The sequence below is a fragment of the Acinonyx jubatus genome, chromosome A1, assembly GCF_027475565.1.
Source record: "Acinonyx jubatus isolate Ajub_Pintada_27869175 chromosome A1, VMU_Ajub_asm_v1.0, whole genome shotgun sequence".
In the NCBI taxonomy this organism is placed as follows: domain Eukaryota; kingdom Metazoa; phylum Chordata; class Mammalia; order Carnivora; family Felidae; genus Acinonyx; species Acinonyx jubatus.
Window position 1 is genome coordinate 217538267 of NC_069380.1, and position 72089 is coordinate 217610355.

Genomic DNA, 72089 nt, shown 5'->3' on the forward strand with positions numbered 1-72089 from the left:
TTTTCTAAACACAAACACCCTTCACTCTTGTATCACAAGCAATTAATAGGGTTGCTGACAAAGAAGAGATTGTCATGTTGGATAGATGTTTAAAACACACCATTTTGAAAGCACAGCCATGCTGTGATCATTATAACAAGTAACACAATGGAGGAAAATATTTCTGGAACACTAGACTTCCTAAATTTAATATCAGGCGAGCTTAAACTAACTTTACAAAAACTCATAATGCTTCCTTTATTCTTGCGCTATTATGGGAATGCGTGAAGGCATGTCATAACCCCTGCTCAAATATATGATTATCTTACCTGAAACCCAAGGAATGATAAAATGCAGTTCATCGGAGTTTTGTACAGGGAATCTTGAGATGATAAAATGTCTTGTAATTCTCAGTTATGAATGACTCCACTGAAATGGAAAAGTTTACTTTCAACAAAGTAATAGTCTTCAAACAAACAGGAACTTTTTTTTGCTACTATAATCTATCACAAAATATAATGTATTATCAGGATCTACGTAGCATACAATGGTGCATGCCTATATGTGTGCACAGGTAAATAATACATTGTAGATTGCCCTGAAATAGTATTATTGTTCCCTTCTCAGATACTAAGGGGACTCAAAACTTAAGTTACGACCTTTAGGAATTAGGTACTGTGGTTTTTCCTATATGTGAAGCTATAAAAAGTACAGAGGAAGAGCAAGGTCCCTAGAGCCAAAATGTCCTATGCAATTTGCCATCGTCTCTGTTTATCATTTTCCCATCTCTAAAATGGGGCTAATGATAGTATTTATCTCATAGGGTTGTTGTGGAGATAAAGTGAGTTAAAACCTCTAGACTATATAGAACAGGTTGGCATGTAATAAATGCCATTACTAGATACCGAAATGTTCCTAATTATGATTTGAACTAGTAATTGACATAAGAGATTTAATGACCGAAAGCAAAATCTACATTATATTTTAAGTACAAGTAATGCACCTTCTTCAGTTTTGTTACATTTCTATTGATAAGAAAGACAAAAAACAAAAACTTGAGGACAACCGATATGGTCTATTGCCTTTAAGCAAATAGCATCACAATGTTTTCAAAATTTATTTGGAAACATTTCTTTTGAATGAAGAGAATTTTAATGTTTATCACAGTTCAAGATAAAACATAGAATATTATTTTCTCTGATAAAACTGAAAAATATTATTCTGTGTGTAACAACTACTTTATCCGAATTTAGAACTATATTATCTTTGAATTTTGAAAGTATATTATATTCTTTTTTCAGTTTTAGTCTTGATATTGTTCAATATATAGGATTTCCAATGTAATCTTGAAGATGTGGGTCATGAATTATTTATGTGTCTTGATGTATTAGCACTTTTCCAATCCATTTTCCACCTGGGTAACATGCTTATTTTGTTTCAATATTTTAGCAGTCCCAGTGTGCAATGCATTCTGTTATATTCAGTATTTTAAAATACGAGGAGTGCCTGGGTGGCTCAGTCAGCTGAGCGTCCAACTTCCACTCAGATAATGATTTCACGTTTCCTGAGTTAGAGCCCTGCGTGGGGCTCTGTGCTGACAGCTCGGAGCCTGGGGACTGCTTCAAATTCTGTGTTTCCCATTCTCTCTGCCCCTCCCCGCTCACGCTCTGTCTCTTTCTCAAAATTAAATAAAAATTAAAAAAATAAAATAAAATAATTTCGAAAATACATTTTGGAAGGAGACACAATAACTAAATGTAATGTGGTATCTTGGGTGGGATCTCTGATTAGAAAAAGACATTAGGTAAAATCTAAGGAAATCTTAATAACATATGGACTTTAATTAATGTTACTGAATTAATGTTGGTTTATTAATTGTGACAATAATACGATAGTAATGTAACACGTTAATAATGGGAAAAAACTCGGGCATGGTATACTCTAATATTATTGCAACTTTTCTGTCAGTTTAAAAGTAATCTGAACAAGTTTATTAACTGTCAAAAACTACATTTCAAACTTCATGAAATTTCTAATACTAAAATTCTTCTCTCTCCATTCTCCAGCTCCCTTGCCCTCCACCCCACCCTTTTCTGTCCTTCACTTTCTCTATTATTATTCACCGCAGTATTCTTCCTAAGGAATTAGAATTATCAAATCTTTGCAGCCTATATTGGCTCTCTCTACTTCTGAGTTAAGGTTTAAAAGTTTAAAATATAACAATGACATTTATCTGTAAATATGCAAGCAGGTTTTTAACTAAAAATAACATCTGCTTATTTACACTTACTCTCAGATATGGATGATACTTGTAAAGTTAAGAAAACAAAATTGTGTAGTCTAACTCTGTACATATCTCCAAATATTTCTAAATCTATGTAAATGATAGAATGACTAATGAAGGCCATTCCTAGAAGAAAAAATAACATCTAATCACCATTTTCGTCTACCTTCTTGCCTCTCTAGGAAAAATATTTGTTTAAATAAGAACTATAAATAAAGAATTTTTATTTTGAGCTTTATAAAATCTACTTCATAAAATGTAAATAATTATTTCCTTTATCTCATAAATTTAGTTATTTAACTTTTTTCTTTTAAAAATTTATTAATTGAGTCATACTAATTTGAGGTTTTATAGTACTTTGTTGATACCTGAGCAAATTTTGATTCAGAATAAGGGCAAACAAATGTATTTTTGCAAATGTTTTGTTAAGAATACCTGTAGTATGTGTCTCCATATGCGAGTGCTCTAGCACTATAACCATTTCTGATGTGACTCTAAGGGGTGGGGCAAGGTGTGCATTAGTGTATTTTAAGGAAATTATAGCACATCTGTATTACTATAATGTCTCAGTTCTATACTGAAATTTATCCTCCTACTTTTGTACTTTTTCAAAAACATCCAACCCATATCAAAGATTCTAGCACTTACTAACATTTAATAGCAAAATACCATTCCAATGTGGTATCATATGTGTGTGTGTGTGTGTGTGTGTGTGTGTAAGTTATAGAAAACTTTTATGTCTGCTCATTTTCACTTTTCATTATGAAGTTACAGGGTCAGAATGATATGTATCTTCTAAAACTGTATGTGATTTTAACCTTTTTTTTAACCAACATACACTACAAAATACTCCCTAATGGAATTCAGTAAATGTTAGCCACTTTTCAGACTCATACAAAATGATGGATTATAGATTTAAATCAAGAAAGTTAGCAGTGATTTGTGGAAGTCAAAATTAGACACTATGTAGAAGGGGTCAGATGAGTGGCAAAAGAGGAACAGGAAGGAGGGAACTGCTCAGTGGGACTAGTAGCTATGAGTAAGAGCAAAAGAAGACAATGGAAAAGGCATGGTATTCAAAATTGTCTCTGGCTGGACTGTTTTAGAGCCATTGCATTTATTAGCTTTCAAGCTCCAATTAAGATGGCTCTCATGAAGGCAGATTGCTACATCAGATCCTACTCATGCATTGACTCTGCCTTATTTTCCCATTGCTTTCATTTTAAAGCAATCTTGCTATCTTGCTCTTTCTTTTCAGAACTTCTGCAGAAGGATGGTATCTTGGAGTTACTCCCATCCCCAGAAAGAGTTTCTGTCATTAGAAAGGTCATCCCTACTTTGACACCAGAGTCATAGAGCATACCTCAGGCATATCTCTGAAAGGAGACGGTGGATATAAGGTTCACCACATTTTTAAATGGCACTTTTTTTTTTTTTTTGGTAAATCATGTCTAAGTTACTGTGAAACAAAACAATTGTATTAGTTACGGACTTGTTCGCTTTTTTTCTTGAGATGTGTGTACAAAACAATGCTTTCACACGTAATGTAGATTAAATGATCACAGCTGAGAGCAGCTGCCCATGAAAACCTTGGACCCCAAGACTCATTTGGGTTTCCCTAGGGAGGAATATTCCACAGATTGCTTTGTAGATCCCTGCCAGAAACAAAGTGCTCCTGAGTGACCTCAGATAAAATTCTCCCAAACCCATCCTCTATGGACTCCTTTTGGACTCACATCCTTTTCCTGCTGCTTTTGTGATCTATCCTTTTTGTAATAAATCTCAGCAGTGAGTTTACCTTCTACCCCTCAAAATAACAACTGAAGTGGAAACTTTCCAAAAAATTTAGACCAGAAGTGACTTTTTTTTTATTAATTGCTTTGCTAAATATGAGGCAAATAAGCTGTAAGTTACCAAAAAAAAAAGGTGAATGAATTATCAAGAATTCATCTCTACATTTTTCCCCCATAAACTGAACTAAGGTTATCTTCACCTGCCACTTTAAACACGGGATAGATGGTACATAATTATCTTGCAGTACAGCATAAAGAAAAGCAAATGTTGTATTGTCATTCATGTACAAATCCCAAATATATCCTCCTATTTTTGGCATGAGATTTAGGGACATTCTTGGATGAAATTAACCAAACTAAAACCTGGTGTTTGTGTATTTATGCTCTCACACATAGAGAATAGAACAAAACAAGAAGACATCTCAAGAAAATTCAGGAACATAAGTATGTTCAAGAATATATTTATGGGCTGCCACAAAGCTATCTCAGAGTAATGCAAAAGTTTTTTTTTTTTTGCTTTTTTTAAGACATGATATTAAATGTTGAAGTAATTAGTGTATTATCTACTTTGTGTTTGAAACATTTAGACAATTCAAATAATCCTTTTATTTGTCCATGAGTTTTGCAGTATACCAAAAATATACATGTCAAAGTGTGAAATATGCCAAAATATAAGACAATGAGATTTCTCACAGCAATTTTAAATTTTGGGGAGCATTGACTGTTGATCTGCAACTGAGACTAAGGGATCAATCTGTCTATCAAAGCAAAACTGAGTTAATTTAACCTACCATCATAAAAAAAAAATACCATTTTGACATTTTCTCAAAAGAAAGAAATTGGGAAAGTTCATTATTAGACTTCAGAGTCTGGGCTCCAGTGTTCCAAGGTGAGTCTTTCAAACTAGCTGGGATTAGGAAAATTTTATAACATCCATGAACAGTAGACACAATGAATGAGGCCAGGATCCTGAAACCAGAATCACCAGGCAAATGGTTGCCAGATAAACGAGTAGTTTTCCCAAAGAAATTTTGTATGAAAATTCTCTGGATTTGTTTATGGGTTAACCATCTTATCTTTCTGAACAAGAATTTTCTGGAACAAACACTTAAGTCAAATTGTCATAGGAAGTTTCAGTTCTCAGTAAAGAGATATAATTCAAATAGTAAAGCTCATCTCTTACAGTAGAAAGTACTGGGAAACTTGAACTCAAATTCAATCACCTGCAGATATTGACCATCCAGTATATATGGCCCATGCTGAGTTAGGTGCTATATTCTGTGTGTTAACATTAGAGAGACGGTCCCTCACTTCACAGACCTCGTAGTCTGGTATATGATGCAGGCAAATAAAAAGGCAATTTGGTGTGCAGTGACAAGTATTTGACAGCATTATGTGCAGGGATACAATGGCAGCACATAGGAAGAACACATAACTCAAATTTAGAAGGTTCTCGGAAGGTTTCTTGGGGAAAGTAATGGCTTGAATAAAATTTTGTAATGGAAGCTAAGGGACTTGATGTAAGGAATGAAAATATAAGAAATATGAGGACAGAACTTTGGAGAAGAGCAACTTAACCACAGTTGGAACAGTGATTGCTTTAAAATATAAGGAGAGATAAAGCTCCCCTCTCTGGAAAGTGTATATAATTAAGTACATGTTAAATTATAAATTTACGGGGTACTTGGCTGGCTCAGTGAGTGGAGCATGTGACTCTTGATCTTTGGGGTTGTGAGTTTGAGGCCCACGTTGGATGTAGAGACTGGTTAAAAATAAAGTCTTTAAGGGGCGCCTGGGTGGCTCAGTCGCTAAAGTGTCTGACTTTGGCTCAGGTCAGAATCTCATGATTTCTGGAGCCTGCTTTGGATACTGTGCCTCCCTCTCTGTCTGTCTCTCCCCCCACTCTCACTCTGTCTCTCTGTCTCTCTCTCAAAGATAAATAAACATTAAATTTTTTTAAAAAACTTTAAAATAAATAAATAAATAAATAAATAAAATAAAGAAATTTGTTACTCCCACATTACAATATATTCTATATAATATACATAATTATATATTATTTCTTTCCATTCTACTAAGATCCAACTTATGACCTATAGCTACCTAAATAGTACACATAAAAATAAATTTCATTCTGCTTAGACTTAATTTTGACGTGAAAGCTACTGTTGTTTTTTTTAATTTGAGTTGGCATTTCTCAAAGGTCATTCATGTGGCAATGTGTATATCATCTTTTGAACCAAGCATTTCATCTTTCATTTTTGGAGAACACTAAAAATATATAAAATTCAAGACATTCCCTTGCAATCTAGTGGACCAGATTTAAATCAGGAATATCAGGATTTTCTAAGACAGTCTGAGCTAAAAACAAGTTTCATCTCTTTCTTTGTCCTCAATTCATTCAGACTATGTTTAGGTGGGCTGCATTTTTTATGTCTTTGTGACAATGTGGAAACTATTAAAAACATGTTTCTTTATTGTTAAGTTTTTCTAAAAACTCTCAGAAGAGTTTCTTAATTTTTCCTAGGGCTTATAGATTTATTTTTATGAAAAGCAGACAAAGCTTTATGATCCTCAACCTAATTATACAGGGATACTTCCTTTAGCAATAGGAATTGAAATATTCATACATATTTAGTATTTTCTTATAATTTGGTAGCTCGTAACAAAGTCTCATTTTAGAAAATATTCCATTCATATTAGTTAGTCCAAGGCCTTTAATTAAACAAAAAGTTACCTTATCCTAATGTCCAAAATTCATGTACCCTTCCCCAGGAAGGCAAGAAATAAATTTCTTTTTTGTCTAATACTGATTTTAAGCTTTAGTATTCTCTTGTACAAAGACGGTTAACTCAAAAAAATCATAATTAATAATTTTACTTGAAGTTCAAAAACTAAAAGAATTATTTCTCTATAATTACATCTCTGTTATACAGAACATGAACTCTAATTCAGTATTTTATTTATTTCTTTAATGTTTTATTTATTTTTGAGAGAGCATAAGTGGGGGAGATGCAGAGAGAGGGACAGAGGATCTTATCCTTGGCTTGAATTTATGAACCTCGGAATTAAGACCTGAGGTGAAATCAGACGCTCAACCGACTGAGCCACCCAGGTGCCCTAATTAAGTATTTTAAAAGTGTTTTAAAATGTTATTTTTCACAAAAATAAATAAATAAATAAATAAAATGCTATTTTTCTGTTATAGATGGAGATTTTTCTAAAAGAAGATGAGATTCTCTGAGATCATTGATGGTTTCTTAGATGTAGGAAGAATGAATTTTGTTTGGAGCTTCTGCCTCCACCAAAAAACTATCATCAAGAGTGTTCTATCTGTGCAGAGATACCAAGATTTCTTTATCATTTTCAACTGAGCCTTTTGTTTTCTTCTTTTTTCTGGCAGAGAAATGTGCCACCATATCAAGAGACATCTATGACCTTTCAAGTGTTTAAGACGAACTCAAAATTTTGAATGTTTCTCTGATGCTGTCAGCATCTTCACAGTAGATGATGACAAGCCACTGGCTTCCCTGAGAAATATCTACAGAATTCCACCCAAATGCATGCTAGAAATGGCAGCGGTGATGACTGCTAATTCTTAAGAGCCTGCTCAAAATATTAGTAGGAACGTTAAAATTTCTGGACTGGGACCCATCATCTTGATGATGGAAATTGCTCTGTTTTTATTTTTCTTTCTCTTTTTATACCAAAACAACCAATGCATACAGTTTAATCATATCCCTTCAAATTGTGGTCACTTATTTTGTTTTCACTAATATTAAGTAATTGCCAATCTGTTTCATGAAGAAGATTTTAGCCGGGACTGAAATGAGTGTCTTTTCCTAGTAAATGTACGCATTGTGTAATATAAAGCATGGATAGAACATGAAGTCAAATATAGAGGAAAGAAACCATCAGACCACAGTTTCAAAAAAATTAAAAGGAGTATTGCTCGCATGCACTACACTGTCTATTAAAAGACTCCACTGACCTTCTCTACATGGTAGGCATTGGAGAACTTCTTGTCTTTTTCTTTCAAGGTTTTGTTTAAATTCCAGTTAGTTAACATACCGAGTAATCTTACTTTCAGTTGAGATCTTATAATCAATTCCTGTCATCGAAAGAGAGTAAAGTACAAGGCTTGCAGACTGTAGAGTGGATAAGAAGTGAAGAACAGCAGCCATGGAACAGAGAAAATCTCCAAGAAGCCAGGAAAGAGATAAAAGGAGCTTTATTTGGTGAAGGAAACAGGTGACAGATCATGTAAACTTTTAAGATGAGAAAGAGAGGAGCATGTTTATTATAGGGAAGAAACCAGTGAAGAGGGAAATAACTAGAAAGATTAGTTGTTGGAAATTTAAGGTCCCTGCGATGAGGTTACAAATTTGTGGAGTGGAGATGGTTTGAAATAGCCAATAGAACTTGAGAGGAAAAACCACACAAATACACAAAGATAACCAACCATAAAATGTTGAAGATTCCACTGACCAAGAAGAACATATATTTATCACGGCATCAAATTTTGAGGTTATGTGTTTCTCTAATGATTTTTCTTTCATCACATCCAACAGTGTGGATATTGGTAGAGAATATATAGGTATTCACCAATTAGTATATTTGGATTCTAAGAATATACAAGACACTCTATGGAGTAGAAAGAAACAAAAGGTCCTTCCCTTCATAGGATTATAATTCAGTTGAGCATAATTAGCTAAAATTCATTTTTAAAACATGCAGTTCAAAACAGCAATGAATAATTGATCTACATATAAAGATCAGTTGATCTACATGATAAAGATAAAAGGCGATTCTGTGATTCAGTTTAATTTTTGGACAACCTCCTCTCTCCCCACTAAGATTTCAGGGATAATTGTCCATCCTCAATAATGTATTATACAATTGTACCTTCAAGTATTTCAAAAGAAAAAAAATGCATTCTTCACGTGTATACAACAGTATTTACTGTTTTGCCAAGAGGTTTTTCTATCCTGCTTTAATTGTGAGTCAGTGCTTCCTTTCTGGCTAAGATCTAGGCATAACCAGGAAAAATCTTGAGAACAAAGGCCTCTGAGGTGTAGTTCTAGGTTATTACCATAAGAGGGTGGTAGTATTAAGTGCAGGGCATTCAACCCCTCACACTAAATTCAACCGGATTTAACCAAACTGATTTTTAAAAACAACTCATAAAATAATTAAAATGGACAGTTATAGTTAAGTTCCTTATCACCTTAAAGGTTTTTTTTTTAATTGAAATAAAGTTAAGAGACAGTGTTATATTAGTTTCAGGTGTGCAATACAAGGATTCAACGATTCTGTATGCTGCTTGTGCTCATATTGATCACCCTAAAGTATTAAAGGTGCAATTAATGCTCTTATGCCACTGAGTATTTCTCACTAGTTTTGGTAACTATCATGGGTTGATTTATCCGGCGGTGCAAGCCTGGGCTCCATCATCCCCAGCTGCTCTATCAGTGTTTGTCTACTTACCCTGACTATTTTTGCCAATTTGGTATTTGACTAAGGTGAGTCAAGTGTCAACGTCTTTCGGCTAACCCAGTGCCCTACTTAAACTGATTTTTTCCTAAATAATGATCAGACCCATTCTGTGTGCCAGGAAGAACCTTGTCTTTTCTAGAGTTCCAGTCAAATAATAGACAATGAAATAGATTTAACAACATGTTTGCTTTCTATAATAACAGTCCAGGAATATTCCTGGCAACTGGACCAAATACTCTTCACAAAAGGAGTGTTTTTTAAGAAATGTAGCTTTTAAATTTTTATGAAAACTTACATAACTTTATTATAATGATTTAGTAAGTTAAACGTATTAATAAAATGTATTTTATTTATTTTTTTTCAACGTTTATTTATTTTTTTTGGGACAGAGAGAGACAGAGCATGAACGGGGGAGGGGCAGAGAGAGAGGGAGACACAGAATCGGAAACAGGTTCCAGGCTCTGAGCCATCAGCCCAGAACCCGACGCGGGGCTTGAACTCACGGACCGCGAGATCGTGACCTGGCTGAAGTCGGACACTAATAAAATGTATTTTAAAAGTTAAAATTCACAAATTCACATGCTAGTATTCTTATATATATTATGCATATATATATTTTAAACTTACTATCTTATTATGTAATAGCAATAATATGAGCATTTATTATATGTTTGACAATATAGCAGGTTCATTTAATTATTTAATTAAATGTATCTTATCGATTCTCACTGTAAATGGATGGGGTCATTTTTATAAGTCCCATTTTACAGTTGATAAAACAGATGTTGAGGATGATTTTTTTAAGATTATATAGTCAATAAAGGCTTTTGCTGTGTTTCAAACCCAAGCTAATCTATGTATGCTTCTATTCACGCTATAGGAAAAGATAGCTTCCCCATCCTTCATACCTTTTTTTTTCCTTAGTGCAGATCGCAAAGATAAATATTATTTAAAAGAATTTTTTTTCACATTTATTTATTTCTGAGACAGAGAGAGACAAAGCATGAGTGGGGGAGGGGCAGAGAGAGAGGAAGACAGAATCCGAGGGAGGCTCCAGACTCTGAGCTGACAGCCCAGAGCCCCGCGGGGCTCAAACTCACAAACCCTGAGATCATGACCTGAGCGGAAGTCGGTCGCTCAACCTACTGAGCCACCCAAGAGTCCCAAAGATAAATATTATTTCAATCCTTATTGATTCCATGTTATTATCACACCACTAAAGATCTCCTTATGATAATCAATACACCTCACTCAGCACCCACTTCGTGTTCCATGTACAAGCAACTGCTCACTGTGCCGCTCGTTCCAAAATCTTCTCACTTTGAGACCTACTGTTGAAAATAATTCAACTTTCTATACTTCAGTGAATTAATTAATATACTTAGACAATGTGTTTTGGTATGTTATTTTATTTTAATTTATCTATTTATTAATTTTTATTAATTTTTTTTTTTTTTTAGAGAGAGAGTGTGTGAGGTTGGGAGAGTGGCAGAGGGAGAGAGAGAATCTTAATCAAGCTCCATGCTCAGTGTGGAGCCTGATGCAGGACTCAATCCCCCAACCCTGGGATCATGACCTGAGCTGAAATCAAGAGTCAGATGATCAACAGACTGAGCCACCCAGGCACCCCTGATTTGATATGTTTAAATGCTTTTTTGTTTGCTTTTAGTTTGATTTAAGTTTCAATTCTCAAAGGACAGGCTATAAAATATATGCGTACCATTTCTTAATATTGAAAAATACAATCGTGTTGTGCAGTAATCTCTGTTAATCCTACAGATTAATATTTTAAGAGGGTACAGTTTTATTAAAATGTGTTTTGGTTTTCATAGTTTATACACAGGTTGCATTCATTAGGAGAGAAATATTTAACAAAACGTGTTAAGCAGTGTTATATATTATTTTAATTGAGGTATAATTGGCATAACATATAAGTTTCAGGTACACAGTATGATTCAATATTTGTATATATTGGAAATTTTATAACTAGAAATTGGTACCTTTTGGTCCCCCCCTTTACCCATTTTACCCCACCCTCCAAAAATGTTACTATATTGACGTCAACTGTGTCTTATAATTGTCATTTGCAGATAAAAGTTTAGCTAAACCAGTTTAAATGCCTATTCAGCTTTTATTTTTGTTACTCGAAGCAGATCTAAATTGTGTAATAAGAGTGATTTCCAAGGTTAATATGTTGATTATAAATGTAATGTAATGAATAGGATGTGTTTTTATTTGATTCTTGAGATAAAATTTCCTTGGGGAAGTCTAATTAGGAAAAGATTAATTGTTCAGATATGTAAGAATACCAAAATTAAGCAATGTAAATTGTTTCTAGGGAGGAGGTTTCTAGGGACTTAAGGTTTTGGACATTCTAGGACATCCAAAGAAATTTCAAAAATGCATATAGCTAAGATTAGCATATTATGCTGATTATTATCAAGTTGTAAGGAGCTCAGTTTAGCAGTACCTATGTCTAGATAAATTCTTGAGAAGCCCTTTACTTCTAATTCTAGCGACATAACAGTGTTCAGTTTGGGCATTTTGCAGATACAAGTGTACTTCTGGATGATGCTTTTTTTTTTTAAATAATGCCTCATGGATGAACAGCATAGCTACATTTTAAGAATAAGATTACACAGAAGAGAGTTATTTCTAATATTGTCATGAGTCTATCTTCTTTTTTAGAAAAAACACATGCTCTAAAACCTAGCCAATAGATTGCTGGGCTAGATAGATTTATTGATTGGTAGATAGATGTAGATAGGTACTGATGAGACAGATAGTAGTTTCTCTCTGTCTGGCTCTAGGCCTACCTATGATCAGATGACCAGGTTCCTCTGCTTTTTTCTCTTTCCTCTTCAGAAACTCTACTTTTGAGATCCTGGGTAACACCTTTATGTTAATATTCACCAGGCCTATACCTGGATTTCACTTCTAACATCTGCGTCTGAGTTTAATACATATTTAAGTGTATTTCCTGCAGGCAGTTTCCTTCCTTAGCTCCAACAGAAAGTGCTAAAAACCATTCAACTCTCAAGACTTTGTCCCATGTTTTCTGTCTCTTTCATCTTTCTGCCAATCACTTCAGTTAGAAAGCCATTGGCTATTTCTAACTCAAGCTTTTCTTTCATCCCTGTATGCATTTCCTATTTATGGTGTAAAAAATTAAAAACAAAGTTAGTAGCTAAGCACAGCACAAACTTATTGCCTGAAAGTTTGGAGGTCAGGAGTCAGAAATGGGTCTCACCGGGCTTTTTAAAATCAAGGTGTTGGCAGGGCTGAGTTCCTTTCTGGAGACTCTAGTTTACTTGCTTTTTTCTACTTCTAGAGACTGTCTTGCATTCCTTGGCCTGTGGCACTCCTGCTCCATACTGAAAGCCAGGAGGGGTTGGGTGGAAGTTTCACACTTCCATCTTTCTGATTTGCTTTCTTATGCTTCCTTCTTCCACTTTGAAGGACTCTTCATTACATTGGGCCCACCCCAGTAATCTTGGACGATCACTCTATTTTAAAGGGAACTGATTGACAATCTTAATTCCATCTACTATCTTGATTTCTCCTTTGCCACATACGTAATATAGCATAGTGATAAAACCCAAGGATTCAGCATGTGGAAATTGTTTTTCTTTTTTTTAATTGAAAAAATTTTTAGTGTTTATTTATTTTTGAGAAAGAGAGAGAGAGACAGAGTGAGAGCAGGGGAAGGGGCAGAGAGAGAGGGAGACACAGAACCTGAAGCAGGCTCCAGGCTCTGAGCTGTCAGCACAGAGCCTGACACGGGCCTCAAACTCTTGGACCACGAGATCATGACCTGAGTTGAAGTCTGACCTGAGTCAAAGTCGGACACTTAACCAACTGAGCCACACAGGCTCCCCCCTCCTGCCACCTTTTGTGTTTGTTTGTTTCTTTTGAGGCAATGACTGCGCTATTTTGTCTCCTGCAGTCTCCAACCAGTAGGTAACAGTCTTGGAGACTTTCTGTGTTTCACATGAGTTTTTGATTCATCCTCATGTCTCCCACCTACTATCTTTTACATAATTTATATTCAGCTTCCACATCACCTAATTTCATTTCCTCAATTAAAAATTAAGAGACATGTTTCCAGTAGTCTTGTACCATTAATTAACTCTGTCTTAAAAAGTGACTTAAGTTTATTGGCTTTCTTATAGATAAATAAACATTATTGGACTAGGTCATTTATAGGACCCCTTTTATTTTTTTTAATTATAGTATATATCTATATGTAATATAGATTATAATATAAACAACATAATTACAATTAATTTTGATTATCAACTCTTAAATAATGCCATATTAATAATCAGCTTTAAAAGTATTATGCATCTAATTAAAGCTTGATTTTAATAAAATATCTTTTCTTCAGTCCCTTCCAAGAGTGTTTCTCTTGAGCCAAAGTGATGAAGTAGATGATATTATTTTTACCGTGTTAAAAATAATCCTTGTTGGGCGCCTGGGTGGCTCAGTCAGTTAAGTGTCCGACTTCGGCTCAGGTCATGATCTCACAGTCCGTGAGTTCGAACCCCACGTCAGGCTCTGTGCTGACACCTCAGAGCCTGGAGCCTGCTTCGGATTCTGTGTCTCGCTCTCTCTCTGCCCCTCCCCTGCTCATGCTCTGTCTCTCTCTGTCTCAAAAATAAATAAAAAACATTTTAAAAACATTTTAAAAATAATCCTTGAATCTTCTGCTCATAGGAGAGGAAAGATTACTTAGATTCATTTTCCAAACTTTTTCTATGACATTTTTAATAAAAATATCACTATTATAATTGGCAATATTAACTAATATAAGGGACTAGATTACTATATATAGTATTTCTTTGTAGGTTATGTTTAAAATGATAATTTGGTTACTACAAAAGAGAATATTCAATTATATCAAAATGTTATGACTGCTTGGAAGGCAATAATATGATAGAAATTTAAAATTCCACTTAGCAAATTTTTACATTCTGCATTTTTTTAAATACTCACAAGAATCTCCTGTGAAACAATCCCTGACTAGATTCTGCACTAAAACTTTCCATGGATTTTATGAATATCTACAGCTCATTAACAAGCATATGCAAAATAATTATGCTGATCTACTCAATGTGAATTTATTAATTTCTAAACAGTTATAATGCACGTTTGCCATGTGTAAATATTTTTTAATTAAAACCTCCTAAGCTGCCGCATGAATATTACATGCTGGTCAAATATCTCAGAAAAACAAAAGGAATCATGGAATATGTGATTGGAATCAAAATCTTAATAATCCATTCATCTGTCATTGTTAGACATCTGTATGACTCTTCCGTGTAATGTTGGTTATTGGTTAACAAAAACAGAACTGTGATTTTCTTTCTTGAAAAAGTAATGAGTAGACATCTTGGAATACAGACATAATGGTGTCCCAGAGATTGTTCATCACCTTGTATTAAAAGTAACTCAAAGTCCATGAAGACCCAAACACTGAAGTGGATGACATCTTTGAAGTCTTAAAAATGAAAGCACTGACATGAGACCAAAAATCAGGCAGCTGTAACATATGACCAAGGCCACAGAACACAGATAAACAGAAAGAAAACCTAGTGAAAAGTGAACAGCAAAATTATAGTTCTCAGAAAATGTAGATGCAATGTAAAATGCATGTGAACTGTAATTATGATCTAACCAAAATAGAAATACTCTCTAAATATAAAAATGAGAGACATTTATGTCATAGTTTGTCACATCAAATCAGCAGCTAAAAAAAAAAAAAAGCATAAGGATATTTAAAACTTTTTTTTTTTGCAATTCCTTGGTTATAAATATAATTTAACACATTTAAAACAAGTATCTTGAAGCCGGCGGAGCCATTACACATGAAAAAATGAGTCATATTAAAATGATTTGTAACGAAATAATACCACACCCATTGTGGAAGAAATGTGTTGCTATTTTAGAGTCCTCAGGCAGGAATGTTGCTATTTCAGGCTCCCCAAAAGCCAAAAGCGAGGTCACAGGGCAGACAGAATTAAAGGACACACTGTATGATACCTGCATTTTCATGGCCATGTGGTGGCAAGGTAGATGGCCCGCAGCTCTAGCAGCGGGACTAATCAAACATGTACATCTGATTAATTTTGATGTGTTAGCGGGCATTTGACCTCCTGAAGAGAGAAGTCATGAATTACATAATGAGACCCAAAGTGGAGCAAATATAGCCACAGCCTGGAGAATATTTGTTCCGAAAATACTTTTCTCATAGAAAAGTAGTGTTTCTCTTACCTTTGCCATTTGTTTAAAATCATAGATTTGATAGACCCCACTCCATAAGAGATCTCTCAAGTAATCTAAAGAAAGAGAAGGAAAATTTTACGTCCAAAACGTGATATCGATTGAAAGACTGATATATTATTTGCCCACTATCTTTTAAAGCAATAAGATTGTTAATATATCATCCCTTCATGTCTAGGACAGTAATAGCTCTTGATGAATTATGTGTTTAGGAACTCTTTTCGTCTTTAATTTTTTTTAGTGTTTATTTTTGAGAGACAGAGAGAGAGAGAGAGACAGACTGAGTGAGGGAGGGATAGACAGAGAGGGAGACAGAATCTGAAGCAGGCTCCAGATTCCTTGCTGTCAGCACAGTCAGACACGGGGCTCAAACTCATGACCCGTGAGATCATGACCTGAGCGAAATCAGACGCTTAACTGACTGAGCCACCCAGATGCCCCAGGAACTCTTAATCAAATAGCCATATTCTCTATCTTTTCTGTTTCCTAATTTTAGTCGTTGAGAGAGGGAAAAAAAAAAGATTCAAATTGGTTATTATGAGAATTGTTAATCCATATAAAAACAAGCATGTAATTGATAAAATTCCAGTAGAGTTATCATACATTATGAAGCAAATCTGAGATGTTTTAAATTAGTCTTGTATTTAGCACAGAAGTTTACTTAATATATTTTCTGGAATAAATGATAACCTCAACTGAAGGTAACTAATTTTCCATTTTTGCTAGGTAATTTTTTTGAAGTTTTGAGATACATTAATTATTTAAACTTTTAGAGAAACAGATTAATAGGACAGATATCTATGGAAATTCTTTCTTTTTAGATAGAGCTAGCTATATAAACTTTGTGTAAAACTATATAATAATAAATAAATTTAGCAATATTATTTTTATCTATTCTCAAATTTCATATAAATATTTTACATAAACTCTTCATGGGGATCTTTGATACTGACTTCTATTTTAACAACTATTTTTTTTTTAATGTTTATTTATTTTTGAGACACACACACACACACACACACACACAGAGCATGAGCATGGGAGGGGCAGAGAGATGGGAGACACAGAACCTGAAGCAGGCTCCAGGCTCCGAGCTGTCAGCACAGAGCTGGATGTGAGGCTTGAACTCAAGAATTGTGAGATCATTATCTGGCCCAAAGTCAGACGCTTAACTGACTAAACCACCCAGGTGCCCCTTTACAGCTAATTTTATATCATGAAATATTTTTCCAATGCTTATAATCTTACTGTCATTTAAGTTTCATAAGAAAATATATAAGATATTTCTGGAAATTTTATCCATAATATTACTTACAGGTCATTAAGATATATTATTCTTAAATTTTACCTTGAGGTACATATTCATGATTGCTAAACCTTAATAACTTGCAATTATGAGGTCTTACCCTACATATAAAGTTAACTTTGGCTAAATGTTTTTTTGGTTTTTTTTTGTTTTTTTTTGTTTTTCTTTTTTATAATGGTTCTATTGGGTTATGTCTAAAGCCCTAAATTTTTAAGATTTTTAGCCAATGCAGCTTTTTGAAAATAAGACACTAAGAAAATCTAGTGTAAAATGAGAAACATACTGAAATAAGAGTATAAGAAGATGTCCTTGTGTCCTTGGGGCACGTGTGTGGCTCAGTCAGTTAAGTGTCCAACTCTTGACTGTCCAAATCTCACGATTTGTGAGTTTGAGCCCCATGTTGGGCTCCACTCTGGCAGCGCAAACCCTGCTTGGGATTCTCTCCCTCTCATCTCTCTCTGTCCCTCCCCTGTTCTTGCTCTCTCTCTCTAACTAAATATATAAACTTAAACAAAAAGTAAAGATTCAATCTCCCTCTCTCTCTGCCCTTCCCAGCTCATGTGCAGTCTCTCTCTCTCTCTCTCTCTTTCCCTCTAAATGACAACAACAACAACAACAACAAAAAACCAAGATGTCCTTGGTTCTAGGGACAACCCATCTTTATGAGGATAAATGACCCATGGAGGAAGAAGTATAACGTCAGAGATAGGAGAGAAGCTGTGTTGGGTTTTTTTTTTGTTGTTATTTTTTTAAGGTGGTCAAATTAATTTCTCTTAGATAAAATTAAAATACATTAAACTCTCTCTGTATATATATATTTTTCAAATTTTCACAGTAAATATTTTAATATATCCATATGCTAGATTCAATAGGACACTCTCTAAGAATCTATAATTAGAATCTGGGTCCTCTGGAGAAAAAATATTATCCAGGATAGATTTTTTTCATGATGAGTGTCTGAATCAATATCTGTAGGGTAAAAACAATAAAACATCACAAAGATAAATTTTAACAGTCTTAAATGGATGGAGAGATATCCCATGTTCACATATCAGAAGATTCAATAATATCAAGACTTCCAAGTCTTCTCATATTGTACTACAGATTAAATACAACCCCATTTATAATCAGAGCTGGTTGATCTATAGAAACTGATAAGATAACTAAAACTTACATGGAAATGCAAAGTTACTAGTATAGCCAAAAGAAATTTGAAAAAAGCAACAATGTTAGAGAATTCATTCTACGAGACTTACTCTAAAAGCTATACTAATCAAAACTGTGTTATTGGCAAAAGATAAATATATAGATACATGAAACATAATGTAAACTCTAGAAATGGACTCACATGTATATATTCAATTGATTTTTAACACATGTGTCAAAGCCCTTCAATAGAGACATAAAAGTGTTTTCAAAGATTGTACCATGACAATCAGATATCTATATGAAAACAAAAAAAAAGACTCCAACTTCTACACATCACCTACAAGCGTTAAATTGAAAATAGAAAATTGGGGCACCTAGCTGTCTCAGTTGGTTAAATATCTGCCTTCAACTCAGGTCATGATCTCACGGTTTGTGAGTCTGAACTCCTCATTGGGTTCCCTGATGTATGTACAGAGCCCACTTTAGATCCTCTGTCCCCTTCTCTCTCTGAACCTTCACCACTCATGCTCTCTCTCTCTCTCCTTTTCTTTAAAAAAAAAAAGAAGAAAAGAAAAGAGAAAGAAAGAAAGAAGGAAAGAAGAAAGAAAGGAAGAAAGAAAGAAGGAAAGAAAGAAAAAAATAGGTAATTGTCAAAACATAAGAGCTAAAACTATAAAACATTGAGGAATACACAAAACAGGAGAAAAAAAAAAAAACCTTTCCATACTTGAGATAAGCCAAAAGCTGGAAGCAATAAAAGAAAAAATATATTACATTGAAATCTATCAAAAAATTTTTTTTGCTCTTCAATCACTTAAAAATGAAAAGCAGGCAATATAGAGGGAAAATATTTATGTATTTTTATCTCTATTTAAAGTACTTATATTCAGAATAAATAAATAAATAATCATTATAATGATAATAAGAAGAAAAACAGTTTTATAATATGCCAATACATATGGACACTTCACCAAGGAAGATTTAGAAAATAAATCTTTATGTGTAAATAAACACATAAAAAGCTCATAATCATTAGGAAAATGCTAAGAAAACAATGAAAATATATCACCATTTTCCCACCTAGAATGGTTAATTTAGAAAACTTGATAATACCAAACATTGACTTTAGGAGGCACCTAAAATTCTAATTTTTCCTCACGGGTGTGCAAAAATGATATAGCCACATTATTAAATATGCGGATGGTTTATCATAAAGTTAAACCTATGCTTATATTGTAATATAGCAGTCCTATGTCTAGATACTTATCCAAGAGAAATTAAAACATGTATCTCTATTATGCACTTATTTGGAAAATATGATAGCATATAAATGATACCTTAATAAATCTGATCTTAAATAATCAAGAGAAATAATGGGAAATAAAAACATGCTGAGAATAAATTTTAAAATGGACTGTAAGGCATGAATGGTAAAATAGCAATGCTATATGTGTTCAATGAAATAAAATTATAGATAGAGGTCTTTACAGAAACTGGAAATTATGAGAAGTGAAAACAGAGAGATTTGAGTACTAGTAGAAAAGAGTAAATAAAAAGCATGATTGGGGTACCTGGGAGGCTCAATCGTTTTGATGTCTGACCTCTGCTCAGGTCATGATCTCATGGTTCATGGGTTCGAGCCCCGTGTTGGGCTCTATGCTGACAGCTCAGAGCCTGGAGCCTGCTTTATATTCTGTGTCTCCCTCTCTCTGCCCCTCCCCTGCTCACACTCTGTCTCTCTCTCTCTCAAAAATAAATAAAAAATAATTTTAAAAAAATCCATGATCAAGGAACATGATGTACAATATAGAAATATGTGGAAATGGAGTAGAAGCTATATTTTTAAAGAGTTAATTGTGGAGCGTTTCCATTACCAATGAATGAAATCAAGCCATTGATTCTAAAAATCTTATAAATTCCAAAGGTATTTATCTACTTATTCCCTAACATCACATTGTAATACAGTTTTTAAAGCCACGTGAAAAATTAAATCTTAAAATCAATCAGAGAAAAAAAATCATCTTATTTGGCTGACAGCTGATACCTCAACAGGAACACAGGGATAGAAGACAATAGAATAATACCTTTAAACCATTGACAGAAAATAATTACTGATATGGGATTCCATATTTTGTGTAAATATCCCTCAAGAATGAATGGGAAATGAAGAGATTTTCTTTTTTTTTTAATTTTTTTTTTCAACGTTTATTTATTTTTGGGACAGAGAGAGACAGAGCATGAACGGGGGAGGGGCAGAGAGAGAGGGAGACACAGAATCGGAAACAGGCTCCAGGCTCTGAGCCATCAGCCCAGAGCCTGACGCGGGACTCGAACTCACGGACCGCGAGACCGTGACCTGGCTGAAGTCGGATGCTTAACCGACTGCGCCACCCAGGCGCCCCTAATGAAGAGATTTTCTAAAAAGAAAATTGAAATATTTTGTCAGCATCAGACTTGCTGGTATACTTCAATATGAAAGGAAAGGACTTCATATAGAAGGTCATCAATTTATAATAATCTTTTATAAATCAAAGGAATATATAGAGTCAAAGGCATTCACTAAAAGGTTAGCTTTGAAAAGTGAAAATTATGTACCAACTTCCAGTTATAAAATAAATAAGTCACAAAGATGAAAAGTAATGCTAGAAAGTATAGTCAATAATATCATAAAAAACATTATATGGTGACAGATGGTGACCACATGTACCATGGTCAGCATAGCATAATGTACAGAATTGTTGAATCATTTTTTTATACATCTGAAATTAATATAACATTGTCAACTATAATTTTAAAAAGTAGTTGGCAGGGCATCTGGGTTGCTCAGTCGGTTGAGTGTCTGATTCTTGATTTTGGCTCAGGCCATGCTACCAGGGTGTTGGGATCAAGCCCCATTTCAGGCTTTGTACTGATCTTGGAGCCTGATTATGATTCTCTTTCTCTTTCCCTTTTCCCCTCTCCCCCACTCACACCCCCCTCTCTCTCTAAAAAGAAAAAAGAAAAAAAGGCACTTGGTTATTTGGATAAAAAAGTACAAATTATCAAACTAATAGTAATACAAAGTAATCAAATATACTCTAGAAGAAAGGCAAAATGTTAGAACAAAAACATCTTAATAAAAGAAAGCAATTAGTAAACATATAGTAGCAAGTTATTTTCAAAGCAAATTATATCATTGATTTCCTTAAATGAATTGGCTAACTGTTCCAACAAAACAAAAAAAAAGTTTTCAGATCGGACCTAAAACATGAGCCTACTAATATTTTTCCTTATGGGTGAAATATAAAATAGTAGAGTATAAGTTTGCAAGTAAAAGTATGGAAAGAGACATTGCATACTAACATTAATGAAGCACAACTGATGTAAGCAGATTAAATGATATTGATGTTTCTGTTAGAAATATCACGTTATGGGGCGCCTGGGTGGATCAGTCGGATCCGACTTCAGCTCAGGTCACAATCTCACAGTTCATGAGTTCGAGCCCCGTTCAAAGCTGGAGCCTGCTTCGGATTCTGTGTCTCCCTCTCTCTCTGCCCCGCGCCCCCCCCCCCCCACTCTGTCTCTCCCTCCTTCAAAAAATAAATAAATAAACATTAAAAAAAATTTTTTTAAAGAAAAATCATGTAATGTTGCAATAACAAATCATTTTAAAGCCAGTGGTTTGCCACAAGTTTATTTCTTGTGCTTGCTACCTGAACCTCATAGGTCCATGGCAAGAGAGAGCCCTGGTATAACTTACGTTGTCAATTTAAAGACTCAGCTCAGAAGTGATCATCTGGTTACAGCTCATTGGCCATGGAAACTGTGAAGCGGTCATCCCAAAAGGCTGGGTCACTAATAACTAACACATAAAGATAAAAAATGCATATTGTACAATTTCCATCAATCTCTTCATAAAGAGGTCAAAAAGAAGCAAAATAAAATTTATAGCTAGAAAATCAGCATAAGGGATACTTTATGTAGAAGAAATGGTTACATGGGTGTTCACACTGTGGTAAGTTACTGAGTTATACTTTTATATTTTGTTCCTTTCATGTGATGTTAAATTTCAATAAAACTATTAAAAAAGTAAAACCAAAGGAAACAAGCAAAGAAAAACACTAATGAATCAGACTCACTGGGAAGGTAGAATGAAAAAAAAAAGTAGTTTTAGCAAAGGTAAAAGATGTGGTTTTGAAGAGGAGAGATTTTCTTCTCAACCATTTAATAAAATTTTCTTTGGAATGTAAGTATCTATTTTTAGCAGGAATCTTTTTAGTTGCATATAAAAGATTGGAACCCCAGCTAGCTGAGTCACAATGTGAATGTTCTGGTTCACTCATTGAAATCTAGAGAGATCGGTCTGCATTTTGACTCTGTTAGATGTCAGGTGCACCAACTCTGCTATTAGCAATGTATTGTTCATTTCTATCTTTCATCCTTCCTTGTGTATATGTTTCTTTAAATCTGCAGTCTCTCCCCTGGTGGTAGGAAAGATGAATTTTGGAGCATTTAGAGATTCGTGGTTCTTATACTACCTAATTCCATGGGAGAAAAGTTAGCCTATTCCTAGAGCCTATGAGGATTCCTTTAAAAGGGTTTTCTCATTGACTTGCTTGGGCTACGTTTTCACCATATGACCAATGTACCTGAGCCACATGGCTTGGAGGAAAATGTGACTCTATAATTGAAGGGACAGAAGATGAATATATTCCATTACAATTCCCATATAGCTACCATTGTAACTTGATTTCTATTTGATCGACCAAGCTTCCTAAAAGATTTCATGGTCCTTCCTATAAATATACCCTTATCTCTCACTCTGTCCTCATTCCGGGTAATCTGGCTGGTGCTCTCATCGTGTCGTAGTAGGCATCTCATTGCCAAAGCAATCAGTGCCTCCCAGTGGATGAATTCAGAGACATTTTATTGTTAATTTGTGGAGTCTTCTACATTTCCCTTGTTTCTGTAAAGAAAAAATTCTCTTTTGATTTCTTCGAGGATATTTGTTCCTATTTTTCCTCATCGTTTGCAGCCACCTCTTAGTTGTGAAACATCCAGTGTTTGGTTAACAGCAAATGTTCACAATCCTCAGGAATCTGTCATACGTGCTCTCTCTGAAACCTAATCAGGCTGACCCTTCTGTCCGGAGTTACTTACCCCTTGGTATCAATCAGTATAATTCAATTTGGCATTAAAATCTAGATCAGGTGTGTTTCTTGGAATTAAAGTTAGCAAAAAGCCTCTGGAGCATTTGGGCGTGCCCTAACATAACATACATATGTCACTTTACGGTAATTGCCTTTTTGTCTCTCTTCTTAGTTGCATATAAATTACCTTAGGCTAGGGTCTTTAAATGTTTGTGTCAAGAGCCTAGAGAACAGTAGGTACTCAAAAGCCAAAGCAAGAAGGAAAGGTGGGAAATTAAACTCCTGGGTCCAATCAGTTGCCCAATGTTATGACCTCCTTCACTGATGCTCCCTACCCCAAATGGAGAGGACAAGACATATAGCTGGGTTGATCAGAGAGGGATGAGCTGAGGGACTGGTAGGATAAATAACTCAGTGAGGATGTTTCCAAGAGACTCATTCCAATGTAACAATGTAGAGTCGGCTTGCTTAAGAGAGAAGAGAGAGTATAGACTGAAGGGAAAAGAAGGGAAAGACTGGAGATGTTAATGAAGTCAAACCTTGTGTAATAGATGCAAGGCAAAAAGAAGAGACTAGTTTGTTCCCTCCTTTTCATTTACCAATACATTTTTGGAAAATACTATTCTCCACCTACACTGATAAACTCGAATATTGAATTTTGCACTTGCTTCTGTACCGAGATCTCCTGAAGATTACCTGTGACTTCAAGCTGATAAATCCAAATGTCATCCAAATTCTTTATTATTCTTGCTGAAGAAAAAGGACAGTATTACTTTTCCTTTGAAAAATTTCTCTATCTATTCTTCCATGCTTGGTTTGTCTTTCAGAATTGGTTCCACCCCAATGACAGGGAAAGATCACATGACCCCTGAAAGCCAGTCAGCATGATTCTATCTTCTAGGCTTATAGAAGTTACTTCAGGGAAGAGTGTTTTTATCAAGTTAATCCAAGCCTAGGCAATGCTCAGGAGTTATGTAAAAGGACTCCACTTTCTAATGTGAATGGGATAGATAAGAATTATGTTAGCCTGGAGCTACTGGTGAGGGGTTACTAATTATGATCTGCAAATAAGCCAACCATATTAAAAATACAGCAGAAAGCAGGGTTAGAAACATCATAATGATGTTGTTTGAACCCTAGCACCAAACCCCGCTTGAATTTGGCAATAACTGGACCATGTGGTTATGTGAGCCAACAAATCTCATTTGTAATTTAAGCAAGTTTATGTGGGGATTTTGTTACTTGCAGCAGAGAGTAGTAAAGATCCATCCAACACATCCAATATCTTAAATAATTTTACAGATCCTACCTTTCTGAAGTTGTCTATGTTTTTCTTATGTGATGTCGTTTTATATTTTCCTAACACTGTTTGCCCCAATCCTTCCTTCCCACCGTCATCAGATTAATATATCCAAAGCTATACATTTGTTTTTAACATTAATTTGCACAAATCCTCATTGTCTTCCAGTTTTGTACAGAATGTATAATATATCTTCCTTCCTCCCTTTTTCCCTCCTCCCTTCCTTCCTCCCTCCTCCCTCCCTCTCTCCTGCCTTCTCTTCCTCTTTCTTCCTTCCCTCCCTTCCTTTCTTCCTTCCCTCCCTTTTTCTTTCTTTCTTTCTTTCTTTCTTTCTTTCTTTCTTCTCTTTCTTTCTTCTCTTTCTTTCTTTCTCTTTCTTTCTTCTCAAAAATTTTCATCTTATCCTTTATAATAATCCTGAATGAATGTTAATAGAATATGTTCCCTGTTTTTCCATATAGTCCATCCTCTGTCTTGGTGTTAATGGCATTCCCTGGAACATAAATGTCCTTTCTAGTTATGCCATGTCCGCATTCATTTATTCAGTAACTATTTAAATCCTTTTAAGACAGTCACATTTTCTTTCCATCAAAATTCTACTCGATCTTTAAATCTTTTCTTTATAGCAGTTTTACTAAGAAGTTAAAAATATGAGTAATTTTGGTGTTGAGAATTCATTGAACTTTGTACACTGTTTTGAAATGTTTATTTTATGTCATAATGTTGGGAATTTTTTCTGTCTTAACTTTCTGGAATATTGCTATTTCCTGAGTACAGTGTTGTTTTTTTTTAATTTTTATTCTGGTTGTATTCTTTATAGTTTATGAAACTTTGCATTGCATAGTGCAAGTTCTTAATAGTTAAGCTGGATTTTTCTTTTAACTTATTTGGATGGATTTGTTCGATGCCTTAAATTAAGAGGGTTTTGTTAAAATACTTTTCTTTTTTCTTGTAAATATATTATACCATAGCATATTAAGAATTAGCCTATAGGCATATTTTCATTTTTGAAGAGCTTTGGGGAATGCTTTTTATTTTTATTTTTTAAGTTTATTTATTTATTTGGAGAGAGGGAAAGAGAGCACAAGTAGACAGGGGCAGAAAGATGGATGGAGAGAGAGAATCCCAGGTAGGCTCTTTGCTGTCAGCACAGAGCCTGATGCAGGGTTCAATCTTACAAATTGGAAGATTATGACCTGAGCCAAAATCAAGAGTCAGATGCTTAACCGACTGAGCCATCCAGGTGCTCCTTTTGTTTATTTCTTTTTTTTTAAGTTTATTTATTTTGAGAGAGAGAGCCCTGGGAATGTTTGTTTGTTTGTTTGTTTGTTTTAATTACCAACTCTAGAGGAAAAACCAACATTCCTGTATAAAATGAAGAACATTTTATTAGAAAAAGATACAACTTTAACTGCAAATTTAGGATCACTAATGTTTTTATTGGTATATTTAAAATATTACTTTATTTTCACAAATTTGAAGAATATTCATAAATGTTTTAACTTGTTAAATTATTGATGACTCCATTTAAGCTTTATATTAAAATTTTAAAAATTCTAACCTTGTATTGTGAGATTTAACAATGGCAATCTGATTAAAGTTCATATAAGTTATAGGAAGCAGTTTCATTTGTTCTAGATTATAATTGTACTTCATGAGAAATAGAGAAACAATGTTTTACTACTGCTCAAGTCTTTCTTTTTTTCTTTCTTTCTTTCTTTCTTTCTTTCTTTCTTTCTTTCTTTCCTTCTTTCTTTCTTCTTTAATGTTTATTTATTTTTAAGAGAGAGAGAGAGAGAGAGAGAGAGAGTGTGAGTGAGGGAGGAGCAGAGAGAGAGGGAGACAGAATCCATAGCAGGCTTCAGGCTCTGAGCTGTCAACAAAGAGCCTGACGTGGGGCTTGAACTCACAAACCGTGAAATCCTGACCTGAGCTCAAGTGGGAGACTTAACTGACTAAACTACCCAGGCGCCCCTCAAGTCTTTATTTTTAAATGTTTTGTTTTGTTTTGAATTTAGTTTGGAAGGAGGGAAGCTGAGCAGAGGCAGAGTCAGAGGGGGACAGAGGATCTGAAGTGGGCACCATGCTGACAGCAGCAAGCCCAATGCGGGGCTTGAACTCAGGAATCAAACCACGAGATCATCACCTGAGCTGAAATAATAACTTTCAACCAACTGAGGCACCCAGGTGCCCCTACTACTGCTCAAGTATTTAAAAAGCCATTAAAACTGTAAAATCTTGCTTAAGACATTTTAGAAAATAGGGATTTTACTTCAAAATTCCAGATGCAATTTATGTCTCATTGAGTATTCAAAAATGAATAAGGAAAAACCATGATTGGATGAAAGAAATCATAGTCTATTTGCCTGAGCCAGCCAAACACATAGGCAGCTCCTAGGTATATGAATGTTTTTCCTTGTTTGGGCCCTCACCTATACAATTATCTTAGGGTCTCTTTGATAAGATAAAAATATATCATGATTTAGAGAATTATTATACAGTGTTCATCAATATGACTCAAAGTTCCCTGGAAGTAGGATTTCATTTTATTTTTCTGAACATAATTAAAAGTCTTTGCAATTAGCTTTTACTTTCATCATCCTTAAATCTAATGATTATGACATTCTGTTTCTCCTTTTAAGAAATCCTGTAATTCCTGCCCCCAAATAATTTAAGTCTAGAGTTTTAAATATGTTTTCATCTCAATCCATCGTTCTTAATTAGCTTCTTACAAGTAAAATAAAACTACTTGGCCTCAGTCTTATCTTAACCCAAAACCAAAACCAAAACGAAACACACAAATGAAATCACTGAAATTATATGCTAGCAACATCTTACTATATTTAATCAGATGTTCAAAGGCATGTCATTATCATTCTTAATATTATCAAATAAATTCAGAACTTTAAAACATTTTTCTATCAGGTTACCAACCTTGGCTTTGATTGCTTCATATTATAATTTTAACTCTAAGATCTTATGAACCAATTTAATGAGATGGATTTTTATCTTTATGTAATAAGGCTGCTGTGTGTTCTTTAAGTTTTTAAATGAATTTTTGGAAAGATTGTGACTTCAAACTCTTTTTAAAAAACAAGTTTTGTATTTTATGCATTTATATAGTTGTTGCTTGGAAATATCAAAACAATGTTTCAGGTTGTCATAGATTCCAACTAACAGAACACTACCGAGCAGATGATATAGCAAAAAAACATTATTATCTCACTTAAAAAGAAGTGTTTCTTTTCAACTTGCTGCTCTTTCATACCATGTGTTGGCTTATTCTCAGGGCTGCTCACTTCACAATTTAAAGATGGCTTCTGTTCTCACCACCACAAGTAGACAAGATAGTCTTGTCTATAAGACAAAATGTCCTTTATGGAATATCTTTTTTTAATTTTAATTTGTCAATAATATTCTAGAATTCATAAGACTCAATATTTAACGAAAGAAACAATCTAACTACGTAAACTTCTTTTGTTTAATTATTTTTTTTTTAATGTTTATTTTTGAGAGAGAGACAGAGACAGAGCATGAGCAGGGGAGGGGCAGAGAGAGAGGGAAACACAGAACCTGAAACAGGCTCCAGGCTCTGAGCTGTCAGCTCATGAACTTCCAAGTGTTCATGAATAGCAAGATCATGATTTATGCTGAAGTCTGACACTTAATGGACTTAGCCACCCAGGTGCCCCCCTAACTAGGTAAACTTCTGAACTTACATTGCATACATTTTCAACTTACTACCTTTTTTTTCAGACCAAGCATTTAGGTATTCTCCTCATATCCAGAAATAATTAAATAAGTATTTAAGTAATTTTGTGATGTATCCAATGGTAGACATAGACATGGAGGGAAAAAGTAATCATCCTTGATTATGGGAGTTCTGAGAATTCTTTCACTTCTTTGAATCTTTAGGCAAATGGTAAATCAGACCTTATGGGTCTAGGTTCATTGAATATAAGGGATAAGTGTGGGAATCAGACCATTGAGTCCATTTCTCTGTAAGTAGAGAAAAACTATTTCTAATAAGTCCGTTAGTGTAATGTCTACTCTGCCATTATTTGCCTCTTGAGAGGAAGTTTCTTTTCTTTCCACGAGGAATCCAGACTCCTTATTCAGTAGTTCTCCCCAACATGGTGTTGGCCTTAATTGCACTCTCCTAAATTTCTTCCCATTATTCCTAATTGCACTTCTTTGATGAACCCTGAGTAACTAGCTTGCTTTTTTCAGTTTTTCTTATAAACTTTTTCATCCATTTATTTGAGCAGGAAATAAAATTACATAACAATTCTAAATTTAGCCTATGTTAAATAATATTTCTTTGAATTCCCTTTAGATTGCAAGTTTCAGCTATCAAATATAAATATTTAATCTTATCAAATACATGTTAAAAACAAACTTGTCTATAAATAAAATGTCATGTTTCAATTATGTTTGTTTAACACATTGCTTCTATTCTATATTAGCCTTACTTTCCTTCTGTGTTTTTTTTTTTCTGTTCTATCAACATAAAGATAATGAATATCTGCAATTTAAATTAAGAAATCCAGGGGTGCCTGGGTGGCTCAGTCGGTTGAGCGTCTGACTTGGGCCCAGCTCATTATCTCATGATTCTTGAGTTCCAGCCCTGCGTTGGGCTCTGTGCTGACAGCTCAGAGCCCAGAGCTTGCTTCAGATTCTGTGTCTCCCTCTCTCTCTGCCCCTCCCCAGGTCTCTCTCTCTCTCTCTCTCTCTCTGTCAAAAACAAATAAACATTAAAAAAATCTTAAATAAAGGAATCCAAAATTAATTATCAACTTAAATGAATGTATTTGCTTTTTTTCCCATTTCTTACACATTAGGATTTTTTCTTCCTATCACTTGTGTAACAACTTCTACTCTAATGATTTAGAAATTGTATTTTAAATTTAGAATTTTTTTACTTGTATATTATTAGAAAATGTAAAAAAAAATCTAGAATATTATTCTGGTCCTACCACTCTAGCTATAAAAGTCATATTATTCCTTGCATGTGTTTGTATAAATAGCATAAATATAACCAGATCCAAGTTAAGTTTGTTTAAGAATTTGTTCTCAATTTTATTTGGCTTAATTTAAGTGTCCAATTAATAGATCGGTTTTGCTTACTGGTATATACACACTTTTATTGGATTGTATTCATGGGTAAGTTTTTTCTTTAATGCTTATTTTTGACAGAGAGAGACAGAAGGAGTGCAAGTAGGGGAGGAATACAGAGGATCTGAAGCAGGTTCTGTGCTGAGAGTAAAGAGCCCAACGTGGGGCTCGAACCCACAAACCCATGAGATCATGACCTGAGCCAAAGTCAGATGCTTAACCAACTGAGCCACCCAGGTGCCCCCTGGATAAGCTTTAACTCTGCTTTTTTTTTAATGTGGCATTTTTTTATTACGTATTATGCCTAGTAATTCTCACTATGAATTACTGGAAGGAAATGCTTGAAATTGGATCTCAGATACTCTTCCATTTAATTCTGTCCCATATATGTAGTAATCCAAAAGCATCCCACGCCTGCAACTGTCTATGTGTACTGTTGTTAGGATACTTTTTCATTTCAACTATTGTGTATTGACGTAGGTTATGTTATATACAAACTTCATTTTCACATAGTAAAATTGTCATTTCTTTTACCAAAATAAATCATTGTATCTATAGTATTAGTAAGTATACGAATAATCATTGGACCTGATTGCCAAATGTATCAGTCCAAATTTTTAAATGGAATTTGGAGCTTTAACAGCTATTGTATATCAGAATGGTGTCTATAATTCCTTAGTACATCTACCCCAAGGTTGTTACCTTGGAGTCTGGGTAAACATAAGCTCAAATATTTATTTCTGCTTCAAATGCATATTCCCAAGAGAGGAGTCCTAACCAAGACTCTCACTACGTAAAGTTTTAATTTACCCAGATTTTAGCTATAGAATGAATGTAATAGTGTGCCAAAAATTTCCCTTTACAATCTGCTCCCAATTTCTCTTTCCTGATGCCTGACTACTTCCGACACCCACCCTATATTTCAATGACACTGGATGAGTTGACAGTCTTCGAATAGCTAAGCAATTTCAAACTCTACAATTCTGCTGTTTCTTTCTCTTGGAATGTCTTTCACCACTTTCTTCAACTGGAGAAAAACTCTTTTTCAGACAGTTTTTAATGTGTCTGGCTGACATATGAAAATGCAAGTTCCTCTGTGATTTGGAAAATATAAACACATGAAAAATATCCCAAAAATGTGGGTATCTGGAATTGCTTACAAAAAATAGTACACTAAAAGACTCCCAAACTGCTCTCTTATTAGACTTTTCTAAATTCTCAGGTGTTAGTATTTACTAAAAATGATTTTTAAAATAAAGAATTTGTTTACACGGATCAAACTTATTTTGAGTCTGTAATAGATACAAAATAATAAAAAAGAAACTGCTGCAAACTTTGAGAAGCCAAAGTTCAGGTGGCACTATATTAAAGGAGATAACAGGGGAGTTACTTAGAGAGACGGGTGCATACTTTATTCCCATCTGTCATAATGATCTCGGTGGCTTTATACGGGCCACTCTGTCTCATGACGATACACCTTTCCTCATGTGTAGAATTGCTTTCTTCAACTCTTAGTGCAGAAATAAAAAGTACATATTCTGTAAAGTGCATCTTAATGTCACCTCTTTTGGGGAAGCTTGCCTGGGTCATTTTCTCGGCCAATTAAGCATTGTTCTTTTCTGTACCTTGCCGCACCTCTTTTATAGCTTTTATCTGGTTTGGTAGTAAAAAAAAAAAAAAGCATTCATTGTCTTTCCAGTCCTGCATTTCGAACTTCAAAAAGAAAGCACTCTTAATTCACTTGAACATTAGCAACTTAACAAGTAAACATTTGTTTAGTGGTGGCTGAACAAAGACAATGCATTCTATGACAGCTCAAATTCAGCTAGAATACGGACTTCAAAAGGACAGGTTCTGTGTGTATGTTGCCAGCTATGGTTCACAGACACACACAGAAATTACTTGGCATTTGCTAATTGCTTTGGATGGATAATATTTTAAGGGATTGAGCAATATGATTTTGTTCTCAAGATTTCTTACTATTATATCTCCATTCTCTATGCAGTCACAGTGGCATCGTTACACATATTTCTTCAAGTAGGGCATTGCCCAGGAAAAAAAATTCAGAAAGAAAAATATAAGAACTGAGTAATTCTTTCTGAAACTTTCATATATCCACATCCTAACCCAAGAAAAGTCAAAGGCTTCACATACCAAAAAAATTTTTAAAAGGTTGTTGAAACACATGTGAAATTTAAGAAAATATTTAGACCATATTACCAAGATGAGAATGATTCCCAACATCAGAGAATCAGAGAAGAAAAAGAATGCAGGTGGATGAGAGGTTTTAATTTCATAGATCTTGGGAAGAAGATAGAGGTCTTGGAGAAAGCATGTGGTGAGTTTCTGTTTTCACCTCGACATTGCTAAGCAAAGACAGTGTAGCCAGGATCTGGTAGCCATCAGGTCACCAGTGTAGAATCCACAGACTTCCCATTTGAATATTCGAGTGGGCTTGCCTTGAGGAGCTGTCCCTGCCAGCATATTACAAGTCCATTTTCTTGCAGAATTAATACCCACTTGTTCCCTAAGACGTTAATATAGTCTTATCCTAATTCCACATGAATGAATTTACTCTCTTTTAACAATGGAAGATACATATCCCCAAATTAGGGCTATAGAGTTGATTTAGAAGAAGGCTTATGATGTGAAAAGGAGATTGCCAAATTACAAATTTACTTGGGAGGAAATCAGTTGAACCAACTCAATATCTTCTTCAGAACCAGAGAAAAAGTAAAACATACCCAACCACATAATTCACTATGCAATAGGCAAGTCAACAAATGATTACCTACGTGGCAGTGCCTTGAAGGAGGTTAAATAAATAAATAAATAAATAAATAAATAAATAAATGTATGGAAGAAGCTAATCAGAAGGACAAAAACAAAAAGAGTCAACCAGTCAGAGCTACTTTTAAATATGAATGCACATTAATTTAGACATAATCTAAAATGAACAGAACAGTGGGGAGTTAACTAACTACTTTCAAAAACTGTGTTATAGGTAGAGGTAGGAATGCTTCATATTAAGTTCCCCAAAAGTAATCTGTGCAAAACCACATGGGGTTTGTTAGCACTGAAAGATGACCACAACTAAAATATCATCCTGAAGTCTTAGTAGATTGATTAAAAACAAGTTAGCTTAATGACAGTGGATAAAACTGTAAACCCAGAGTTCACTTCTGTGTATCTGTGTGTCTCTTGTGTTACAAGTTATAAATTGACTTAAAAATCTAAATACACAATTAATAATCAGTTGTTAATTAGATTAGATATTTAAGGGTTAAAGAAAACATGTATATAGTGAAAATTATGAGTGATCTTTAAGCGCAGTGGTAATGAAGTCCTTCTTAGAATACTAAAAGCCAAGACACTGATTTGACTGCCAAAAAAATTGAAATTTTTGCTATCTAAAGTCACCATAAAAGTGAGAATTTTACCACAACTATAAATTATTTGCCACATATGTACAAAGCGTGTACATTATCAGTACATAAAATAATTTAATATATCAGCAAGAAAACAAGTATCATAATAGAAAAAGTCAACAAAAAATCATAAAACTCAGTTTACTAAAAAAGAATTTGGTAGTAGTAATATACAAACAAACAAAGAGACAAAAAATCATATTTACTAGTGGCCAAAAAATTAAAACTAACAGATAGTGTGGTGATATTTTTAATCTCCCAAACTGTCAAAAAAATTAAAAGGTAACACCCCATGTTATTGAGGCTTCTGGGAAACATATACTAAAAATCTTAAAAACAGGCATTGAATCACAGCAATGATCAACATGTTAGAAATGTATTTAGAATATTTAGTCATGGATATAATGGAAAACATTAATTCTTAGAATATCCTCAAAATGCTTTTAATAATGGTAAAAAGGTAGAAACAAAAGTACAACATTAAGGTAGAAGTTAAATATATTAAATTGTGGTGAATTATATCACTTGGTCATTCATCATGAATTTATTTGCTATCAGGTGCTTACTATATGTCAAGCTCTGTGCTAGGCATTGGAGATACATCATTGAACAAGAGAGTCACTGCTCATAGTCAACTGAGTAAACATTAGTAAAAAAAATAAATAAAAAAGAATAAAATAAGCTGATTGGTGATAAAAATTAAAGTGCTTAAGTGAAGTACTAAAGAATTAGGAAGGATATAACTAAATATTTTCTACAAGGACAAGGGTAAGATGGCTTCTCAGACTTAAGACTATCAAAGGGAAATGATCTTGGGAATTTTAAGCCTGCTAGAATCTTTCTGTGACCTTGTTCATATTTGAAATGAGGAGCCCACAGAGATTTGGCATATATCCAGCAGGTGAACTATTACTCTCTATGTAGTCATTAAAATGATGATAAAGTTCACAAAAGATTAATGCATTTAAAGTTTAATGCAAACCATAACGTAAGGTATTGCTCTGTTCTAGAATAGAAGCTTTCTATTTAGTTTGTGTGCCATTATCTAAAGTGAAGATCATAACCTCTATGCCAACTTGCAAAATACAGGACCAAAACAGATTTTTATCTCTATCTGCTAATCCATCTCCAGTCTAATACTGAGTTTGGAGAGACCAACAAAATAGTGGAATATTATAAGATGTTGTGAGTAGGGGTGTTAAGGGGAAAGGTCTATAATTGGACTATTCAGAGAACAAAATATATTTCCCCTAGAGATTGAGGGGCACAGTGGATAGTGCCTGATTGACATTTGGGGAATCCAAAGGTGCTGCCAGTTGCATTAATTTCATACCATCAAAGAGGTGGCAGACCAAGGGTGGAAAGGAGTCATGGAAATTTCTGCATGAGAAACTGGATTAGAGCTTTGCATGGATCAAATGTTTAACATAATCAGGAGAGGAAAGTGGCTTTGGATTGTTTCAGCTTCTGTTCAAGGAGCCCACCTGAATGGGCAAAATGATGCCAATACATCGAAAGAAACTGGAGGCACATCTAAATGACTTAAGGTTGGAAAAAGAAGATGTGTAACTTTCGAAGCAGTTAACTCCCTCAAAAGAATTTCACTGAGAGATCTTCCATAATAGGGGTAAATTCCTATTAAAGAGCAATGAAAATGTTGCATAAGTATGCCAGCCTCCTCCATCCCAATGGCCCCACGAAACTTCTGTGGGTGCATGTGGAGTGAGCACTTCCATTAGTTCTCAAAACTCCTTCCTTCTTTGGCTTGCCTTTAGGCAGATGAAATATATTCTCCTTCTTGGAGGAGAGGGGAGGTCCCAGTAATCCTTATTGCATTAACGAAGCTGTAGTAACTATGTCTTTTTTTTATCAATAAAATTTTCATTTTCGTTCATATAATCCTTATGGTAAACAGTGACCTATGTTTAAAAAGATTATCTTTTACCTTTCCTGCTAGATATTTAGTACTTACTATCCTCATCTAATTAAGCTCCTAAAAACAAACTTGAACTGGAAAACTGTTAAAAGGTGCACACACACACGCACACACACACACACACACACACACACACACATACTTCCTTATTAAAATATAAGCCCATGAAACAGGTATTTTTGTTCTCTTTCCCTATATTACCAGTGCCTGGCACATGGTATATTCAATAAATGTTTGTTGAATGAAACTAACCAAGGTCTGCTCTCACAATATCTTCAACTAAATTATGAATAATACAAGAAAACCCACAACTTTTATCGACATTATTGCTAATGCTGTTTTGAAATTATCACAAAGGTAATTAAACAAGAGAAAGGCAGATCACATCTCTATTTCTAGTTTCCTGTTTATATATTTTTTTAATTTTTTTTCAACGTTTTTATTTATTTTTGGGACAGAGAGAGGCAGAGCATGAACGGGGGAGGGGCAGAGAGAGAGGGAGACACAGAGTCGGAAACAGGCTCCAGGCTCCGAGCCATCAGCCCAGAGCCTGACGCGGGGCTCGAACTCACTGACCGCGAGATCGTGACCTGGCTGAAGTCGGACGCTTAACCGACTGCGCCACCCAGGCGCCCCTCCTGTTTATATTTTTAAGACAAAGTGGCACACATATTAAATTGTGCCAGTTATATGTTTATATACTTAGCAATTTCAAAGGAGTCAACTGAAATATGAGAATCAATAAGAAAACTCACCAAGGTGATGGATTAAAAAATCAAATGTTTTAAAATACTGTTAGAAATAACATTGGCATTATAAAATAAACTACATAGTTAGCCTTTGTAGTAGTAAACAGTACAAAAACATGAAATCACTGCGCTCCCCCTGATCTCCACTACTCTATCTCATGACAATCTTCTCATTTTCCTCAGGCTCCTAAAATTAGTAAATTAATCCCCAGGATCTTTGCAGATACATTACAAAGGTGTTTCATTTTCCCTATGCCCGCTCTCCCATGTGTCACTGACTTAGTGTCTGCTTAATTTTTGCATTTCAAGAAGGAGGCCTTCCCTCGTTCATTAGGCCAGATCAGGTCAAACTGTTAGATGGTTTTTTTTCTCAGCATGAGAATTATATTTCATAGTTGGTGGGATTTTGCATTCTCTATAGAAGAGAAATTTGCATTTTCGTGATTATTTGACCAATGTTTATTTTTACAGCAGGAGGTAAACCATAAGACTGGATCTCTCTGTAAGTAAACAAATGATAGCCGAGGGCTCAGCATACCACCTGCCACATGATAGAGATTTAATAAATACTGGGAGAATGAATGGACATGTGCATTGATACAAATTAATTCATAAATGGATTAATAACGAACTGTAGTAGATCGAAGACCAGGAGTGAAAGTCCATCCAAAGCACTGAGAATACTGAGGCAGACAGGGTATGTCAGTGTTCACATTGTAGGATCATTGGTTCCGTACATTGGCTGGGAACATACATGGTTTGAATGGCTTCCAAGTCTGTGACTTTTAAAATTTTAAACATTAAGCCAACTTTCATGTGAAATACTTGCATTAATACAAAATTAAGATTATGCAAAAGACTTACTGTGAAAAGAAAACCAAAAGGAAAACAAGAGTAGTACTTGGATATTTGTGTTTCTGCACTGTGCAAAAACTGAGTATCTCTGACTTCTATAGTAAGTTTATAATTCAATTATTCCATTTTACACTCTTTTATGATTGGACTAATTAAGATAAAATTTAAAACTCATGCTGTATGTCCAAATTATATGTTATTTGGATGGTAAAAAATAATATGTCTTTTAACGGCAATATTAAATGCAACTTTTATCAGGTTTACAGTAACGATCTAATTTAGAAATTGACAAAAATAAGAAATGAGATTTCTTCATCTGCTTAAGACCCACTTTTTAAAACTTTCACAATTTTTTTCTAAACAATTTCGAAGTTGTTATATTTACTTCACAGGAAAGCTGCATTTATCAGAATAAAAGTTGACTGGTATTAATCATTAGGGATCATCCAGTCACTTTAATAATTCTCATTGTGCTTTACTAGAAGTTTATCAACTTAAAAATAATTTATTTTTCAGACAGTTCCTGGAGAGCTGACATTTTCTGCATTTTAATTTGTTATGGTACATCACTTTTACTGACTGTCTTTATATGGGTTACAGGTGAAACAAAAAATAGAATTATATCTTACTTATTTTTTGAATGAGGAAAAATATTGTTTTGTGATTAGGAAAAAAACTACTATTTTGTTAGAATTAAAAGAAAATCTCAGCCTGTCCTTTTTCATCTTCTTACAGCAAGCAGACTCGGATAAATTGACTCAAAGTACAAAAGAATGAGTAATGTGCAGCTGGAATAATCCTCTATAAGATGAATGAAAGCTGACAACTTCAATTACAATTTGAAGTGTCTCTTTGTGTATGAATGTGATTTAATGGAAATCTGATATTCAATAAACCTGACTTTCTTTATGATTTATAATAGCTAGCCTTAGGTTACCCAGATGTATTTTATAGTGTAAAATGGCACAATGCCCTCTTCCAGTGATATGCAAATTTTTCCACCAGCCAAGAATCAAAGTATATTTTTTTCTGATCAAAAAGAAGCATATGTGTGACTCTAATGAACTTCAATTTTACTACACACTCTGACCCCCACCCCAGAACCCTTTATTTTATTTCTTGAAGCAACACAGAGTCTGCTGACATTCTGTCTAATCATTCTTCCACATCCCACTTAATTTCTTCCACCTCAAATGTGTATAAGGCAGAAGGAAAAGAAAGTTATCCCAAGAAACATTTTCTTGAAGCCTGATATCTGTATATACGACCCAGCCTGAAGTCATAAGTATTTTTCTAGCCCACTTAAGGAGGTTTATTAAAGATTAACTATTCTTCAAGAGCATAATTAAACTGTAATATAGGTTAAGGATTTATTTGAACTATAACTAGAGGTATATTCGTATCTTTTTTCTGAAAAAAAACTATTAGAAAATATCACAGCATGTTATGACTTTATCTGGCTTCAAGATAACTACCATATACTGATTCTATATCAAAAAAACGCATTATCGTATAATTTAAAAGAATAAAATAGCAGATAAATGATAAATGTTTATCCTCAAAAAGGATAAACAGAGATAAATATGATTTGTCTCATTGACTTTTAACAGCAATGATGTTGGGACTTACTCTAACTACTGTTTTAAAAATGAAGATTTTTAGATTTACAGAGGGTGAATAACCTCCTGATTTTACATAATTAGTGAGTGGTAGAACCAGGACACAAACTAACATCTCCATAATATAAGATGGTTGCATACATATTATAATTGGAAAAAAATATATAAGTTTGTATAAGATCTTGATTAAATTCAATCTGGTTACTGTATATTTGCCATGTAAGTGTCCAGCTGTCTGTCTATATATTGATCTACCTATGATCAGAGGTTGTTTTATGGAAGCTGACTCTTAGACTCAAATTAACATGCAGAATGTTTAAGGGTGTACTTTTAGGATCCAAACCCATGGAAAGAAAAGAAAGGAATGAAAACTTGGTCGGAGGGGAAGTTTGGAAGAGATTCAATTCCTAGGGAGAACTAGACTACAGAAAACTCTGAAGCCTCAGTGGCCCATCTTAGATATCCTAAGTGGGGCCAAAAGAATCAAAACTTTATTGTCCTTCATAACCAATCACTGGATGCAGGGGTCCTGAAAAAAGGTATGTGAATTTTTTTTAACCATGTTAATTCAGAAGAGTGCTAACAACTGAGGGCTCTCTGTCAACAGCATTTCCCATCAACCATTAGAAATAGACCTGAAGGAGCGTCTGAGTTATTCATCGTAATGTGCACCATTATGCATGGTGGACCTACATGCATAGTGATAACACTATACAATTATGTAGAGCTATGCATATATAACACAATTTGTATTTTAGATCTAGATAAGTCAACAGCTAGCTTGGACCACATATTGTTATTAAACAAATAAGCCCAAAGCTTTGCATTTTATTCAGATGCAGAATATGCACTTTTAAAAAAAAATACAGGAAAATAAAATAAAATGCATTTTGTATCTTAGGAGGCAATGAAGTATGACTTTATGAATACCTTTAAAGCAGTGGTAAGGCGATTTAGACTTGTCACTAAATCTGTCCACTAGGCTGAATACTAATGTCTGTGGAAAAAATAAAAGCAGTGAATTTAGTTTCACGGTCTAAGAGGAGAAGGTTGTCTAAGTGCATAAAACCATACCTTCAAGCTTCACAAACACCTGTAGATATGATTTTCTTCTATGTTTTGCTCAAAGAGGGAGGCTCAGAAATAGAAGATACAAGGGAGTCATTCTCAAATGCTCAAGAAAGAAGTGGTTAACATTTAAGAGTACATCTCAGATTAGAAAATGTATGATGACAAAACAAAACAAACAAACAACCTAAGGAGTTAGACTAAGAAGTGTGACAGAATTCTGAAATCTACAGTGTTGTAGCATTGTATACTGGGTGTGAGTAAGGAGAAAATAACTCAACGTAGTGGTTGAGATTGAGAATGATCGCTGCGTTGGCACTGCCTGAATCTAGTGACCATTAGTCTGAACATCGTGGCAATGACAAGCGTACTTTCATGTCACTGTTCATGACTAAATATGCCGTATGGAAGGGGTGAGTCAGAAATGGCAGAGAAGTTGATCTGATGCTCTATTTGGAAGAATAAATGCACACAAACAGCTTTATGTAATAACTACACTGAATAGACAAGAGTTCTCAGCAACTAAAATGGCATATAAATACACAGAGGCAGTCTAAAATGTACTTCCAAGTAGATAACAGCGCCTCTGTGCTTCCTCCCTTCCCCGCCTCCCCCAAAAAAGCCATATAAAAAGAAATCCTGGGAAAGTCTAACCTTTTTTGCCCGTTCTCCCCATTTGCCTCTGTTCGAGTCATCACCATTACTTCTCGTTCAGTGGTGTAATTTTTTCTTCCATTAACTTTAATAGGCTTTATACCAATGTTAAGCAATGGGATCATTTTACACTGACTGGGTTGATGAGAAATACCTCCACTCAATTAGTTTCTCAATACTGGAATATTTTAAAATGAAGAAGAAATAGGCAATCTGAAAAGTCTAAGCTGAAAATGAGGTACAAGTTTCTCTATTCTTATACTCTATGATGTTTGAAAAACTTGATATATTTCTATGGTAACAATGAGGAAAATGTATTCAGCAACCCCCTGAGAATAGTAGATCATGAACTATCTTTCACACATGAAATATCTATAAAACTATACAAGCAATTTAAAAAAGATTTCACTTTGCCTGGGATAAAGTTTCATATATTAGGGATTTTGTATTTTGTCATAATGGTTTCCCTTATATTCAGGGAGAATATGTTATCTAATGTAAAATTGAGACCAGAATATTATTTAGATGTATTAGTTTATAGGTATTGTGTTCATTCTTGCAAAAATTTAAGCCTCTAATATTTCTTGTAACATATTAAAATATTGTTTGGGGGGCCTAGGTGGCGCAGTCAGTTAAACATCTGACTCTTGATCTCGACTCAGGTCATGATCTCACGGTTTGTGAGTTCAAGCCCCGGGTCATGGTCTGCACTGATGGTGCAGAACCTACTTGGGATTCTCTCTCTCTCTGCCTCTCTCTGCTTGCTCTCTCACTCTCTCTCTCTCAAAGTAAATAAATAAACTTAAAAAAATAAAATAAAGTATTGTTTGGATATGAGATTGCTTGTTAAGATTTCTGAAAGTTAATTACATTGGAAAATATTGAATGAAAAAAGACTATTTTTTTGGCCATAGTAGTCAAAAGCTATATATTAACATTCAACTTCTCAGATGGAAGTTGAGTGGAGGACTTCCATAGATGGAGACCTCCATAGATGGAGGACTGTTATATTGCAAGAAATAAGAATATGTAGTAAATTTTACTGAAGAGACAAAAGTGCTCATTTTACATAAAGTATATTAATTTCTATTTCATCAATTAAAAACACAAATTTATGTTATTCCTATCTATTTATGTACACTGCATACCTATGCTCACAAACACACATGCACACAAACACAATTACAATGTTGGATGTATTCAATACATTTGCCCAAGTTTGATTGAATCACTCTGAGTATCTGTATGCTCCTTCTGATAGAGCGTGGAGTTACTTATTCAAGTGAATCAGAATGCCAAAGAATTCTTGAATGCCTGGGGATAAAGGAGATTACTCCATGTTTCATTGACTTCCCTATGAATAGGACAAGAGTATAATTGCCTGCACAGATTTTCTGTAGGTAATAGAAGTGTTAATTTTTTTTTTAATTTCCATTTTTGTATGGTATTTCCAGCCTTCTGTGTATAATAAGTAAATGGTAGAAAAACAGAGTCAAACATATTAATGTCTTGTCTTGGTTCTTCAGAAATTATGAAACATATTTTTTTATTCTTGTGCATTACTTCACATGGTTTTAGAGAAATGATGCCAGATCTACAGGGTAGTGAATATCACAGTTTGAAGGAAGACTTCATACCAACTAATTAAAAAGGAAGAAGAAATCCTAAAAGTAAGGTAAAAGAACAAGAAAAATTTAAGAAAATTGTAAAAGGGAATGATGAGTTTCTAAAGGAGGAAACCGTTAAATGCTATTGTCTTGTATGAGAATCGTACCATATATAACCTCACAGCCCCTCCCTCTCTCATTTACCACAAAAGGGTTAGACTACATGATCTCTAAAGATTCTTTAGTATCTAATTATTTTAATATCTCTAAAACTGTATTTTTGTTCCTACCTCAGTAAAAGGCACTTGTTGAATAAAAATTACAATTCTTCTTTACCAAATGCTATGGTTCAATCAAAAGAGACTTTACATGTTTAATTTCATAGACTTCGCAGCCCGTACCTGTATGCCAAAGAAAGCCCAGAGAATCCAATCTGTGATGATGATTTATGATCACAAGATAACACCCACTTGAAGACACTGATCCTTGATACCACATATCATCAGGTACTTTAAAATTTTTAAGATTACAGTTTACTTCTGAAGACTTTGCTGTGGCTGCACACACATGTGTATTGTTTCAAACAGTAGGTTTACATACCCTGAGAGGAAATAAAGTAGAAAGCAGTAATTTATTGGGGGCAGTAATCTACTGGGAGACACTGTATCTACATTATATGCTTTGAAAACCATAGTCTCATTTCTCCCCAAATATACTGGTGTCTTTTATCCTAGAAGAATTTAAAATGGAGTTAGAAATCTCTCTGAAATGGCAGAATCTCTTCAGCAAATAAATTTGCACTATGAAGAAGGAAACTACCGTTGTGACTCTTGATAACCACTCAGCACTAAAGTTATAGCCAAAGCACAAATAACTCTCAGTGGGTCAGTCTAGAGTAATTTCCCAGGTTTGAGCAGCAATCATTACTGAAAAAGCTAAGCTGAATAAATATTTTAATGAATACTTCGATGATCAAATTTATAGCCTACATTTTCTAGGCTGATCAGAATTAAATTTAGCTGTTAGAAATACTGTATGCCATTTTAAAAATGACACAGGAGAGATAAAAACTAGAGGAGACATTTTTCAATGCACAATATCAATGAGAAGAATTGTAGGGAGAAGTTTCTAAAATAAGTAAATACGTCCTAACAGATACAAAAAAATACTATTTTCAGTTTTTCAAATATATGCTTAGTAACATCAAATGCTTTAATTGCTGCTAATTCACAAACTAATTTTTAAAAAAATCTTCAGGATTATTTGTTTTCACCTAATATTGCCTTTTGTTTGTTGGGAAAGGGAAATTCCAGATTGAAATGTATACAAATTATGCTTTATTGGCCAGGTTGCAGAGAAACGAACTGTCTAATCCACCACAAAGATGAATGTAATTTCATATAAATGTTCTGTAAAACAATTTGAAAATATAGTGTGAACTTCTAGGAAAAAAGTCTAAATATAACGATCAGTTCTAAGGTTTACTCTAAGAATAAAGAGTGATTCAATAACACTATGTAAGTACTCATTGTCATATACTTGGTATTTTTAGTAAAGTTTTATTTATAAAGGCTAGAACCAAAAAAATTATAATAATTAAAATTGAAAAAAAAACCTTAAATAACCTGCAAGAAACAGTCAAATCCATCCATCCACTAAAATCTAAGCATTTGAAGAATATTAATGTTATGAAGCAGAGTTCACAAAATATTAAGCGACATTAAAATCAACAAAAATAGCATGCAAATCACATATATAGTCAAAATGTTATGTGTACATCTGTATATGCATAAATGTCTATAAATTCATTGATAACATAAATACAATTGAAAGTGAATTTATACTCAACATACAGATTAAAATTAGACTGCTTGTCACGTGATCTTCTGCCCCATTTTCCTTTCCCGAGCTGCAGCAAATACTCTCTAGTACTCTGTCTCCTTCCTTGTGAGCGTTCCCCTGTAAATTAAATCAGCCTGTGTTTCATATGGCGATGGGTCTGAACGGATTTTATGGGGACTGCTGTACTCTCCAACCAGCATTGCACTGGGGAGATTTTTCTGGATTTTCCTGATCCTTCCTGTGAAAGCCTGAGTAATTTTGAAGAAAAAGTATGCAGATGGGTGGTAGGCCCTATTACTGCAGTCTCCAGGAGCTACATACTCTCATATAAACTCACATTTAGCCTCCAACAACTCATCGTGTTCTCTAGTTTAATGTTCCTAGAGACTTCTATAGTGACTGGCAGCTTGTGCCCAAAGTAAGTAAACGTTTTTGTCCTTTGACTTTTGTTCTCTTATGCATTCTTGAAAAGTTATTAATTTGCTGCTTGAACAATATTTTTCCTTATAGTTAAGTATAGTAGTTTTTTTTTCAGTTCTTTAGATGTTCAAGATAGATTCAGAATTGGTTAATATACTGTGGAGTAAGCAAACCATTTAATAGTAAATTGCTTGATCTTATTCTAGAGAAAGACGTCTTTCATGTAAGTTAATTTGAGAAAATTGAAAGTACCAATTTCCAGAGTTAAAAATGATAATGAACTATTTTTAAATAATAATTACTTACATCATTTAAATACATGTGTGCGCAGCTTCTAGTTAATTGACTATATTTTATCTCTCTTATCCCTTTGACCTCATGGAATAATTAAAGTATGAAAATGAATCACATGCAAAGGAAATTGTAATCTAAGGTTGGAATATAATATTATTTCAGACATGAGTGTTCTTTTTGAAATAAAAAAAATAGTAATAGGATCAACTGGAGTAGAGGATACTTTCCCCCTCAGAAAAAATGTTTGGTTTGTGTGTCTAAGAAAATTCCTTGCATAAATTTATTTGTTAAGTCTGGTTAAAAGTATAAAATGGGAAGTGAAGAGAATAATGTTGATAATATTAAAGTTGAAGGTAATGTTAATAATCATAATTATAGTGATAATGGTGACTTAAATTCCAGTCCTCTGGGAAGATTCCATGAGGTTTTATTTGCTGTGAGTTATTGCAATATGCATTTCTCAAATAAAAATCATCGTCATCATCATCATCGGCTTACTATAACATTTGACTAGAAAATTTACATGCATTCATTTATTTCATGTTCTCCCAAACCATGCAAAATCTCCATAATTATTCCCTATTTGGAGATATCGAACAAGGATTTACAGCTATTAGTGCATTTCTTTCAAGTTACAAATCTAAGAAGCAAACCAAACTTTGGCCTAAAAACTTCAAAATTCTATTATTTTACCCTGTTTTCCTCCTGAAAAGTTGTTACAATAGAAACAATATTCTATACTTAATATGTGCCAGACACTGTTTGAAATCCTTAAAATATTTAGTTGACATAAAATAAATATGTATTAGCTAGTGGTATTATCACCTCCATTTTATAAATGAGAAAAACAAAACAGAATAGTTACAGCTAGTATGGGAAAATTGGAACACAGAGTGTCTGGCTTCAGAGGATATGCTATCTTGAGAACCAATATGTGGTTGAGGAGTATATCTAGATTTAGATATAGACACCTGTAACTGTTTATTTTACCTATCTATTGTCTATCTATCATCTATCATCTTAGCTATGGAGATGCTATCGAGATATTTGCAAAAGTTTCAAATGTTCGCAAAGAATGAGATAAATTAAAGTAATTATTTCAGTATTCTAAAACCTCAGCTTTTACCTTGTAAAGACCGAGTAAATATTTTCATGGCATTTTTTTTCTTGGCACATATCAAATGATTTTATAATACTAACACCATACCTTGAGTTGTCTTATAATATCATTTATGTTTATCATATTTTAACTCATAAATGGTATACACCATGCTTATAGTTTTGTTTTGTTTTGTTTTTCTAAAAATGAAGCATGTGAACCATGAAAAGAACAGTGCTAACAAAATGTAATGTTAAGTCCACCGCACCCTCTCTGGTGGGGCTGAAACTAAGTGGACAAGGAGATGTGTGACTCAGATACTCCAAGAAAGAGCTTGGCTGAGTAGGATTAGCTGGCAGCTTTGAGTGTTAACACTCCTTCAAGTGTGCCTGTTTTTTTGAGCCAAGATCTTGCTCTTTTTGGGGTGGTCCCACACAATGACTCATCATCCTGGGCCCTAGCTACTTTTCCTCAAGTGAGACTCCTCTAATAAGCAGGTTTTAGTCTGTAACTCTGTTGGCTGATAAAATCTTGGTAATTCCTGCCTCATGTTTTGACTGTTCCCATGCTTAATCCTGCTTTCTGTTTTTTTAACTTTTCAGGTGTTAATCCTCACAATATTGTTTACCTCTCACTTCATCTCAGAGACTATTTCCCAAAGGAGCTGATTGACAGAATGTTCAATGGGATGATGCCTAAATGAGCAGGTGGTAAGAAGAGGTTTCAGAACTGCTTCACTCACCAGGCAGGAGACATTGAAAACCCCATCTCAGGACACAAATAGTTCTCTGACACAAGATGGATGCCCAATTGCTAATTTTTTTACTGGTGTTACTTGGGAAAATGTTCTGGTAGGGAGAAGCCCTAAACAGTGTGACAATTCAGACATTTGAAAAACACAGGGAACAAAGCTTGCAGGGAAACGGACTTGTTTACTGACTATAAAATTGCACTGTTACTCTTCTGAGGGATGGTGAAAACCTAAGGGCCTAGGACACTAAATGTGAAGGCCAGAGGACCTCTTCAGGAGCTCACAAAGAGGCCCTTATCTCCAATATAAGGAAAAGAGAAAATTGAAAGGTGATTGAATACTCAACTGAGGAACACTTATTCCAGAGTAAGAATGCCATTTGAGAAAACCTGACAACCGGGTATATCTTGTGGAGACATTCCACTATTTAAACACCTGTGAACCCTCAGAGACTGCAGGGTCACCCATCCAAGCTTATTAAGGGCTAGCACTATCCATCATGAAGGGAGACCTTTTAGAAGAAAGAAGTTTCCCCCTAAGAAGAAGGAGGTACTGGAAAGAGCCAGTATGTGAGAGCCTTGGAGCTGGTTCATAAGTGTACCTGGTCAAGGGGCCCAGAAGATAAGATTGATGAAAGGTAAATTTGTCAACTGGGGGGTGCATAGTAAAGAATTTCTTTTTCTCCAAAAGAGGTCTGACCTTTGCCGGGGGGCTACCGTTAGATAATCTGTAGCCCTTGGAATTTCCTGCCTGACAGGAGTCCTTGTTTTCCTGGGAGCTCCAGTTAGTTCTAGGACAATCTATCAATGTGATTGGCAGTGGCTTTGAACCACGCCTTATGAGTTCACACCTCCAGAGGAAGTGGGGGCTCACCTCTCAGGGAGGGGAAAAGGAAGGTGGACCTGGGACTAAAGTTCAGCTACAGAGATAGTCTGTAGTTAAACCCTAGTTGGTGATATTCTTTGCATATTACCACCTTTAATGCTGAAAGGGTAACATGTCCTTAAACATGATAAAACCTTCAAGTTTGGGTGCTCACAGATTCTACCCTACCTGTCTCTTCATTTGGCTGGTTCTATTGTGTATCTGTTGGCTGTTATAAACATGAGACTATGAGAATCATGGCCCTCAGAAAGTTTTGTGAATCATTATAGTGGATTATTGAATCTGAGGGAGTCTGTGGGGACCCACAAATTCATGGCCAACTAGTAATAAGTGAGAAGGCTATAGGGACCCCCAAATTATGGCTAGTGTTTGAAGTGAGAGTAGTCTTCTGGGGACTATTCCCTCATAATATCCAGTTTGCCCAACTCATTTGTAAGGGAATCCTCTTAGTATATAGAACTTAACACAATAGCAAGGATTCCAGTGATGTGTCAAGACTCACTGCCAGATTGGCTCCTAGAAGCTTGGAGAAAACAAGAGCCCAGGATGAGTGAAGCTAAAAAGGTTTAATTGCCATTGCAGATGGTAGAGGTAACAAAAAAAAATTAGAGCAATATGCATGTTTGGGTGGATATATTATATGAAATGCCAAGGCCCACCTGATAATTTTGTTTCCTGGGAAGGCCCAGAGGACACACCATCTACCGAGGCCATCAGGGATAAAGTGGTAAGAGGGACACCAGCATGATTAGCTAGTTCAGTGGAAACTGTTGGCAGGCTAAAGCTGAGATTGAGGAAGGTCATGAATCTTTTCTGATTAATAGTAAAAGAGAGGATAGTTTATTTAAGGTCTATCAGAAGCCTCAGGGGGATGCAGTGTTGTATACTGGCAAGATCAGAGTGACAACCAAGAGAAGTTTAAGCTTCGGGTGTTATGGAAGCTGATAATGAAACATGGCATCTCCAGGCGAAAAAGATATGGGTACTGTGTAATACCATCATAAAATAATATACAATTAAATAAAGCAGTAATGAGAAAATAGGATGCTAAGAGAAGTAACCCAGGAATTGTTATAATACAGTGCCAATAGTTTTTATCTCAGAGACATACACCTGAAAAGATTTCCAGATCCATGGAAGGAGGACCCAACAACATTACGGCAAGAATATGCTTTAATAATTGTGCCAATTCTTTTCTTTTCCAAACTACCTATAGCTATTTGCTTGGATGGAAGTACGATGTGTAAAGAAAATTGCATATCATTTCAAGAGCTATTGAACACAGGGTCTGAGTTGACATGGATTCTCAGATACATGAAGTGTTATTCCCCTTCCCCCCCATAATTATCTTGATCCAGGTAAAAAATAGAAATCTTGCCAGTGTCCAGCATATAGTAGGCCCACTGGATTAGAGAATCTACATGGTGATCATTTCATCAATCTCTGAATCTATAACTGGAGTTGGCACACTGTGTAGTTAACATAATCTCTTCATTGGGAACTTGGCTTGGGAAGTAAGTGTAACCAATAGTGCAGAAGGACAAATGGAAGTTTCTAAAACTTCCCCCAACCAAGATAGTAAATAAAAACATATTACGTGGTGTAGCAAGACGGTAGAGATTAGTGTAACACTAAAGATCTAAAGAATGCAGGGGAGAGGGTCCCTATGTTATCATTTGATTCATGATTTTAACCCCTGAAGAAACCAGTTGAATTTTGAGGACTACCACAGGACCATGAGTAGTAGCTCCAAGGGCTTATGTAGAACATGTCACTGATCAAATATATTGATGTTATTGTGATGAATGGGCAGCATGATGAACAGATAACTAGCATGAGATGATAAAGACCTTAACAAAATATATAAATTTCAGAATGCAGGAAATAAACCCTAAAGATATCAATGACCTGCCATTTCAGTAAAATCTTCAGGAGTCCAAATAGTTAGGTTCTTCTCTTGAAAACAAGAGACAAATTGTTGCATCTTGCATTTCCTATAAAAAAGAAGTATGCATAGCACTTAGTAAACATGAGATTCTGGAGGCAATACATTCCACACTTAAGAATACTTCCTTGGAATATATACCAGTTGATAAGGAAGCCTACTTGCTTTGAGTGAGGCCCAGAGCAGGGAAGGACTCTGCAGTGGGTCCAACAGTAGTATGAGTTGCCCTTCTAGTGGTATCTAAGGTGCTGGAAGGATCAGTGGTAGCAGAAGTTGCACTGTGAAGTTTATGGCAAGTCCTGTCATAGGATCAGAATATAAGCCCATAGGTTTCCAGATGAAGGTCATGCTCTCTGAAACAGAAAGTTAGATGTCTTGAAACAACATCAACAACAACAACAACAACAACAACAACAACAAAACAGCTATTGGAATGCACCTACTCCTTAATAAAGTCAGAATGCTGGCACTGTACATCAAAAACTGAGTCCTATAAGACATCCCAAGTCAGGAAGGTCCAATAGAAAATTTGTTGAAAGATAAAGACAATAACTTTAGGACTGAGCACACGCAGGAATAGAAGACATAAGCAATCTAGAGGACATTAGCAAGTCATCAGGACCCTATGTCACCTAGAGCAACTGCACCAGCATTATTCCCTCATATCACACCAATGACTATGTGGGACATCCCAGAAGACCACCTGAATATGGATAAAAATAACAAACTTGCTTTATCTGTGGGTTGGCTAAACATGTAGGTTCAAGCAGAAACTAGAGAGTGGCTGTGTTGTAGCCTCATTCACAGACAGGTTTGAAAGACAGAAGAAAGGAAAGTATTTCCAATGGGTGAAGCTTTGAGGGGGGGATTTGATTATACACAGTTTGAAGAAGTGGCTGAGGTTAAAAGTAGTGGCTAATGAGCTGGATAGTTGTTCAGGAGACCAGAAAACAAGGATTGGAAAATCAGAGACAAGGAGGTCTGGGATGGAGACATAATGATGAATAGATGGGAATGAGGACAAAGTGTGAAGACCTTTGTATAACATCTTAATGTGCAAAGAAAATGTCTACCACACAAGAAGTACTACACAACCAAATAGATATTAATGACTCAGCCAGTTGACACTAACCATGTTTTATCAGCAGCCACTTAGTGCTGGCAAATGAACATTCAAATTATAAGTGCATTCTAGCAGAAATGAAGGATATGCACATACCCCTTCTTATCACAGCTGGTCTAGCTATTGCCACCTCTAAATGTACAACAGAAAACAACAGAGTGGCTGGTATGATACTATGCTTCAAGGAGATAAAATGGCTCTTAACATCTTGGAATGGCTATTGATTTGTTCTCATAGGAACAGATGTTTAATTTCAAGTATGGATTTGCTTTGTCTTCTTACTAAGTCTCAGCCAACACCATTATTCAGGAGCTTACAGATTATGAGCCCATAACCATGAAATCCCATACAACTGGGTATTAAAACAAAGAACCCCATTCATAACAAAGAATATGGAGGATTGGGCCTATGTTACATACTACACCATTCAAAAACAGTTGGACTAGTAAAGAGTTGGAATGCCTGCTAAAGATTCATTTGAAAGGCCAGTTTGGAGGCAATACTCTGAGGATAGTATTCCATCCACACTAAATCAATAGGAAAATGATATGAATCCAGGAAACAAGGTGGAGGCCTCACTCCCAAAGGTCCATTTTAGTTAGTTGTTTCCCATTTCTGGAACTCTGAATTCTGCTGGAATAAAGTCCTGATCCCGAAGAATATACCCCTCATTTAGACCAACAGGCAGGAAGGGGAACTTTTCATGAGGAGCTAACCCTGAATAGCAGGAAAAGATAGGGATATTGATATACTTTCAAGGCAGTGAAAAATATATGCAAAATGCAGGTGATTCACTTGGCTGTCCATTTGTTTTTCTATGTCAATTGTGATTGTCAATAGATAGGGATAAAGTATGTCTGCTTGAGAAAGGTATGATTCTTAAGTGATATGACCCCTAAAATGAAGATTTGTGTTACAGTCCTAGGTCAATAAAAAGACCAGCAGAGGTGATAGCTGGAGGTAAGAGGAATTTAGAATATATAATAGAGGGGGAATACAATGAGTTGTAGTCTCAAAACCAACTGCAGGAATGAGAGCTGTAATTTATCTCACCTCTCTTCTAAATTTACACCTAGGAAGGGGTAACTACTGGAGTGTTGGAAGAGCTACTGTCTGGTCATGAATGGAGAGGTGGAACTACATGGGGCAATGGAGGACTCCATAGCACCCATAACGTGCTTCCTTTCAAGAAAGAAATGCTTAAGATAAAAACAGAGAGGGAGGCAAACCATAAGAGACTCTTAAATACAGAAAACAAACTGAAGGTTGATGAAAATGGGTGATGGGCATTAAAGAGGGCACTTGTTGGGATGAGCACTGGGCAGTATATGTAAGCGATGAATCACTGATTCTCTTCCTGAAGCCAAGACAACACTGTATGTTAACTAACTTAAGAATAAATACGAAAGAATGAAAGGAGAGAGAGAGAGAAGAGGAAGGAAGGAAGGAAGGAAGGAAGGAAGGAAGGAAGGAAGGAAAGAAAGAGAAAGAAAGAAAGAAAGAAAGAAAGAAAGAAAGAAAGAAAGAAAGAAAGAGAAAGAAAGAAAGAAAGAAAGAAAGAAAGAAAGAAAGAAAGAAAGAAAGAAAGAAAGAAAGAAAGAAAGAAAGAAAGAAAGAAAAGAACATGCTTCCATGTGGTTACCTGACAACCCATGAATACTAATTCCACAGCATTTTAGCTGAGGTCATACTTCTCAAGATGGCTCCAGGCATTTAATGGCTCTTGCTCTCCATTTCCAGTTTTCACTCCTTACACAGGCATTTTCCCATTAAATCTCTTACCTTCTATTTATAACTTTGTGTGTGCTTTGCAAAAGCCCAAACTAACACAGAACCCATTCCATTATGATCTTAAATATTTAAAACTTTCTATATTTATGTGAAACCTCTACCCATATTTTCTCTTTATGCACCTATCTTTTTCTGAAATTATGTGATACATACATAATATTTGTCATTCTAGAGTAAAACATTGTTTTTCCTTTTTAAATGTTTATTATTTATTTTTGAGAGAGAAACAGTGCAAGCAGAGGAGGGACAGAGAGTGAGGGAGACACAGAATCCAAAGCAGGCTCCAGGAGCTGAGCTATTAGCAGAGTCCCAACAAGGGCTTAAACTCACAAACTGTGAGATCATGACCTGAGCCAAAATGAAGATTCAGATGCTTAACCAACTGAGCTACCCAGATACCCCCTAGGGTAAAACATCATAAATACTTGTAAAAACTCCCTTGTTTTTATTTATTTTTTTTCATACATTTAGGTATTTATTATGGTAAGGTATTCTCTAAAACTGGCCATTTTCTTCTGAATATATTCTATTTTGGATGACATTTCCTTAAAAATCTAGCATGGAAATTATAATTTTTGTCCCAATGGCATTTGGAGTCTGAGGTTACAATGGGACCATCAAATTCCCTACTCTCTATTCTGTATTTATGTTGATAAGGTCTACAGTCAAATTTGCATTTTCTCACACCATACAATAGAATTATATAAAAGCTGCAGTCACCTAGAAGTCATATATCTTTTTCATATATACTGGTGTAAAGACTTATTTTCTTCATTGAATGTTTCTGCAATTGTTCCTTTGGAACTAAGCATAATACTTTACATTTATTCTCATTATATTTCATTTAATTCGCTTTGGTCCATCTAACTCATCAATATTCTTTCACATCCTGAATCTGTCATCTAATATACTTACTAATATGTCTTAAATTAGTTTCACCTTCAAATCCACTCATCATGCCATTTCTGTTCTAGGAACTGGTATAATTGTAGAATAGGATAAGCTCTGTTAGCTAATGTTTAAACACTTTCCTATAGATTAGTATCAATTTATTTATCAACAGTTTTGCATTTGTTCTTTCAACCAAGTATGGAACAATGTAAATGTACATTTATCATCACTAAATCCATAGTTCACTCTGTTTCCACAAGATTTTTATTAGATATATTATCAAATATGTCTATTTCCTACAAGATTCAATATATATGTTTGATCAAGATTCATCATAAACAATTATAAGTATTTAATAACTGTTGGGAAAAGAAGTTATAGGATAAGTGGTATTGTAAAATCCTGCTAATTCTCTTTGAATTTTGTTCTTAAAAATTTTTTTAATGTTTTATTTTATTTTTTGAGAGACAGAGACAAAGCATGTGCAAGGGAGGGGCAGAGATAGGGAGACACAGAATTCAAAGCAGGTTCCAGGATCTGAGCTGTCAGCCCAGAGCCTGAAGCTGGGCTTGAGCCCACGGGTGTGAGATCATGACCTGAGCCGAAGTTGGACACTCAACCAACTGAGCCACCCAGGTGCCCCGACTTGAATATTATTCTTAACTAGTTTCCTATCACTTCAAAAGTTCCTGAGGGAAATATAGGCACAAAAAATAAGAGAATACATAACCACTATTGGCTTAAGTTCAAATGAAAAAGTGAGGCTTTTCCTCCAAACCCAGTTACCAATAGGTAACTAAGATCAAGAAATCCCTTTCACAGGTTAGAAGTAAGCTTAGAAGTAGAACAAATGCAATGTAATTTAATTAATCTGTTCCCTTTCTCACTTAGCTCCATACCCAGTCCCCAACTTCCCACAATTTTTCCATTTAAGAAGAAGAAGTTAGTATAAGAACTTCTCCCAATGACTAGGGCAGAGTGTGTTTGTCCACTCAGGCCTTCTTGCAATGAGAAAAGATAAGAAACTTGACATTTCTTACCCCTGCAACCTTATAGCAAGACATGAGTCAAAGTGCCAGACTCAAACTTTCTCTTCACATACGTCTTCCTACCCTCACACCTTACTTGATCTGTATACTATATGTTATTCTTTGCATTGATCGTGATCCATCGAAAGGACAGGTAAAGAGAAAAGAAAATGGTAAAAAGGATGGAGACATAAAATAAGCCATAGAACCTTCCTGTAAGCCAACACTGCTCATTCTTTAATATACACTTACTTTATGCTTTAGCTCATACATTCAATGAAACATTTTTATCTTGCATGTCTTCTCTGTGCAATTGACTATGATTTTGTCACATTTTTAAGATCCAATATATGGATAACTAAAATCTAAGACTTAAAATCTTTGGGGTATAAATAATGGAATACCTAACTCAGTTTCTTAAAAATGACAGTAGTGTAATCACCCATTTTTTATTATTTTTCTTAAGTAAAACTTAGAAACTATGGTTCCAATTCAACCAGGGAACTTCTATTTGTATAAACTTTTTATTGTAATTGAGATCAGTTATTATTGATCAGCATTGATCTTAAAATTTCTGCTCACATAGCTTTGTATAATAACATCCCTTAAAATAGCAATTTAAACAGTAAGGGCATCTTTTCAAGATCAATGAACATGGCATTTCTGTAATTTTTTTAAAATTTTATTTTATTTCTTTTTTGCCAGAGGTCTTAAAATGAAAATACAGAAATATATAAATAACAGCATTTATATGAACAGAACTTACTCTTACATATTTATCAACATTTAACTGTATTGGGGGCATCCAGGGGGAAGTATGCTTTTCTAGAGTTAATTTAGTGATTTAAAATTTTCTGCTTTATAAAAGTAATTGGTAGTATCTTTGTTCCTTATAGACTTCTCTGTTGTAAAGAAAGAAAATTTTTATTAATATCTGTTAAGAGGGGCACCTGGGTGCCTCAGTCTGTTAAGCCTCCAACTTTTGATTTTGGCTCAGTTCATGATCTCATAATTCATGGGATTGAGCCCTACATTGGGCTCTGTGCTGTCAGTGTAGAATCCTTGCTTGTGATTCTCTCTCTCCTCTCTCTCTTCCCCTTCCCTGTTCTCTCTCTCTCTCAAAATAAAAAATACATATATATATGCTAAGAAAAAGTTCATCACAATGTTTAAGAAGAACTTAATCTGACATAGGGTCAGATAAAATGTGGATCCATCTATACAGTTTGTAAATATGACCTTTGTTCTGAATGACAGAATAAAGAAGGAATCAATTCAGGAGAAAGTCTAGCTAAGGACTGATTGAAAATACGAAGACTTAGTCAAATTGTAATTTAAGCATACTAAAGCTTAAATGAAACGCAATTTTCACAACTCAGTAACAATTTTCCCTATCACTTTCAAATTAAGTCAAAATCTCTATTTTCATGTCTTTTACAAGCTTACCAATATTCTGTCTTATTTATGAGCCTAGATAATACTCAATAAACTTCTGCGCTCCCCATTATGTTTACTATTCTAATGGAATGATTTATTGTTTTATTGAATGTTTAACTTTAATACCTGGTTTACTTGACTATACATAAATTAGTGCGAATGTAGCATTTATTACACAAGCATTAATAATACATGTTACTAGTGTTTCAAGAATGGAAACGATACACTGGAAAATAAAACTAATTGTTGAGATGGTAGGAATATCAACGAAAATTAAAGTAAAATGCTATAATGCAATTTTTTCCTAGTGTATTTTTTGAATTAAGGAGAACAGTATATATTTTCAAAGATTCTGTATATTATCCATAAGCCAAATCGGAATTTGGTAAAGAAATGATGTTTCTTAGTATCATTAGAAGAATGACCTCAGAATAGTGTGAATATAATTGGTTTAAAAGGTAAAAAAAAAAAAAAAGAAAAAAGCTGAATAAAACTCTCTTACCAATAGCCCAATAGCAGGACTATTATCAAGGTTCATTTACTAATTCTATTAAAGTCTCATTTACAATTAAATTTTTATTGTTTTAACAAAGAAGACCATCTAAAACAAAACATCTAAACCATTCTCAATTTTAGCACTGTTTCTATTTTGGACCAGAGAATTCTTAGTTGTGGGGCTGCCCTCTGCATTCTAGCATGCTTAGCAGCCCTTATATCTACAGGCTAGATTCCAGCAGCATCCACCCTGTTTGTGGTAGTTTGAAACATCTCCAGATATTGCAAGATGTCCTCTGGCATGTTTCCGTGTGGCTGTGTGTGGGTGTGTGAATGTGTGTGTGCACACACAGGTAGGTGTTGCCTTGGCTTGAGAATACTGATCTAAAGTTGTAAATTATAAAATACAAAATATAAAAAACAACTGCATTTTATGATTTTCATAAGTCACATTTCCAAATATTCAGCAAATGTTTACACTCTATTCTCAATGTAAAGAAGTCTACATTCATAATTGAATCCATTTTGCTATATTTTACAAAGGGAATAATAGCTTGTAGTGAGTGCAATGTGTACTAAGGATCAAGTTTCAGGACAGGGAAGTAGCCAGAACCATAAAAATGTTGGGCATGATAACATGGTAATATTATGTCAAATGTAGTAGAAAGAAAAGTAATTGTAGATGGCATCTATAAGGCTATTGTTTCATAGATGCCTTCCATAATTTGTTATTTGGAGAGCTGACAAAGATCAAACAAGCGTAAACAGAAAAGCTATGGTTTTTATATCAACATGATTATAGGGGATATAACATACAAATTACAAACAATAGATATCAATACCAAAAAAAAAAAAAAACATTTTCAAGGCAGATATAATTTTCTTCTAAAGAGATAAAGATTACATAAAAGTAAAAAGAATAATAAACTATCCCTTATAACATGGCTGAGCAGTCATAATTATACTATATCACTTCAAATTAAAAATCCAAAATTTTCTTGTTTCTTTCTTGTTTGTCTGTTCAGTTACCCACCTGCTTGAGAAAGACATATGGCAGAAATTTTTAAAAAGGTCAACAGAGTGGGTGGAGAACACAGTTTTCCATAACAGCAAAAATGTATAATTCCTGATACCACCTGGTACACACTTAAGTTTTCTTTTTTAAAAATGTATTTTTCTACAAAAGAACAAAAACAAAAACAAGGAAGAGTTACTCTTATCAATATAAGTTATATATAGGTTACTCATTATCAATTCTTCACCTTTCACCTGCCTTTCTTACTACCTGACACATAGAAAAGTCTCAGTAACTACTGTAAATCCCCTCCCTTCTCTTTGACCCAACACCTTTATCTGTTGTTTATTTTTATCTCTATTTGATGGTTTAGGAATCCAAATAAAATGTATTTATTTATTTATTTATTTATTTATTTATTTATTTATTTATTTAAAATAAATCCTATTCCTTCTAGATTCTGTGTCTACGTCCCAGGGTCGTACTGGCATTGATATCAGGACTCTGGTCCCATGTGCTAAGCACTTTATTGTTATAGCATATGCTTTCAGTGTTAAGCAGTAATTCCCTCTTAGAGGTTGGCACATTCATCACTCAATTTCTTGGAAGAATTGCTGTTAATGGCTTACAGCCGCAGTCCTCACAAGTAATCACTTTCCTCCAAAGTGACACATTCTCTCCAGGGTTACTCACACCCACTGACAGCTTTGTGTGGGAATACGAAGTTCCAGCCCTATAATTCAATTTGTAGCAGGCTCTGAGGGGCTACTCCAACTCTAGAGCTCCTTGTATTGACTGAGGCCTCAATTACAACTGCAAATGAGCTTCTTCCTCTGCCCAATCCTACGTGTCAGGCTCATCACCCAAGAAAAGTCCTTCTTAAATCTTCTATATACAGTTTCCTGTTGGATAGATGAGGTAGAGAAATAGGTTTATGACTTAATCTTAAGAGAAACAAAGATTTAAAGAAAAATGAATTGTTAGCCCAGTAGGATACCTCTGCCAGCCTAGGGCTGTATTAATGTTAAGAGTGTGACCCTAAGACTTGTGAAGAAAATATCTGTACAGATGCAAGAAATAAATTAAGCTCTCATATTTCTCTAAACCAAGTTTTCTCAACCTTAGCACTACTGATGTTTTAGACTTTTTGATACTTAGTTGTGGAAGGGCTGAACTGTACCATGTAGGATATTTAGCAACATCCCTGGTCTCTACCCACTAGAGGCCAACAGCATCTCCTCTCCCCAGGCATGATAATTAAAAATGTCTCCAGGCATACCCAAGTGTGCCCTCCTGGGGTATGGCAAATTGCTCCTGGTTGAGAACCACCTTTTTATACCTTTTGGACCCTAGCTGTGAGTTATGGTATTCTATTTGTGTTTATTAAATGATACTGCCTACTTTCTGCAAGACCCTGCAGAAATTTCAAGAGGAGGAAATTCCTTACAAACCACTGTTCATCTTCAGGAGTTATACCAATTTCCTCTCTGGCAACCAAACCAACATACCTTGACTGTGGAGGTGTGGGGAAGAAAGAAGAAAACAGAAAAGAAAAAGAAGAAAAGAAAAGAAAAGAAAGGAAAGGAAAGGAAAGGAAAGGAAAGGAAAGGAAAGGAAAGGAAAGAAAAGAAAAGAAAAGAAAAGAAAAGAAAAGAAAAGAAAAGAAAAGAAAAGAAAAGAAAAGAAAAGAAAAGAAAAAAGGTCTATATGTGGAGAAGCTGAAGGATCTGGCTAACATGTATCACCAAAGGCCAAGGGAGATTCTATGGGATGATTTATTGAAGGTGATGTATAAAGGGGAGAAACATAAAGTCAGATATGTAGAAGGTAAATATTATAAACATTCAGGACCCTGCCATAATAGTGTAGTTTTTCAGGGTTAAGTGAAATGAGACATTAGTGGGCATTCTTTCCCACAAGTGAGAATGAAATAGGCACTGCATGGTATACCTTTTCAGGTTCAGGAAATACAATATTTCACTCTTGGGATCATGGGATCAAACAGAAAGCTACATTTTTGCATATGGCCTAGAGAAGGAAAGGGATCAAAGTCTGCCCAATCCATCACTCTACACCTTAGGCTATCTGGTCCACCAGACACTGTGATATAAGAAATATCTTTGGATTTAATGTGCAGTTAGCATCAATCACCAATAAGAGAATAACAATGTAGTACCTTGGGATATTAGAGCAAAGTCATGTAAAGTGAAGCATAGAACTATACACGTCAGAAAAGTAGTTCATGGCATGCTGCTGAAATGGAGCTTCTAATCATGGAAACTAAGTGACCATGTAGCTAGAGTTGTTATTTATATTTGATCCGTGAAATAAAATGGACCAATCAAATAGCCATCTATGACAAGACAAAAGTATATCCAGGATCATGAGAGAAGTCAAAATATTCAAGTATGAGCCAAAAGTAGACAAGTGTCTCACTAGAGTTCCCTCACCCCTCCTTCTTCTTCAGGAGACTAGGAAGAGAAAGTCTCTCTAATGAAGAGCTTTGGAAAATGCACTTGGACATTCACTTTGTGCAGAAAGAAATGTGATGTAAGAAAAGAATATATCTGGGCTCACAGGAAGTGGCAGATGGCCTATCATATTGAACACAGACATGAAAGGAGAAAAGTTGGAAGATTACTGATATCATTTCTGAGAAAGAGACAGGTATATGGAGTGGACATACAATATGAAGATCTGTGAATCATGTTTGACACTATTAGGAAGTATCTGCAAATAACAGTCAAGGAGATACAAGACTCACCCCACTGACTACAGTCACTGCTGTCACTGGCCACCTCAAGTGCTGAAACAATGGGCACATGAATGGACAAACTATGGTGGCAGAGACAGATGGTATGCAAAGGCATAATGTATGGGTTGCCAATTGTCTAATCAGCAACAGGGACCAACATCAAGCTTCCACTATGAAACCATCCTTCAAGGAAAATGTACAGTCATTTAAATGTACATGACTTCTATTCTAAAGCAACATCAATTCGCCTCGACTGGAATTAACATATATACCTAGAATAGGTTTTCTTTCTTACCCACAGGGCCATGGCCAGAATAACCATAAGACTACTTAAAGTCTTTAATCCACTGGCACAAGATCCCATATAACATTGCCTAGGGATAAGAGATCCAGTTTATATTAAAGGATCAGTGGCAACTGGCCATGACCATGGGATCCATGAGTTTTACCCTACCAATCCACCCAGAAATTGCCAGCCTTATGGAATAGAGGAAACAAACTCTTATAGATACAGTTGAGACATGAGATAGACACTGATTGCTGGTATTGGGGGTACCATCCTCCAGGATATAGAATATACCCTAAATCAGCAAATAGTATATGTCTCAGTAGATACAAGCAGTACAATATAGAGGTATGGGAAACAAGAAATGCAAGAAATATAGGCTATGCTTTATAGGTTTTGGGCTCAAGTGATGTCCCAAACCAATGAATCTCAATGAATTAGGTGGTACAAATTTTTAAGGATAAATGGATGTGACAGGAGATACTCTTTGAGAAAGGCATGAGATCAAGTAATTTGTGACCCTTAGGGATAAATTCTGGGTTTTCTCCACCAAGCAAACTTCCTAGACAAGCAGAAATGCTAGCAGAGTTTGAGAATTCTTGAGAAAGAAGTGAGGAGGAGTTGCTCCATCTCAGTTACATTCCAGAGTTCACCTGCAAAAGTAGAGACTGTAGTTCCCCCAGCCCCCACCCGCCCACTAACATGTCTCTTATTAGTGCTCCAGGAAACAAGAATAACCAGAATTCGGAAATGCTATTTCCAGATGGAGTACAATTGATTAAAAAAATCATGTGGATCTTAGTGGCACAGGTATTCATTCACACTATTGGACACAATGGTTTTCCATCTGTATCCCCTCTTCAAATGTAACTCATGTCCTTGAACCTGGAGTCATGGGCTGCAAATGGCTCAAAGCTGCCTTTTCACTGGGAATTGTCCTCTGACAGAAGAAATTGCCTTATAAAAGCATAAACTCTCCTCATGTTGGTGGTCCTCAGGACCACACCCAAGTTTGAGGATTCATTAAGAAGACTCATAGGACTCAGCATGGAGTCCTACCCACAGAGATAACTTATTATAAGAAAAGAATTCAAGGCAAAATCAGCAAAGGGAAAAGGCACATAGGGCAAAGTCCAGAGGAAACCAGACATTCTAAAAGTCCTTGTCCAGAGGTCACCGAGAAAGTGCTCACTTAATTCCCCCAGCAAGAAGTTATGACAACATGTATAAAATGTTGTCCACCCAGGAGGCACATAAGAAATCAAGGGCCCAGGGTTTTTACTGGGGATTGATCACGTAGGCACCCTCTGCTTGGCCCATACCAAAATTCCAAACTCCCCAAAGAACAGCTGGGATTCAGCATAAATCATATTGCCTACATAGTTTAGGCTCAGTGAACTACTTGTATCAGAATGGTGGAAGCTGCCCTGAAATCCAGGTTCCTAGATGTCAAAGGCTGACAGTTCAGTCAAAGGCAGGCCATTAAGAAAAACAATCAAGCCTCTGTTATGTTAATGCTTTTCTGCAGGGGGTAGGGGAGCTTGCTGCTGGGATGAACTGATGCAGAGATACAAAGGGCTAGCCTCCTTGCCCCAATTTAGGACATCTTAGAAAAGGCACCTTAGCACAGGATCAGCCAGGTGACCTTCTGGCTATGTCACCCACATTTCACACCTTCCCCATTTTTTCACAGAGCTACTCAGACCTCTTCCCAATAAAACTGCGCATGCAGGTCCTCTATCTTAGAGTCAATTTTGAGGCATCCTAATCTAAAGTAACCATCCTATTACTAGTCATGACCCAAGATAGCAGTGTCTGAATAGTAGATGGAGTCTGGTGACTCTCAAATATTAAGGTCTTATGATGTAGTAAATTATGCCTTTTATTACTAAAAAAAGCAACCCAGAAGGTCCAATTTTAAGCACAAAGTTATGCTTTAAATATAAAATGAAAATAGCTACAACCTCAATAGATGTTAAGAGTAAATAAGAAACTTAATTTGTTCTAGACTCAGGAGTCATAATAGCAGAGAAATGGAAGGAGGACTTAGCAGACTGTTAGTAAAATACAAGCACGAGCACATACACACATGCATTCACACACACGTGCACATACACACACAACACACATTCCTGTTATATTCTATGTACTTTCCTTGATGTTGAATGGATTAAATGGACATGCATAGCAGTCTTTGGCACTCTGGAACTTTAGAGCTGCCATATAAAATTCTAGTTGATTCTGATTCTAAATGACTGTCTCTACTTTGTGCAGAGCACTAATAATAATACATCTCTGTGTGAGTAAGAAATATTTAGGCTATTTTACTAGGTAGGGCCAGTGAAAGAATTTGAGATCTTCAACTATTTGATAAAGGAATCATCAACATAATCGTTTTAAATGTTCCTAATTTTCTCGCTCTAAAAATGTCTGTTGTTGAATACAAATTGAGCCTGTGCTGTCTTCCAAGTCCTGCAGAGTTTAGTATATGATCACTTGATAACTTTAGTACTAATCAGGATAATGATTTGTCCCTTAGCTGTACCGTAGGTACAGGTCCATTATCAAGCTGAATATAATGGAACTAAGTTTTCCTTGGCAAAATCAGCCTCATTATCTGAATAATATTTGAAATACCACTCATTTGGTGGTACATTACATATGGCCACTTGCATGCTCTCCTGGAGCCCTCTATGACATTTACTGTATTATTCATAAGACTTGAAACATATGTTCTTTCCACCCATCTAGAGCATCTGAAGTCACTGTATCATTCCCAATGCTTGTGATGTGTTCTGCCAATGACTAAGGGTTTGTTTTGAACTCATGAAATGACTATTAATTCCTCAAATACCAATTTAAATGAGCATTTCACATAATTTGGGGAAAATCTAAGGTTGCATTTCATTGCTTTGAAGGCTCAGGAAAGGGTTTTTATATCTTCACTTCTATAAACATTCCTCTTCTAGTTCTCATAGAAAGTTCCTGAATGTATCCTTATCGATTCTGCATGTTTTACATTCATTCCTTTATCTCAGTGGAGAAGCTTGGATCTAAATTTCCCAGAATCCCTAACTCGTAAGGTTCCAGTTTTGATTCTTCTGTTGAGAACGTGTCCTGTAAGATTTGGAAGTTGGAAGAGAATCCTAAGCAATCATTCAACAGCAGAAGCTGAGAACAGGCCCAAGAATATTGTTGACAGCCAATTTGGGGCATTACCAAAATTCCCTGCTGTCCTCAGGACTCATTTCAATGTGTCAGGAAGCTGAAATCCTTAAAGACAGGTTGTCCTTACCTCTTGTACTTGCTCGGAGCCTCTCACACCTTCAATACTTCGGGTCTTCCAATGATTGTGGAAGCCACTAGTTACCATATCTGTGATTTGTGTGAGACTACCGGACAATGAGGAGGAAGCTAATCATTATAATTATGGTTTATGAGAATCAGTATTTAGTTATAGAGAGATACATTTACTCTTAGAGAAGAAAAATATATTGAAGTTTTAAAAGTGAAATTGAAATATATGTGCTGTATTTTACAGGTTAAAAATGCAAACATTATACTCTACTATAAAGTGAAACAAAAGAGATCAAGAATTTATTTTTAAAACTTGGAAATTGAGATCAGACACTAAATGTTATCAAGTTAACATATACTATATATATATATACACATTATATACACATTATATATATACACATAATATATATATATACATACACATTATACACACACATACACACACATATATATATACATATATATATACACACACACAAACACACCAATTTATGTGCATGAAAACTGGCATTTTGTAATTCTTATTTCATCAATAACAACCAAAGATTCAAAAAACTTTGAAATTATATACACTGAATTTTATTTTAAAATTTTATATGTGTCTTGGCAGGAATTCACCTTGAAGTAGAAACCATCTGCAGAAAGAATGAGTCATTTTGTACATTTTAATTGAAATTTTTGGATTAATTTTGTCTATAATTAATATTTATGTATGAAACCTAAATTGTAAGGTGTTATGTTATTTCTGATCATATCTGTATAATCACTACTTTGACGGTAGTGAAATAATCTTTCCAAAAAATATATTTTTTCAGCTACTTTATCATAATGGTAGAACTAGATTGTTAAGACTATTAAAACTTACAGTGTGAATGGATATTCTTATAAAAATTTTAAATATTTCTTTTATCTCCTTGCCACACAAATAGGTTAAATAGGTCAAAGAACTTTTTTATTTACTAATTTTTTTTACATATCCAGTCCAGTTTTGAAGTTGGATGGCAGTGATGGTTGTAGAACATTGTGAATGTACTTTTTTTTTTAACGTTTATTTATTTTTGAGACAGAGAGAGACAGATCATGAATGGGGGAGGGTCAGAGAGAGGGAGACACAGAATCTGAAACAGGCTCCAGGCTTGAGCTGTCAGCACAGAGCCCGACGTGGGGCTCAAACTCACGGACCGCAAGATCATGACCTGAGCCGAAGTCGGCTGCTTAACCGACTGAGCCACCCAGGCGCCCCATGAATGTACTTAATACCACAGAACTTACACTGAAAATGGTTAAAATAGTAAATTTTGTTTTATGTTTATTTTGCCACAATAAAAACAGAAGACGAAAAAGTATTCTAGCATGCATTGTTACTTAATGTTTCAGGCCTCATCCTTCGTTTGCTTTTCTTCAGCAGTGGTCATATTATATTTGCTTTCAGATAGGCAGGGTTGAAGCACAAAAGTAAATACATAGTTTTTAGTAGGTAAAATGAAAAATTAGAGAGAAGTCACCATAAATATTTATGTACAATAAAAGTCAACTGAATCATGACAGACCACTTTATATTTTAATGTAGGTAATGAATGAGCTGAATTTAGACATAAGCTATGACAAAAATGGGTGACTTAATCATTTAAATAGGAAGAAAGGGAGTTATAAGAATTTATAATATGGAATCAGTCCTGTCCGGACGAGTAGATGGGAAAAATAGGACAGGAGCTCAGTTTAGTAGTGGCAATCGTATGTTCTACTTCCAGAGAAAATCTTTTCTTGGTTTAGTGGTTTTGGGGCATCCAAGCCAGATATATCTATTGCCAGTCTGTTTCCTAAGGAAAAGCATTTCTATAGGCTTCACTTCACTCTTCAGTTTTCACAGAGGTTCCAGTCAGTCTTCCAACAGATATAAGGGAAGCCAAAGGAGTAGTCTGACATACACGAAGGCCAACAACTGCTGACCCCAGGATCCCATAAACTTCCCATAAACTTGGTACTGTAACACATACTCCACCAACTGGGACTTGTTATCTTAATGTATTTTCTAAAGAGTGAATAGTCTTGTCCAAGTAGCTAACTTATATAAGGACATTTCCTTCTGTGGGCATTGACCTCATCCCACCTGATTTCCAAGAAAAAGGTAGGTTTCTTTCTGAGAACAGCTGAAATCAATGACTGTAGCATCCAAACCAATCTAAAAAACTTTTGGTGTGTGTTTGTTTTTATAAATTTTGAAGTATACTTTCTCTGAAACTACGAGGTCTCTAGAACTGTTAATTGTGAAAGGAACTTGCTTGCAGCTTTAACAATTAGAAACTCTTCTCAAATAAAATGTGTATTGTCTTAAAAAAGAGAGGCAGAACACTTGGAAATTACCCACAATCCACCTGGCCCTTTACTAAAATTAGTAAGCATTTAAAGATCAAGAACATAGAGAAGTTATGTTAACTTCTTAAAAAGGGAGATTGGTGAAAAAGACAGGAAGCTTTTCTCCCTTTCTGTTTGGAAACATTTAAATTAGCACTAGAAATATTTATATCTTGAAGGTTTGATAGAGGCACTTGTGAAAAATCAGTCTTGTTTTATTTTGGAGAGGAACTGTTTGACAGCTTTCTCAAATCCTACCATGATAATTGGTTTGTTTACATTTTATGTTCTCCTGGTAATTTATATTTTCTGAGAATTTGAAGTCAATTTTCAGATTTATTTGAATAGAGTTGAGTAAAATATTGTCCTATAATTAGTTCCCTCATATGGTTATGTGATTATTCTCTTGTTTGATTAGATTAGCTAGAAGTTTGTCTATTTAATTGGTTTCTTACAAAGCACCAGCTATTGAATTTATTTATCAATGCTAGCATTTTTATTTTCCAATTGTTAATATACATTTATCTTAATTAATTATAAATTAGTATCTTTTAGTGTCTTATTTTGCTCTTTTCCCAAATTCTTTAGTTAGGCACATCATTTACTTCTTTAAAGTCTTCATTCTTTAATTTACATGAGTACTTGAGAATGGAAATTAATTTTCAGTGTTAAATATATCTCCAAGGACTTTTTTATATTTTTAATGAAATGTATTGAGGAATAATTTATGTATAATAAAATGCAAATATTTAAAATGTCATTCAATGAATGATACTGATGTATGCGCTGCAAAACTAACAATGTAAATAATATACAGACTATTTTCACCTGCAAATATTCAATGTGTCTCTTCACAGTATATCCATCCCTTTGTCCTAAGTCCCCGACATCCAATAATCGGCCTTCTGTCATTATAATTTGCTTATTCTAGAATTTTATATGAATGAAGTCATATAATTTGTATTCTTTTTCATCTGAGATATCTCATTTGGCCTAACAATTTTCAGTTTCATCCATGTTGTTGTATGTATCAGCATTTTTTTGAAGCTGAGTATTATTCCACTATATGTTTATCCATTCACCTATTGAGGGGTTTTAGGGTTGTTTCCAATTTGGGCTTTTACAAATAAGTCTGCTATGACATACTTGCACATGTCTTTTTTTACGGATATATGCTTTTATTTCTCTTAGGTGAATACTGAGATGTGAAATGGCTGCACATTGTCATAGCTTTGCTTAACTCTTTTAGAAACTGCTAACTGTTTTTCAAAGTAGTTGTATCATTTTACATTCCCACCAGCAGTTTGTGAGATATCCAGTTTAGGGAGCTGTTCCAACCATATTTGGCATTCTAAGTTTTATGAATTTATATTTTTTATGGATATGTAGTGCTGTTTCATTTGTGGTTTTAATATACATTTTCCTAATGACTGTCTCAAATGTCCTGCCAGGTGACTGGAGATTATTTGACATTTGTACATCTTTTATGCTGAAGTATCTTTTCAAACCTCGTGTGTGTGTGTGTGTGTGTGTGTGTGTGTGTGTGTGTGTGTGTGTTTTAACGTGGGTTAATGTTGATCTTATTGACTGATGACTGTTCTTTACACGTTCTAAAACAAGTCCTTTGCCAAATATGCATATTGTAACTATTTCTTCCAATTTTGCTTATATTTTAATCTTATTCATAGCTTACCTTGAAGAATAGAAGTTTTGATTTTGATGAACTTTATCATTTTTTTTTCTTTATGACCCATGATTTTTGCATCCTACCTATGCAATGTTCACTTACGTCAAGCCCCTAAGTAATGTTTCATATGCTTATTTTTCTAGAAATTTTATAATTTTAGTATTTATACTTAGGTCTATGATCCATTTGAGTTAACTTTTGTCTATGGTGTGAGGTAAGAGAGGTCTTTATTTCCATCCAGATATTCAGTTGATCCTGCAAAATGCATTTAATTTTTTTCCCCTTTGAATTGTCTTGGCACTTTTGTTGTAAATCTATTCATCATAAATATAAAAGTTTATTTCTGGACTCTCCATTCTGCTCCATGGACCTATTTATCAATCTTGATGGCAGTTGTACCCTTATGCTTACTTTTCATTCATCTAAAAATATCTTTGCTCTTCATGCTTGAATGATACTCTTGCTCTATATAGTATTCTCAGTTGATTTTTTTTTCCTTACAGCTATTTAAAAATTCTATTTCATTGTTTTCTTCCGTCTGTTAACTCCAATGAGAAATCCATGGTCATTCAAATTATTGTTCATCTGTGTACTTCCTTGGCTGCTCTCAATATTTCCTCTTTTTCTTTGTTTTTCAGCCATTTGACTATGATGTGCTTAGGATTTTGCTCTCTTTTTTTATTTAATATGTTTATGGTTCGTTAAGTTTCTTAAACCTATAACCTTATATATTTCACTTAATTTGATGTGATTTCAGACATTCTATTTTTATATTTATCCCCTCCTCTTTTCTCTCCTTCTGAGATTCTACTTTTCTGTATGTTAGACATAACTTGCAGTATTGCCCCATATGTCTCTGAGGTTCTGTTTTTGTTTTCCAAGTTTTTCTTTTTCTTCTTAGTATTGCCTAATCAATCTTTGAGTTCTTTGACTCACTCCCCTTCCAACTTCATTTTACTTTTATATCATCTAGGGATTTTTTTTTAATTTTTTTTTCAACGTTTATTTATTTTGGGGACAGAGAGAGACAGAGCATGAACGGGGGAGGGGCAGAGAGAGAGGGAGACACAGAATCGGAAACAGGCTCCAGGCTCTGAGCCATCAGCCCAGAGCCTGACGCGGGGCTCGAACTCACGGAGCGCGAGATTGTGACCTGGCTGAAGTCGGACGCTTAACCGACTGCGCCACCCAGGCGCCCCAAGGGATTATTATTATTATTATTATTATTATTATTATTAAGATGGTGTTTTGGGAGCTCCTGGGTAGCTCAGTAGGTTATGCATCCAACTCTTGATTTCGGCTCAGGTCGTGATCACATGGGTTCATAAGTTCAAGCTCTGCATTGGGTTCTGCTGACAGTGCAGAGCCTGCGTGGGATTCTCTCTCTTCCTCTCTCTCTGCTCTTCCCTGCTTGTGATCACACATGCTCTCTCTCTCTCTCTCAAAATAAATAAATAAACTTTAAAAAACAGATGGTGTTTTTTCCAACAACTTTAGAATTATTTGGTTCTTTTCTATAATTTCTCCTCTGGAAATGTCATTTTTTCTTTTATCATAAATATGTTTTCCTTTAATTCATTGAGGATAGTTACAGTTGATGCTTTACAATCCTTGTCTCACAAATTTAACACCAAAATCGTTTTGGAGTAGTCATATAGTCATTTGTTGAGTGTTCCATTGATAATGAGTGACATTGTCTTATGTCAAGAAACTTTGGATTGTGTCCTGGACATTGTTAGTATCTGTGGAAATACTAGATTCTGTTATATCTTTTCCAAGAGTGTTGATATTTTTTTTATTGTAGAATCCAGTTAACTTGCTTATATTTAACATTTCAAACACTGGCACATCTACATTGGGCTGAAGCTTACATCTCAACTCAAACAACTTTTAGTCTGCCTTATTCATGTGTGGTCAATGGGTCAGCCTAATTTGGGCATAGTTTTTAGACAAACTTTAGGTTTCTTCCTCTTTTTCCCACCTGGTTTACTGCATTACTCTTCAGTGGTTCTTGAAATTATTCTGATTCCTTCAGCAGGAAAGATGGAGCGTTTCCATCACAGTTCTGGGAGCATTATAATACCATAACAACTGTGGCTTTCCTCAGGGTATACTTCCAAAAAACCAGAAAACTAACTTTGTGCTGGTCACCTCCTCAAGATTTTAAAGTCTATTCAAAATCTGCCTTCAATCTATGGCTCTCAAGTAATTATTTATTATATTCTCACCAGAGTTTTTAGTTATTTGTGAGACAAGCAGTTTGCTAGGAACTTGCTCCTTTATACAAGTAGTGGAACTCCTATATAAACATAGTTTTGACTATTTTTTTCAAGATTTATTGCTGAATATGTTGTAATTTATGTTTTTATTTTCTTTTCTGATATTGGGAGAGAATGTACAAAATATCAGACTAATGAGAAACATGAGAATCAGAGATCTGACCCAGTATTAAATTCTACTAATAATTTTCAAGATACCAGTGAAGCAAAAGAGACCAGGACCATCAATGCAGTTTCCCAGGTCCCTTCTTACAACATCTGAATGCACTACAGACGATATTAACATATGAGGTGTCTATAGGGTGAATGAGTTCATATCACTTACATAGAAGAGGTCATCATAGTCATGAAATGTTCTCATTGTATAATCAGATACTTACATACCATATGGGGTATTCCCCTAGGAGTCAGATACTAGGTTTACTTACTATAAGCAATTTTGGACATACTAGATATATCCTATTGAAAGCAATATATAAATGCTGTCCAAAATACTATTAGTTGGTCTCCTAGGGTTTATTTCATTACCATGCTGTTTTATAAGATTTAATTATTCTTTTGATGGTGACACACCATACACTAACAGTGGGATAGATGTTATTTACAATTCCAAAGGAAAGAAGGCTGCCTGGTAGGGCCATGCATCAGGTTGTCCCCAGAAAACAGGGTAACAGCAAGCTGGAGTTGTAGTGGGCAGCTTATGTATGGCAGGTAGAGTGGAATTAGCTATATTTCATGGGGTTCACAATAGATTGGTTGATTTGAATAATGTCCTTGGCTCTGGAGTATAGGGGCTGTCCAGTACCTGGCCCTGGGGCAATTAAGCCAGGAAAATAATGGTCCTTGCTTATGAAAGCCCAATAAGAGAAGTGGTTAAGTATAGGCTTATCAGCTGTTTTAGAAGGGGAACTGACCAGGGGCACCTGGGTAGCTCAGTCGATTAAGTAACCAACTCTTGATTTCTCTCAGGTCATGATCTCACAGCTTCTGAGTTTGAGCCCCACACTGGGCTTTGTGCTGTCAGTGTGGTGCCTGCTTACAATTCTCCCTCTGCCCTTCCCCCAACTCTCTCTCTAAATAAATAAATAAACTTTAAAAACAAAAGGAGAACTAACCAGTTTCTAATCAGACCCTCAAAATTAGGTCAAGATGGCATTGATTTTAAAGATTTTTTTAAAGATTTATATTATAATTGCCTAGAAGGAAATTTTATCAGGGACATCTTTATTTCCTGAGAGTGTCCACTCAGTAAAGAGAGAATGGCAGATCTGTTGTATTTCCACAACAATTAAGTTTCCACTAGCCATTGAAAAGTTGGTTGAGGGGAATTTCAAAAGTGAACGTGATGTCCATTTCCCCTCCCCACTCATGATATTTGGAGAATACAACTCCCAGGGGCTCCTGAATCAATATGAAGCAACTATGGGAGGTTGTTATCATTCTTAGCTGGAGAAAGAAGGCCAGATCTGGATCGCTCTCTACATCTTTATTTCCCTTTACCTATTCCTGGCATGCAGAAGACCCTGAATCTTTTGAATGCCCTCAATGAACGTGAAATTCAGAGAGTTGAGAACAGGTCAAACATCTTAGTGAGTGGCACAGTCATTCAATCCTGAGGCCATAGACACAGTGGACCATTTATTCCAGGGACTGTAAAATACTTCAACTTGTGGTTTAAACTCAAAAATAATGCCATTAGGAGTCTAGTGAGATTGAGTCAGTAGGTTCTATTAACACTCAAAACTTGGCTGGGCCAGGAGACAAATTGTAAGCTTGGTCTTGCAATTTGCAAGGTGAAAGTCTTACATCACTGCAATGGGAGTTTTTGCCTCTTCTGTTAGGAATCATCATTTGTTCCCCAAACTGACCCTGTCAACTAAAGGTGTTCAGCTGTGAGAACAGGTAAACCTAATGTTGAATGAGAGTAAGCATTAGGTGGTTCTTAACATTTGGAGAAGAGTTGGTGTGGGGTAGGGGAGGAGACTAATACCAATTTTTCTTTCTTTTAAATAAAGCAGGAAAATGAAGACCAGTATTTTAATCCCAATCTCCCTATGGGCTTGTATTAATCAGGATTCTCTAGAATAATAGAACCAATAAGATATGTTACATAAAAATAGATATCTATATCTGTATCTAGATCTATATCTGTATCTAGATCTAGATCTAGATATCTAGATATCTATATCTGTATCTAGATCTAGATCTAGATATCTAGATATCTATATCTGTATCTAGATCTAGATCTAGATATCTAGATATCTATATCTGTATCTAGATCTAGATCTAGATATCTAGATATCTAGATCTAGATCTACATCTACATCTATATCTATGTCTATCTACATCTATCTATACACACATGGAGAGAGAGGAAGAAAGAGAGAGAGAGAGAGAGATTGATTTTAAGGAACTGACTCATGCAGTTGTGGGGGCTGGCCAGTCTTATATGTGCAGAACAGGCTATGTACCCAGGGGAGAGTTGATATTTCTATCTCAAGTCCAAAGGCAGGCTGGAAGAAGAATTTCTACTTCTTCTGGATGACCTTGTATTTTTCTCTTAAAAAAAAACAAAAAACCAAAAAACAAACTGTTTGAATGAGGCCTACCCACATTTTGCAGGTAATCTACTTTACCCAACATCTGATGATTTAAAAGTTAA